This window comes from Dendrobates tinctorius, unplaced genomic scaffold (assembly GCF_039654945.1).
Source record: "Dendrobates tinctorius isolate UK_male_01 unplaced genomic scaffold, ASM3965494v1 ptg000273l, whole genome shotgun sequence".
Taxonomy (NCBI): Eukaryota; Metazoa; Chordata; class Amphibia; order Anura; family Dendrobatidae; genus Dendrobates; species Dendrobates tinctorius.
Window position 1 is genome coordinate 2,471,690 of NW_027361940.1, and position 72,089 is coordinate 2,543,778.

Sequence of the window (72,089 nt, forward strand, 5' to 3'; positions counted from 1 at the left end):
TTACAGGGGACATCTGAGGCGGTCACATGCTGTTACAGGGGACATCTGAGGCGGTCACACGCTGTTACAGGAGACATCTGAGGCGATCACACTGTTACAGGGGACATCTGAGGTGGTCACATTGTTATAGGGGACATCTGAGGCGATCACACATTATTAGGTGACATCTGAGGCGATCACACACTATTAGGTGACATCTGAGGCGGTCACACGCTGTTACAGGGGACATCTGAGGCGGTCACACGCTGTTACAGGAGACATCTGAGGCGATCACACTGTTACAGGGGACATCTGAGGTGGTCACATTGTTATAGGGGACATCTGAGGCGATCACACAGTATTAGGTGACATCTGAGGCGATCACACACTATTAGGTGACATCTGAGGCGGTCACGCTGTTACAGGGGGCATCTGAGGCGGTCACACGCTGTTACAGGGGACATCTGAGGCGGTCACACGCTGTTACAGGAGACATCTGAGGCGATCACACTGTTACAGGGGACATCTGAGGCGATCACACTGTTACAGGGGACATCTGAGGTGGTCACATTGTTATAGGGGACATCTGAGGCGATCACACACTATTAGGTGACATCTGAGGCGATCACACACTATTAGGTGACATCTGAGGCGATCACACACTATTAGGTGACATCTGAGGCGGTCACAAAGTATTAGGTGACATCTGAGGCGATCACACACTATTAGGTGACATCTGAGGCGATCACACACTATTAGGTGACATCTGAGGCGGTCACGCTGTTACAGGGGGCATCTGAGGCGGTCACACGCTGTTACAGGAGACATCTGAGGCGGTCACACTGTTACAGGGGACATCTGAGGTGGTCACTTTGTTATAGGGGACATCTGAGGCGATCACACACTATTAGGTGACATCTGAGGCGATCACACACTATTAGGTGACATCTGAGGCGATCACACACTATTAGGTGACATTTGAGGCGATCACACACTATTAGGTGACATCTGAGGCGATCACACACTATTAGGTGACATCTGAGGCGATCACACACTTTTAGGTGACATCTGAGGCGATCACACACTATTAGGTGACATCTGAGGCGATCACACACTATTAGGTGACATCTGAGGCGATCACACACTATTAGGTGACATCTGAGGCGATCACACACTATTAGGTGACATCTGAGGCGATCACACACTATTAGGTGACATCTGAGGCGGTCACGCTGTTACAGGGGGCATCTGAGGCGGTCACACGCTGTTACAGGAGACATCTGAGGCGATCACACACTATTAGGTGACATCTGAGGCGATCACACACTATTAGGTGACATCTGAGGCGATCACACACTATTAAGTGACATCTGAGGCGATCACACACTATTAGGTGACATCTGAGGCGATCACACACTATTAGGTTACATCTGAGGCGATCACACACTATTAGGTGACATCTGAGGCGATCACACACTATTAGGTGATATCTGAGGCGATCACACACTATTAGGTGACATCTGAGGCGGTCACACACTATTAGGTGACATCTGAGGCGGTCACACACTATTAGGTGACATCTGAGGCGGTCACACACTATTAGGTGACATCTGAGGCGGTCACACACTATTAGGTGACATCTGAGGCGATCACACACTATTAGGTGACATCTGAGGCGATCACACACTATTAGGTGACATCTGAGGCGATCACACACTATTAGGTGACATCTGAGGCGATCACACACTATTAGGTGACATCTGAGGCGATCACACACTATTAGGTGACATCTGAGGCGATCACACACTATTAGGTGACATCTGAGGCGATCACACACTATTAGGTGACATCTGAGGCGATCACACACTATTAGGTGACATCTGAGGCGATCACACACTATTAGGTGACATCTGAGGCGGTCACACACTATTAGGTGACATCTGAGGCGGTCACACACTATTAGGTGACATCTGAGGCGATCACACACTATTAGGTGACATCTGAGGCGATCACACACTATTAGGTGACATCGACATCTGAGGCGATCACACACTATTAGGTGACATCTGAGGCGATCGCACACTATTAGGTGACATCTGAGGCGGTCACACACTATTAGGTGACATCTGAGGCGATCGCACACTATTAGGTGACATCTGAGGCGGTCACACGCTGTTACAGGGGACATCTGAGGCGGTCACATGCTGTTACAGGGGACATCTGAGGCGGTCACACGCTGTTACAGGAGACATCTGAGGCGATCACACTGTTACAGGGGACATCTGAGGTGGTCACATTGTTATAGGGGACATCTGAGGCGATCACACATTATTAGGTGACATCTGAGGCGATCACACACTATTAGGTGACATCTGAGGCGGTCACACGCTGTTACAGGGGACATCTGAGGCGGTCACACGCTGTTACAGGAGACATCTGAGGCGATCACACTGTTACAGGGGACATCTGAGGTGGTCACATTGTTATAGGGGACATCTGAGGCGATCACACAGTATTAGGTGACATCTGAGGCGATCACACACTATTAGGTGACATCTGAGGCGGTCACGCTGTTACAGGGGGCATCTGAGGCGGTCACACGCTGTTACAGGGGACATCTGAGGCGGTCACACGCTGTTACAGGAGACATCTGAGGCGATCACACTGTTACAGGGGACATCTGAGGCGATCACACTGTTACAGGGGACATCTGAGGTGGTCACATTGTTATAGGGGACATCTGAGGCGATCACACACTATTAGGTGACATCTGAGGCGATCACACACTATTAGGTGACATCTGAGGCGATCACACACTATTAGGTGACATCTGAGGCGGTCACAAAGTATTAGGTGACATCTGAGGCGATCACACACTATTAGGTGACATCTGAGGCGATCACACACTATTAGGTGACATCTGAGGCGGTCACGCTGTTACAGGGGGCATCTGAGGCGGTCACACGCTGTTACAGGAGACATCTGAGGCGGTCACACTGTTACAGGGGACATCTGAGGTGGTCACATTGTTATAGGGGACATCTGAGGCGATCACACACTATTAGGTGACATCTGAGGCGATCACACACTATTAGGTGACATCTGAGGCGATCACACACTATTAGGTGACATTTGAGGCGATCACACACTATTAGGTGACATCTGAGGCGATCACACACTATTAGGTGACATCTGAGGCGATCACACACTTTTAGGTGACATCTGAGGCGATCACACACTATTAGGTGACATCTGAGGCGATCACACACTATTAGGTGACATCTGAGGCGATCACACACTATTAGGTGACATCTGAGGCGATCACACACTATTAGGTGACATCTGAGGCGATCACACACTATTAGGTGACATCTGAGGCGATCACACACTACTAGGTGACATCTGAGGCGATCACACACTATTAGGTGACATCTGAGGCGATCACACACTATTAGGTGACATCTGAGGCGATCACACACTATTAGGTGACATCTGAGGCGGTCACACACTATTAGGTGACATCTGAGGCGATCACACACTATTAGGTGACATCTGAGGCGATCACACACTATTAGGTGACATCTGAGGCGATCACACACTATTAGGTGACATCTGAGGCGATCACACACTATTAGGTGACATCTGAGGCGATCACACACTATTAGGTGACATCTGAGGCGATCACACACTATTAGGTGACATCTTAGGCGGTCACACACTATTAGGTGACATCTGAGGCGGTCACACACTATTAGGTGACATCTGAGGCGATCACACACTATTAGGTGACATCTGAGGCGATCACACATTATTAGGTGACATCTGAGGTGCTCACACACTATTAGGTGACATCTTAGGCGATCACACACTATTAGGTGACATCTGAGGCGGTCACACACTATTAGGTGACATCTGAGGCGATCACACACTATTAGGTGACATCTGAGGCGGTCACACACTATTAGGTGACATCTGAGGCGATCACACACTATTAGGTGACATCTGAGGCGGTCACACACTATTAGGTGACATCTGAGGCGATCACACACTATTAGGTGACATCTGAGGCGATCACACACTATTAGGTGACATCTGAGGCGATCACACACTATTAGGTGACATCTGAGGCGGTCACACACTATTAGGTGACATCTGAGGCGATCACACACTATTAGGTGACATCTGAGGCGGTCACACACTATTAGGTGACATCTGAGGCGAGCACACACTATTAGGTGACATCTGAGGCGATCACACACTATTAGGTGACATCTGAGGCGGTCACACACTATTAGGTGACATCTGAGGCGATCACACACTATTAGGTGACATCTGAGGCGGTCACACACTATTAGGTGACATCTGAGGCGATCACACACTATTAGGTGACATCTGAGGCGATCACACACTATTAGGTGACATCTGAGGCGATCACACACTATTAGGTGACATCTGAGGCGATCACACACTATTAGGTGACATCTGAGGCGGTCACACACTATTAGGTGACATCTGAGGCGGTCACACACTATTAGGTGACATCTGAGGCGATCACACACTATTAGGTGACATCTGAGGCGGTCACACACTATTAGGTGACATCTGAGGCGATCACACACTATTAGGTGACATCTGAGGCGCTCACACACTATTAGGTGACATCTGAGGCGCTCACACACTATTAGGTGACATCTGAGGCGGTCACACACTATTAGGTGACATCTGAGGCGCTCACACACTATTAGGTGACATCTGAGGCGATCACACACTATTAGGTGACATCTGAGGCGATCACACACTATTAGGTGACATCTGAGGCGATCACACACTATTAGGTGACATCTGAGGCGATCACACACTATTAGGTGACATCTGAGGCGGTCACACACTATTAGGTGACATCTGAGGCGATCACACACTATTAGGTGACATCTGAGGCGGTCACACACTATTAGGTGACATCTGAGGCGATCACACACTATTAGGTGACATCTGAGGCGATCACACACTATTAGGTGACATCTGAGGCGATCACACACTATTAGGTGACATCTGAGGCGATCACACACTATTAGGTGACATCTGAGGCGGTCACACACTATTAGGTGACATCTGAGGCGGTCACACACTATTAGGTGACATCTGAGGCGATCACACACTATTAGGTGACATCTGAGGCGGTCACACACTATTAGGTGACATCTGAGGCGATCACACACTATTAGGTGACATCTGAGGCGGTCACACACTATTAGGTGACATCTGAGGCGATCACACACTATTAGGTGACATCTGAGGCGATCACACACTATTAGGTGACATCTGAGGCGGTCACACACTATTAGGTGACATCTGAGGCGGTCACACACTATTAGGTGACATCTGAGGCGATCACACACTATTAGGTGACATCTGAGGCGGTCACACACTATTAGGTGACATCTGAGGCGGTCACACACTATTAGGTGACATCTGAGGCGGTCACACACTATTAGGTGACATCTGAGGCGGTCACACACTATTAGGTGACATCTGAGGCGATCACACACTATTAGGTGACATCTGAGGCGGTCACACACTATTAGGTGACATCTGAGGCGATCACACACTATTAGGTGACATCTGAGGCGGTCACATTGTTATAGGGGACATCTGAGGCGATCACACACTATTAGGTGACATCTGAGGCGGTCACACACTATTAGGTGACATCTGAGGCGATCACACACTATTAGGTGACATCTGAGGCGATCACACACTATTAGGTGACATCTGAGGCGATCACACACTATTAGGTGACATCTGAGGCGATCACACACTATTAGGTGACATCTGAGGCGATCACACACTATTAGGTGACATCTGAGGCGGTCACACACTATTAGGTGACATCTGAGGCGATCACACACTATTAGGTGACATCTGAGGCGATCACACACTATTAGGTGACATCTGAGGCGATCACACACTATTAGGTGACATCTGAGGCGATCACACACTATTAGGTGACATCTGAGGCGATCACACACTATTAGGTGACATCTGAGGTGGTCACGCTGTTACAGGGGACATTTGAGGCGGTCACGCTGTTACAGGGGACATCTGAGGTGGTCACATTATTATAGGGGACATCTGAGGCGGTCACGCTGTTACAGGGGACATCTGAGGCGGTCACGCTGTTACAGGGGACATCTGAGGCGGTCACGCTGTTACAGGGGACATCTGAGGCGGTCACACGCTGTTACAGGGGACATCTGAGGCGGTCACACGCTGTTACAGGGGACATCTGAGGCGGTCACATGCTGTTACAGGGGACATCTGAGGCGGTCACACGCCGATACAGGGGACATCTGAGGCGGTCACGCTGTTACAGGGGACATCTGAGGCGGTCACGCTGTTACAGGGGACATCTGAGGCGGTCACGCTGTTACAGGGGACATCTGAGGCGGTCACACGCTGTTACAGGGGACATCTGAGGCGGTCACAAGCTGTTACAGGGGACATCTGAGGCGGTCACAAGCTGTTACAGGGGACATCTGAGGTTTCTGCTCTGCTACTTTCATCCTCTGCACCGCTCTCGTCTTCTGCTCCGCTCCTCTCTTCTCCTCTCCTCCTCTGTGCCGCTCTCCTCCTCTCTTCTAATCTTCTCCTCTGTTCTGCTCTTCTCTGCGCCGCTCTCGTCCTCTCTTCTGCTACTCTCCTCTTTTCTGCTCCGCTCTTCTCCTCCTCTCTTCTGCTCTTCTCCTCTGTTCTGCTCCGCTCTTCTCCTCTCTTCTCCTCCTCTCTTCTACTCTTCTCTCTTCCTCTAGGCTCTTGTCCTCTCTTCTGCTCTTCTCCTTTCTTCTGCTCTGCTCCTCTGTTCTGCTTCTCTCCTCTCCTGCTCCTCTCTCTTTTCCTCTCTTCTGCTCTGCTATTTTCCTCCTTTCTTCTGCTCCTCTCCTCTCTTCTGCTCTGCTCTTCTCCTCCTCTCTCTTTTCCTCTCTTCTGCTCTGCTCTTCTCCTCCTCTTCTGCTCTGCTCCTCTCTTCTGCTCCTCTCCTCCTCTCTTCTGCTGCGCTCTCTCCTCCTCTCTTCTGCTTCTCTCCTCTCTTCTCCTCCTCTCTTCTGCTCCGCTCTTCTCCTCCTCTCCTCTCCTTTGCTCTTCTCCGCCTCTCTTCTGCTCCTCTCCTCTCTTCTGCTCTTCTCCTCTTCTGCTCCGCTCTTCTCCTCTCTTTTGCTCCGCTCCTCTCTTCTACTCTTCTCTCTTCCTCTCTTCTGCTCCTCTCCTCTTTTCTGCTCTTCTCCTCTCTTCTACTCTTCTCCTCTCTTCTGCTCTTCTCCTCTCTTCTACTCTGCTCCTCTGTTCTGCTTCTCTCTTCTGCTCTTCTCCTCTCTTCTGCTCCTCTCCTCTCTTCTGCTCTTCTCCTCTCTTCTGGTCCTCTCTTATCTTCTGCTCTGCTCTCTTCTGCTCTGCTCTTCTCCTCTCTTCTGCTCCTCTCCTCTGCTCTTCTCCTCCTCTCCTCTCTTCTGCTCAGCTCTTCTCCTCTCTTCTGCTCTTCTCTCTTCTCCTCCTCTCATCTGCTCCTCTCCTCTCTTCTGCTCTTCTCTCTCCTCCTTTCTTCTGCTCCGCTCATCTCTTCTACTCTTCTCTCTTCTGCTCCGCTCTTGTCCTCTCTTCTGCTCTTCTCCTCTCTTCTGCTCCGCTCCTCTGTTCTGCTCCTCTCCTCTGCGCCTCTCATCTCTTCTGCTCTGCTCTTCTCTCTTCTGCTCCTCTCCTTCTCTCTTCTGGTTTGCTCTTCTCCTCCTCTCTTCTGCTCTGCTCTTCTCCTCTCTTCAGCTCTTCTCTCTTCTGCTCCGCTCTTCTCTCTTCCGCTCTGCTCTCCTCCTCCTCTCTTCTGCTCTGCTCTCCTCTCTTCTGCTCCGCTCTTCTCCTCTCTTCTGCTCTTCTCCTCTCTTCTCCTCCGCTCTTCTCCTCTCTTCTGCTCCTCTCCTCTCTTCTGCTCTTCTCTCTTCTCCTCCTCTCTTCTACTCTTCTCCTCCGCTCTTGTCCTCTCTTCTGCGCCACTCATTTCTTATACTTTTCTCCTCTCTTCTGCTCCTCTCCTCTGCGCCTCTCATCTCTTCTGCTTTTCTCCTCTCTTCTGCTTTTCTCCTCTCTTCTGCTCCTCTCCTCCTCTCTTCAGGTCTGCTCTTCTCCTCCTCTCTTCTGCTCCGCTCTTCTCTCTTCTGCTCTGCTCTTCTCCTCCTCTCTTCTGCTCTGCTCCTCCTCTATTCTGCTCCTCTCCTCTCTTCTGCACCGCTCTGCTCCTCTCTTCTGCTCCAATCCTCTCCTGCTCCAATCCTCTCTTCTGCTCTCCTCTCTTCTGCTCTTCTCCTCTCTTCTGCTCTCCTCTCTTCTGCGCCTCTTCTCCTCTCTTCTGCTCTTCTCCTCTCTTCTGCTCCTCTCCTCTCCTCTGCTCCGCTCTTCTCCTCCTCTCTTCTGCTCCGCTCCCCTCTTCTTCTCTTCTCTCTTCTGCTCCTCTCCTCTCTTCTGCTCCGCTCTTCTTCTCCTCTATTCTGCTCTTCTCCTCTCTTCTGCTCCTCTTCTCCTCCTCTCCTGCTCTTCTCTCTTCTGCTCCTCTTCTCCTGCTCTTCTGCTCCTCTCTTCTGCTCCGCTCTTCTCTCTTCTGCTCCTCTCCTCTCTTCTGCTCCGCTCTTCTCCTCCTCTCTACTCATCTTCTCCTCCTCTCCTGCTCTTCTCCTCTCTTCTGCTCCTCTTCTTCTCTCCTGCTCTTCTCCTCTCTTCTCCTCTCTTCTGCTCTTCTCCTCTCTTCTGCTCCTCTTCTCCTCTCTTCTGCTCCTCTCCTCTCTTCTGCTCCACTCCTCTCTTCTGCTCTGCTCTTCTCCTCCTCTCCTGCTCTTCTCCTCTCTTCTGCTCCTCTTCTCTTCTGCTCCTCTTCTCTCTTCTGCTCTTCTCCTCTCTTCTGATCCTCTCTTCTCCTCCTCTCCTGCTCTTCTCTCTTCTGCTCTTCTCCGCTCTTCTGCTCCTCCTCTCTTCTGCTCTTCTCCTCTCTTTTCTCTTCTGCTCTTCTCCTCTCTTCTGCACCTCTCCTCTCTTCTGCTCCTCTCCTCTCTTCTGCTCCTCTCTTCTGCTCTTCTCCTCTCTTCTCCTCCTCTTCTCCTGCTCTTCTCCTCCTCTCTTCTGCTCCTCTCTTCTGCTCCGCTCTTCTGCTCCTCTCCTCTCTTCTGCTCTTCTCCTCTCTTCTCCTCTCTTCTGCTCTTCTCCTCTCTTCTGCTCCTCTCCTCTCTTCTGCTCTTCTCCTCCTCTCTTCTGCTCTTCTCCTCTCCTGCTCTTCTCCTCTCTTCTGCTCTTCTCCTGTCTTCTCCTGTCTTCTGCTCCTCTCCTCTCTTCTGCTCCTCTCCTCTCTTCTGCTCCTCTCTTCTGCTCTTCTCCTCTCTTCTCCTCCTCTTCTCCTCCTCTCCTGCTCTTCTCCTCCTCTCTTCTGCTCCTCTCTTCTGCTCCGCTCTTCTGCTCCTCTCCTCTCTTCTGCTCTTCTCCTCTCTTCTGCTCTTCTCCTCTCTTCTGCTCTTCTCCTCCTGCTCTTCTCCTCTCTTCTGCTCTTCTCCTCCTCTCTTCTGCTCTTCTCCTCTCTTCTGCTCTTCTCCTGTCTTCTCCTCCTCTCTTCTTCTCTTCTCCTCTCTTCTGCTCCTCTCCTCTCTTCTGCTCTTCTCCTCCTCTCTTCTGCTCCTCTCCTCTCTTCTGCTCTTCTCCTCCTCTCTTCTGCTCCTCTCCTCTCTTCTGCTCCGCTCTTCTCTTCTGCTCCGCTCTTCTGCTCTTCTCCTCTCTTCTGCTCCTCTTCTCCTGCTCTTCTCCTCTCTTCTGCTCCCCTCTTGTCCTCCTCTCTTCTGCTCCTCTCCTCTCTTCTGCTCCGCTCTTCTCCTCTCTTCTGCTCTCCTCTCTTCTGCTCCGCTCTTCTCCTCCTCTCTACTCATCTTCTCCTCCTCTACTGCTCTTCTCCTCTCTTCTGCTCTTCTCCTCTCTTCTGCTCTGCTCTTCTCCTCTCTTCTGCTCCTCTTCTCCTCTCTTTTGCTCTTCTCCTCTCTTCTGCTCTTCTCATCTCTTCTGCTGCTCTCCTCTCTTCTGCTCCTCTCCTCTCTTCTGCTCTGCTCTTCTCCTCCTCTCTTCTGCTCTACTCCTCTCTTCTGCTCCTCTCCTCTCTTCTGCTCCGCTCTTCTCCTCCTCTCCTGCTCTTCTCTCTTCTGCTCTTCTCTCTTCTGCTCTTCTCTCTTCTGCTCCTCTTCTTCTCTCTTCTGCTCCGCTCTTCTCCTCCTCTCTTCTGCTCCTCTTCTCCTCTCCTGCTCTTCTCCTCTCTTCTGCTCTTCTCCTCCTTTCTTCTGCTCTTCTCCTCCTCTCTTCTGCTCTTCTCCTCTCTTCTGCTCTTCTCATCTCTTCTGCTCTACTCCTCTCTTCTGCTCCTCTCCTCTCTTCTGCTCCGCTCTTCTCTCTTCTGCTCCTCCTCTCTTCTGCTCTTCTCTCTTCTGCTCCTCTCCTCTCTCCTGCTCTTCTCTCTTCTGCTCTTCTCCTCTCTTCTGCTCCTCCTCTCTTCTCCTCTTCTCCTCTGCTCTTCTCCTCTCTTCTGCACCTCTCCTCTCTTCTGCTCCTCTCTCTTCTGCTCCTCTCTTCTGCTCTTCTCCTCTCTTCTGCTCCTCTTCTCCTCCTCTCCTGCTCTTCTCCTCCTCTCCTGCTCTTCTCCTCCTCTCTTCTGCTCCTCTCCTCTCTTCTGCTCCGCTCTTCTCCTCTCTTCTGCTCCTCTCCTCTCTTCTGCTCTTCTCTCTTCTGCTCCTCTCTTCTGCTCTTCTCCTCTCCTGCTCTTCTTCTTCTCTCTTCTGCTCCGCTCTTCTCCTCCTCTCTTCTGCTCCTCTTCTCCTCTCCTGCTCTTCTCCTCTCTTCTGCTCTTCTCCTGTCTTCTCCTCCTCTCTTCTGCTCTTCTCCTCTCTTCTGCTCCTCTCCTCTCTTCTGCTCTTCTCCTCCTCTCTTCTGCTCCTCTCCTCTCTTCTGCTCTTCTCCTCCTCTCTTCTGCTCTTCTCTCTTCTGCTCCTCTCCTCTCTTCTGCTCAGCTTTTCTGCTCCTCTCTTCTGCTCTTCTCCTCTTCTCCTCTCTTCTGCTCCGCTCTTCTCCTCTCCTGCTCTTCTCTCTCCTGCTCTCCTCTCTCCTGCTCTTCTCCTCTCTTCTCCTCCTCTTCTCCTCTCTTCTGCTCCGCTCCTCTTCTCCTCTCTTCTGCTCCGCTCTTCTCCTCTCTTCTGCTCCGCTCTTCTCCTCTCTTCTGCTCTTCTCCTCCTCTCTTCTGCTCTTCTCCTCTCTTCTGCTCTTCTCCTCCTCTCTTCTGCTCTTCTCCTCTCTTCTGCTCTTCTCATCTCTTCTGCTCTACTCCTCTCTTCTGCTCCTCTCCTCTCTTCTGCTCCGCTCTTCTCTCTTCTGCTCCTCCTCTCTTCTGCTCTCCTCTCTTCTGCTCCGCTCTTCTCTCCTGCTCTTCTCTCTTCTGCTCTTCTCCTCTCTTCTGCTCCTCCTCTCTTCTCCTCTTCTCCTCTGCTCTTCTCCTCTCTTCTGCTCCTCTCTCTTCTGCTCCTCTCTTCTGCTCTTCTCCTCTTCTCCTCCTCTCCTGCTCTTCTCCTCCTCTCTTCTGCTCCTCTCCTCTCTTCTGCTCCGCTCTTCTCCTCTCTTCTGCTCCTCTCCTCTCTTCTGCTCTTCTCTCTTCTGCTCCTCTCTTCTGCTCTTCTCCTCTCCTGCTCTTCTCCTTCTCTCTTCTGCTCCGCTCTTCTCCTCCTCTCTTCTGCTCCTCTTCTCCTCTCCTGCTCTTCTCCTCTCTTCTGCTCTTCTCCTGTCTTCTCCTCCTCTCTTCTGCTCTTCTCCTCTCTTCTGCTCCTCTCCTCTCTTCTGCTCTTCTCCTCCTCTCTTCTGCTCCTCTCCTCTCTTCTGCTCTTCTCCTCCTCTCTTCTGCTCTTCTCTCTTCTGCTCCTCTCCTCTCTTCTGCTCAGCTTTTCTGCTCCTCTCTTCTGCTCTTCTCCTCTTCTCCTCTCTTCTGCTCCGCTCTTCTCCTCTCCTGCTCTTCTCTCTCCTGCTCTCCTCTCTCCTGCTCTTCTCCTCTCTTCTCCTCCTCTTCTCCTCTCTTCTGCTCCGCTCTTCTCCTCTCTTCTGCTCCGCTCTTCTCCTCCTCTCTTCTGCTCCTCTTCTCCTCTCCTGCTCTTCTCATCTCTTCTGCTCTACTCCTCTCTTCTGCTCCTCTCCTCTCTTCTGCTCCGCTCTTCTCTCTTCTGCTCCTCCTCTCTTCTGCTCTCCTCTCTTCTGCTCCGCTCTTCTCTCCTGCTCTTCTCTCTTCTGCTCTTCTCCTCTCTTCTGCTCCTCCTCTCTTCTCCTCTGCTCTTCTCCTCTCTTCTGCACCTCTCCTCTCTTCTGCTCCTCTCTCTTCTGCTCCTCTCTTCTGCTCTTCTCCTCTTCTCCTCCTCTCCTGCTCTTCTCCTCCTCTCTTCTGCTCCTCTCCTCTCTTCTGCTCCGCTCTTCTCCTCTCTTCTGCTCCTCTCCTCTCTTCTGCTCCTCTCTTCTGCTCTTCTCCTCTCCTGCTCTTCTCCTTCTCTCTTCTGCTCCTCTCTTCTGCTCTTCTCCTCTCCTGCTCTTCTCCTCTCTTCTGCTCCTCTTCTCCTCTCCTGCTCTTCTCCTCTCTTCTGCTCTTCTCCTGTCTTCTCCTCCTCTCTTCTGCTCCTCTCCTCTCTTCTGCTCCTCTCCTCTCTTCTGCTCTTCTCCTCCTCTCTTCTGCTCTTCTCTCTTCTGCTCCTCTCCTCTCTTCTGCTCAGCTTTTCTGCTCCTCTCTTCTGCTCTTCTCCTCTTCTCCTCTCTTCTGCTCCGCTCTTCTCCTCTCCTGCTCTTCTCTCTCCTGCTCTCCTCTCTTCTGCTCTTCTCCTCTCTTCTCCTCCTCTTCTCTCTTCTGCTCCGCTCTTCTCCTCTCTTCTGCTCCGCTCTTCTCCTCTCTTCTCCTCCTCTTCTCCTCTCTTCTGCTCCGCTCTTCTCCTCTCTTCTGCTCCGCTCTTCTCCTATCTTCTGCTCCGCTCCTCTTCTCCTCTCTTCTGCTCCGCTCTTCTCCTCTCTTTTGCTCCGCTCTTCTCCTCTCTTCTGCTCCGCTCTTCTCCTCTCTTCTGCTCTTCTCCTCTCCTGCTCTCGCCCTCTGCGCCGCTGTGGCTGAGGATCAGCGTCACTCATCTCCCCAGTCACGTGTCCAACGGCCTCTGCCGGCTTCACAGCTAACTGCCCGCGGACCCATAATGCTGAGCCCAGCTTCCCGGGGTAATGCATTCAGAGAACACCTCTAACGCTACGCATGCCGGATGTTGTAGTCTCACAGGGAAGATCTGCCGCAGTTTGCCGGAAGTAGGCGGAGCAGTTTGCCGGTCAGGCCGCAGCAGGCGGAGGAAACGGCGGTCACTGTCGCTGCCACAGTCCCGAGACTCCGGCGCCCGGAGCTTGGTAGGAGGAGGAGGAGGAGGGATGCTGGCGGGTGAGAAGTGTCCCCCTGCAGGCGCCGCACACGGGGGAGAAGTCTGGAAGTACATGGTCGCTATGGGCAACAAAGGCCCAATCACAACGCAGCTTTCATTGATACAGCACACAATAGGGCATGAAAGCCGAGCTGTGATTGGTTGCCATGGGCAACATTAATGAGTGGTGAGCCAGCAGCTCTCGCTGTGACTGGAGTACACCGGTGTAATGATGGACCTGTGCCTGCAGCTCTGGCTGTGACTGGAGTATCACAGTGTAATGACAGACCTGTGCCTGCAGCTCTGGCTGTGACTGGAGTATAATGGTGTAATGACGGACCTGTGCCTGCAGCTCTGGCTGTGACTGGAGTATAACGGTGTAATGATGGACCTGTGCCTGCAGCTCTGGCTGTGACTGGAGTATAACGGTGTAATGATGGACCTGTGCCTGCAGCTCTGGCTGTGACTGGAGTATAACGGTGTAATGACGGACCTGTGCCTGCAGCTCTGGCTGTGACTGGAGTATAACGGTGTAATGACGGACCTGTGCCTGCAGCTCTGGCTGTGACTGGAGTATAACGGTGTAATGACGGACCTGTGCCTGCAGCTCTGGCTGTGACTGGAGTATAATGGTGTAATGACAGACCTGTGCCTGCAGCTCTGGCTGTGACTGGAGTATAATGGTGTAATGACGGACCTGTGCCTGCAGCTCTGGCTGTGACTGGAGTATAACGGTGTAATGACGGACCTGTGCCTGCAGCTCTGGCTGTGACTGGAGTATAACGGTGTAATGACGGACCTGTGCCTGCAGCTCTGGCTGTGACTGGAGTATAACGGTGTAATGATGGACCTGTGCCTGCAGCTCTGGCTGTGACTGGAGTATAACGGTGTAATGACGGACCTGTGCCTGCAGCTCTCGCTGTGACTGGAGTATAACGGTGTAATGACAGACCTGTGCCTGCAGCTCAGGCTGTGACTGGAGTATAACGGTGTAATGAGTGACCTGTGCCTGCAGCTCTGGCTGTGACTGGAGTACATCGGTGTAATGACAGACTTGTGACTGGAGTACACCGGTGTAATGACAGACCTGTGCCTGCAGCTCTGGCTGTGACTGGAGTATAACGGTGTAATGACAGACCTGTGCCTGCAGCTCTGGCTGTGACTGGAGTATAATGGTGTAATGACGGACCTGTGCCTGCAGCTCTGGCTGTGACTGGAGTATAACGGTGTAATGATGGACCTGTGCCTGCAGCTCTGGCTGTGACTGGAGTATAACGGTGTAATGACGGACCTGTGACTGCAGCTCTGGCTGTGACTGGAGTATAACGGTGTAATGACAGACCTGTGCCTGCAGCTCAGGCTGTGACTGGAGTATAACGGTGTAATGAGTGACCTGTGCCTGCAGCTCTGGCTGTGACTGGAGTACATCGGTGTAATGACAGACTTGTGACTGGAGTACACCGGTGTAATGACAGACCTGTGCCTGCAGCTCTGGCTGTGACTGGAGTATAACGGTGTAATGAGTGACCTGTGCCTGCAGCTCTGGCTGTGACTGGAGTATAACGGTGTAATGACGGACCTGTGCCTGCAGCTCTGGCTGTGACTGGAGTATAACAGTGTAATGACAGACCTGTGCCTGCAGCTCTGGCTGTGACTGGAGTATAACGGTGTAATGACGGACCTGTGCCTGCAGCTCTGGCTGTGACTGGAGTATAACGGTGTAATGACAGACCTGTGCCTGCAGCTCTGGCTGTGACTGGAGTATAACGGTGTAATGACAGACCTGTGCCTGCAGCTCTGGCTGTGACTGGAGTATAACGGTGTAATGAGTGACCTGTGCCTGCAGCTCTGGCTGTGACTGGAGTATAACGGTGTAATGAGTGACCTGTGCCTGCAGCTCTGGCTGTGACTGGAGTATAACTGTGTAATGACGGACCTGTGCCTGCAGCTCTGGCTGTGACTGGAGTATAACGGTGTAATGACGGACCTGTGCCTGCAGCTCTGGCTGTGACTGGAGTATAACGGTGTAATTACGGACCTGTGCCTGCAGCTCTGGCTGTGACTGGAGTATAACGGTGTAATGACAGACCTGTGCCTGCAGCTCTGGCTGTGACTGGAGTATAACAGTGTAATGACAGACCTGTGCCTGCAGCTCTGGCTGTGACTGGAGTATAACGGTGTAATGACGGACCTGTGCCTGCAGCTCTGGCTGTGACTGGAGTATAACGGTGTAATGACAGACCTGTGCCTGCAGCTCTGGCTGTGACTGGAGTATAACGGTGTAATGAGTGACCTGTGCCTGCAGCTCTGGCTGTGACTGGAGTATAACGGTGTAATGAGTGACCTGTGCCTGCAGCTCTGGCTGTGACTGGAGTATAACTGTGTAATGACGGACCTGTGCCTGCAGCTCTGGCTGTGACTGGAGTATAACGGTGTAATGACGGACCTGTGCCTGCAGCTCTGGCTGTGACTGGAGTATAACGGTGTAATGACGGACCTGTGCCTGCAGCTCTGGCTGTGACTGGAGTATAACGGTGTAATGACAGACCTGTGCCTGCAGCTCTGGCTGTGACGAGTATAACGGTGTAATGACGGACCTGTGCCTGCAGCTCTGGCTGTGACTGGAGTATAACGGTGTAATGAGTGACCTGTGCCTGCAGCTCTGGCTGTGACTGGAGTATAACTGTGTAATGACGGACCTGTGCCTGCAGCTCTGGCTGTGACTGGAGTATAACGGTGTAATGACGGACCTGTGCCTGCAGCTCTGGCTGTGACTGGAGTATAACGGTGTAATGACGGACCTGTGCCTGCTGCTCTGGCTGTGACTGGAGTATAACGGTGTAATGACGGACCTGTGCCTGCAGCTCTGGCTGTGACTGGAGTATAACGGTGTAATGACGGACCTGTGCCTGCAGCTCTGGCTGTGACTGGAGTATAACGGTGTAATGACGGACCTGTGCCTGCAGCTCAGGCTGTGACTGGAGTATAACGGTGTAATGACGGACCAGTGCCTGCAGCTCTGGCTGTAACTGGAGTATAACGGTGTAATGACGGACCTGTGCCTGCAGCTCAGGCTGTGACTGGAGTATAACGGTGTAATGACGGACCAGTGCCTGCAGCTCTGGCTGTGACTGGAGTACATCGGTGTAATGACAGACTTGTGACTGGAGTACACCGGTGTAATGACAGACCTGTGCCTGCAGCTCTGGCTGTGACTGGAGTATAACGGTGTAATGACAGACCTGTGCCTGCAGCTCTGGCTGTGACTGGAGTATAACGGTGTAATGATGGACCTGTGCCTGCAGCTCTGGCTGTGACTGGAGTATAACGGTGTAATGACAGACCTGTGCCTGCAGCTCAGGCTGTGACTGGAGTATAACGGTGTAATGACGGACCAGTGCCTGCAGCTTTGGCTGTGACTGGAGTATAACGGTGTAATGACGGACCTGTGCCTGCAGCTCTGGCTGTGACTGGAAAATAACGGTGTAATGGCGGACCTGTGCTTGCAGCTCTGGCTGTTACTGGAGTATAATGGTGTAATGACGGACCTGTGCCTGCAGCTCTGGCTGTGACTGGAGTATAATGGTGTAATGACGGACTTGTGCCTGCAGCTCTGGCTGTGACTGGAAAATAACGGTGTAATGGCGGACCTGTGCTTGCAGCTCTGGCTGTGACTGGAGTATAACGGTGTAATGATGGACCTGTGCCTGCAGCTCTGGCTGTGACTGGAGTACATCGGTGTAATGACGGACCTGTGCCTGCAGCTCTGGCTGTGACTGGAGTACATCGGTGTATTGACGGACCTGTGCCTGCAGCTCTGGCTGTGACTGGAGTATAACAGTGTAATGATGGACCTGTGCCTACAGCTCTGGTAGTGACTGGAGGACACCGGTGTGATGATGGACCTGTGCCTGCAGCTCTGTCTGTGACTGGAGTACACCGGTGTGATGATGGACCTGTGCCTGCAGCTCTGGCTGTGACTGGAGTACATCGGTGTAATGACGGACCTGTGCCTGCAGCTCTGGCTGTGACTGGAGTGCATCGGTGTAATGACGGACCTGTGCCTGCAGCTCTGGCTGTGACTGGAGTACATCGGTGTAATGACGGACCTGTGCCTGCAGCTCTGGCTGTGACTGGAGTGCATCGGTGTAATGATGGACCTGTGCCTGCAGCTCTGGCTGTGACTGGAGTGCATCGGTGTAATGACGGACCTGTGCCTGCTGCTCTGGCTGTGACTGGAGTGCATCGGTGTAATGACGGACCTGTGCCTGCAGCTCTGGCTGTGACTGGAGTACCCCGGGGTGATGATGGACCTGTGCTCCTGTCCTCCCTGCAGGTGGCGCCGGCCGTCATGGAGGATAAGGGGACGGAGTCGGTGAAGGTGGAGGCTTTGGAGGAGGTGGAGGTGAAGTGTGAGCCGCCGGTGGACTGCCTGCTGGACTACAACCTGGGGACGCCGATGACGGTGGAGCAGGAGGTGCAGATCGGGGACGGGCCGCCGTGTCTGGACTATAATGGCTTCTTGTCCAGGAAAACGCCCAAACCTCGGCAGAGGCGAGCGTCCGGGCAGCACAACTACAGCTGCGCGCAGTGCGGGAAAGACTTCCTGCGCTGCAGCGACCTGGTAAAACACGAGAAGACGCACACGGAGCAGCGGCTCTACGCCTGCAGCATCTGCGGCAAGAACTTCCGCCGTCACACGTCGCTGCTCATCCATGAGCGCATCCACACCGGGGAGCGGCCGTATCAGTGCACCCAGTGCGGCAAGAGCTTCGTCCAGCGACAGCACCTCACCACCCACCAGCGCACCCACACCGGTGAGAAGCCCTTCCAGTGCATCGAATGCGGAAAAGGCTTCAGGTGGAGATCAGAACTGCTGAAACATCAGAAGATCCACACGGAGAAGGTGATAACCGGACTGCCGATCCACAAGCACATCCCAACAATACCCGACATACTGGACTGCCGATCCACAAGCACATCCCGACATACCAGACTGCCGATCCACAAGCACATCCCAACTATACCCGACATACCGGACCGCCGATCCACAAGCACATCCCAACTATACCCGACATACCAGACTGCCGATCCACAAGCACATCCCAACTATACCCGACAGACCGGACTGCCGATCCACAAGCACATCCCAACGGTACCCGACAGATCGGACTGCCGATCCACAAGCATCCCAACGGTACCCGACAGATCGGACCACCGATCCACAAGCACATCCCACCGATACCCGACATACCAGACTGCCGATCCACAAGCACATCCCAACTATTCCCGACATACCAGACTGTTGTGAGTTCATTTTCCCCTTCACTACTGAGGCCCGAGGAACTCCCTCTTCTGGTGAAGAAAGGTAGTGAGCCTGATTGTCAAACACCTGGGGCTGATGATGATGACTGGCTGAGTGGAGTTAGTGACTGGATATAAGGCTGCCGACGCCCTTCTGGCCTGCGGGTGATTTCTCTGTGAACTTCTAGGAAACCAGTCTGATTCCTGCTCATCTAAAGCTAAGATTTCTGCTTTGCCTTTTTGCATTAGTGTTTTGTTTTCCTTGCTTTTCTGGATTCTGCCATTCCCTGCTGGGGTGAGCTGAATCTCCTTTTGCCTGTTGCTCTGTTTTCAGAATATTCCTGAGTACTGACATAGCTTTTTTGAAGCCTAGCGTCTTCAGGGCCTTTTTTACTGTCAGTTTGTTGGCTCTTATTTTCATAGGGTTTTTCACGGATTGCAGACAGCAGCCTTCCTGTCCTTTCCTATCTAAGCTAGCTTGGGCCCCATCTATGCTCAGTCTATCTTTCTGTCTTTGTTTTGTTCTTTCTTCTTGCTTCACCGTCATTATATGTGGGGGGCTGCCTTTTGCTTTGGGTCTGCTCTGGGGCAGTTTAGATTTCCCTTTCTGTCTTTAGGCTATGTAGTCCTCCAGTTGTGATCGAGGGACCTAGGGCATCGTAGGAGCCCCCCACGGCTACTGCTAGTTGTGTTGATAGGTTCAGGGGTCTGCAATCCGATAGCTGCCAACTTCTCTGGTTTTCTGGACTTAGCTAGCATTTCTATTTTTGCCTCCTACGGTGACTCAATCATAACACCAGACTGCCGATCCACAAGCACATCCCAACGGTACCCGACAGATCGGACTGCCGATCCACAAGCACATCTCAATGATACCCGACAGATCAGACCGCCAATCCACAAGCACATCCCAACGATACCCGACATACCGGATGCTGATCCACAAGCACATCCAAGTGATACCCGACATACAGGACTGCCGATCCACAAGCACATCCCAACGATACCCGACATACCGGACCGCCGATCCACAAGCACATCCCAACGGTACCCGACAGATCGGACTGCCGATCCACAAGCACATCCCAACGGTACCCGACAGATCGGACCACCGACCCACAAGCACATCCCAACGATACCCGACAGACCGGACTGCCGATCCATAAGCACATCCCAACGATACCCGACAGACCGGACCGCTGATCCACAAGCACATCCCAACGATACCCGACAGACCGGACTGCCGATCCATAAGCACATCCCAACGATACCCGACAGACCGGCCCGCCGATCCACAAGCACATCCCAAAGATACCCGACAGACCGGACCGCCGATCCACAAGCACATCCCAAAGAGACCCGACAGACCGGACCGCCGATCCACAAGCACATCCCAACGGTACCGGACCGCCGATCCACAACCACATCCCAACGATACCCGACATACCGGACCGCTGATCCACAACCACATCCCAACGATACCCGACATACCGGACCGCTGATCCACAAGCTCATCTCAATGATACCCGACAGATCGGACCGCCGATCCACAAGCACATCCCAACGATACCCGACATACCCGCCCGCTGATCCTCAAGCACATCCCGACGATACCCGACAGATCGGACCGCTGATCCACAAGCACATCCCAGTGGTACCCAGCTGATCGGACCGCCAATCTACAAGTACATCTCAATGATACCCGACAGATCGGACCGCCAATCCACAAGCACATCCCAACGATACCCGACATACCGGATGCTGATCCACAAGCACATCCCAGTGATACCCGACATACCGGATGCTGATCCACAAGCACATCCCAATGATACCCGACTGCCGATCCACAAGCACATCCCAACAATACCCGACAGACCGGACCGCCTATCCACAAGCACATCCCATCGATACCCGTCAGACCGGACCGCCGATCCACAAGCACATCCCAGCGATACCCGACAGACCGGACCGCCGATCCATAAGCACATCCCAGCGATACCCGACCGGACTGCTGATCCACAAGTACAGCCCAGCGATACCCGACAGATCGGACCGCCGATCCACAAGCACATCCCACCGATACCCAACAGACCGGACCGCTGATCCACAAGCACATCCCAGTGATACCCGATAGACTGGACCCAACGATCCACAGGCACATCCCAGTGATACCCGACAGATTGGACCCGACTATCCACAGGCATGGCCCATAAATACCCAACAAACTGACCCGATGATCCACAGGCACATCCCAGCGATACCCGACAGACTGGACCCGATGATCCACAGGCACATCCCAGCGATACCCGACAGACTGGACCCGATGATCCACAGGCACATTCCAATGATACCTGACAGACTGGAACCAACGATCTACAGACACATGGAAACGAGACCCGACGATCCACAGACAAATCCCAATGATACCCGACAGACCAGACCCTATGATCCACAAGCATGACCCAATGATAACCGTCAGACCGAACCCAACGAACCACAGGCACATCCCAATGATACCCAACAAACAACCCAACGATCCACAGGCACGACCTAACGATACCCGACAGGCAGGACCCAACGATCCACAAGCACATCCCAACGATACCCATTAGACTGGACCCAACAAACCCCAGGCACACCCCAATGATACCCGACAGACCGGACCCAAGGATCCACAAGCATGATACGATACTTGACAGACTGGACCCAGCGATCCACAGACGCATCCCAATGATACCTGACAGACTGAACCCAACAATACTTGACAGACTGGACCCGACGATCCACACACACATGGAAACAAGACCCGAAGATCCACACACACGTGGAAACGAGACCCGAGAATCCACACACAGACACGGAAACGAGACCCGGCGTTCCACACAGACACGGAAACGAGACCCGGCGATCCACACAGACACGGAAACGAGACCCGGCGATCCACACAGACACGGAAACGAGACCCGGCGATCCACACAGACACGGAAACGAGACCCGGCGATCCACACAGACACGGAAACGAGACCCGGCGATCCACACAGACACACACGGAAACGAGACCCGTCGATCCACACAGACACACACGGAAACGAGACCCGTCGATCCACACAGACACACACGGAAACGAGACCCGTCGATCCACACAGACACACACGGAAACGAGACCCGTCGATCCACACAGACACACACGGAAACGAGACCCGTCGATCCACACAGACACACACGGAAACGAGACCCGTCGATCCACACAGACACACGGAAACGAGACCCGTCGATCCACACAGACACACACGGAAACGAGACCTGAAGATCCCCACACGTGGAAACGAGACCCGACAATCCACACACACACACACACACGGAAGCGAGACCCGACGATCCACACACACACGGAAACGAGACCCGACGATCCACACACACACACACGGAAACGAGACCCGACGATCCACACACACACACACACGGAAACGAGACCCGACGATCCACACACACACACACACACGGAAACGAGACCCGGCGATCCACACACACACACACGGAAACGAGACCCGACGATCCACACACACACACACGGAAACGAGACCCGACGATCCACACACACACACACACACACACACACACGGAAACGAGACCCGGCGATCCACACACACACACACGGAAACGAGACCCGGCGATCCACACACACACACACGGAAACGAGACCTGAAGATCCCCACACGTGGAAACGAGACCCGACAATCCACACACACACACACACACACACACACACACACGGAAGCGAGACCCGACGATCCACACACACACGGAAACGAGACCCGGCGATCCACACACACACACGGAAACGAGACCCGGCGATCCACACACACACACGGAAACGAGACCCGACGATCCACACACACACACGGAAACGAGACCCGACGATCCACACACACACACGGAAACGAGACCCGACGATCCACACACACACGGAAACGAGACCCGACGATCCACACACACGGAAACGAGACCCGACGATCCACACACACACACGGAAACGAGACCCGGCGATCCACACACACACACGGAAACGAGACCCGGCGATCCACACACACACACGGAAACGAGACCCGGCGATCCACACACACACGGAAACGAGACCCGACGATCCACACAGACACGGAAACGAGACCCGACGATCCACACAGACACGGAAACGAGACCCGGCGATCCACACAGACACGGAAACGAGACCCGGCGATCCACACACACACACACGGAAACGAGACCTGAAGATCCCCACACGTGGAAACGAGACCCGACAATCCACACACACACACGGAAGCGAGACCCGGCGATCCACACACACACACGGAAACGAGACCCGGCGATCCACACACACACACACGGAAACGAGACCCGGCGATCCACACACACACACACACGGAAACGAGACCCGGCGATCCACACACACACACACACACGGAAACGAGACCCGGCGATCCACACACACACACGGAAACGAGACCCGGCGATCCACACACACACGGAAACGAGACCCGACGATCCACACACACACGGAAACGAGACCCGACGATCCACACACACACGGAAACGAGACCCGACGATCCACACACACACACGGAAACGAGACCCGACGATCCACACACACACACGGAAACGAGACCCGACGATCCACACACACACACGGAAACGAGACCCGACGATCCACACACACACACGGAAACGAGACCCGACGATCCACACACACACACGGAAACGAGACCCGACGATCCACACACACACACGGAAACGAGACCCGACGATCCACACACACACACGGAAACGAGACCCGACGATCCACACACACACACGGAAACGAGACCCGGCGATACACACACACACGGAAACGAGACCCGGCGATCCACACAGACACGGAAACGAGACCCAACGATCCACACACGTGGAAACGAGACCCGACAATCCACACACACACGGAAACGAGACCCGGCGATCCACACACACGGAAACGAGACCCGACGATCCACACACACACACACGGAAACGAGACCCGACGATCCACACACACACACACGGAAACGAGACCCGACGATCCACACACACACACACGGAAACGAGACCCGACGATCCACACACACACGGAAACGAGACCCGACGATCCACACTCACACGGAAACGAGACCCGGCGATCCACACACACGGAAGCGAGACCCGGCGATCGACACACGGAAACGAGACCCGGCGATCCACACACACACGGAAACGAGACCTGGCGATCCACACACACGGAAGCGAGACCCGGCGATCCACACACACACACGGAAGCGAGACCCGGCGATACACACACACACGGAAACGAGACCCGGCGATCCACACAGACACGGAAACGAGACCCAACGATCCACACACGTGGAAACGAGACCCGACAATCCACACACACACGGAAACGAGACCCGGCGATCCACACACACGGAAGCGAGACCCGGAGATCCACACACACACACGGAAGCGAGACCCGGCGATCCACACACACACACGGAAGCGAGACCCGGCAATCCACACACACACACACGGAAACGAGACCCGGCGATCCACACAGACACGGAAACGAGACCCAACGATCCACACACGTGGAAACGAGACCCGACAATCCACACACACAGACACGGAAACAAGACCCGGCGATCCACACGGAAACGAGACGCGACAATCCACACACACACGGAAACGAGACCTGACGATCCACGGACATGTCTAAACATTACCAGGCAGACCGGACACGGAGCTCCCCAGACACATGAACTTGACGTGCGGCTGACCTGTGCAGTCCTTACACGTCAGACAGATGAATCGATCCCAGATGCTCCCGTGCTGAATGCTATGGTTTCTGCCTTCAGTCTGGCGTGGAATTCGACGATCTTGCCGCCTCGTTTTCCAAAGAAGAATGGATGGAGCTGGAGGAATGGCAGAAGGAGCTGTACCGGAACGTGATGAAGGAGACGTCTGAGACCTTGATATCCCTCGGTGAGCCTCCGGTAGTGGTGGGGGGTGTATACTGGGTGTAGTGTGCCGCTCCACTGTCTGATACGCGGTCTTACGCGTTGATGCTGCAGGTTCTCGCGTCCCACCCTCCTCCAGCTCCAAGACCTACAGCTTTCTCCCCATCATAGTGCAGGTGTCTGGACCGTGATCAGGAGCCGGCATAGCCTCTAACAGCAGTGACTTGTTAAAGTGACAGCAGGATTATGCTCAGTGAATACAGACATTGTCAGGTCGGCGCCGTTATACTGATTACACTGATACCTGGTGATGAAATCTGTCTTGTGGTTCTTGTGGAGTGTTGATTTGTAGTTTTCAGTTAATGAGTGTCTCGTGCTCTGGGGCGGGGCTGTGGGTGGACTGGGTGGGGCTGTTCGTGGGACTTCATGTGCTGTGTTTACATTTTTATACTGATGGCTTATGATGCCCCGCCCCCTATTTTACATACTGAATATTATATATTATACGGCGCTGCAGCATGATCGCATGAATAATGTGCATTTAATTGTTATTTGCTGCTATAAATAAATTTAAATACATAACTATATCTTGGCCAAAATATCGACCGATCCCTCATATATTATTTATATATCTCTGTTTTTTGCCCTCCATTTTTCCGGGTGCCTCCGGGTCCAGCATTTCTGGCCTTGTATACAGGGCTCTCTTGGTGGGCAGGCGCCTGATGTAATAGTGTGGGGGTCACTAATAGGCTGTAAGGCGGACGCTGAGCATCACCTGTGTGTGACCAGCGCCCGATACGAGCCGCGTCTGATGCTAAGCAGTCGCCGCCCCTCCATGGATCGGCCGGCTGTCAGTGGTCGTCTCCTCAGGATTTTGCTCCTGTGCTGCCGCCGTCTTTCACATGGCTTCCCCGCACCCTGATGCATTAGTCCTGACACCAGGGCAGGCGAGCACTGCTGCCCCTTTGTGCTGTATGACTTTTTGGAGGATTTTTAATCCTCTTTCAAAATGTGGCCGGCCGCTCCTGCTCAGTAATATCGGTGATCCGATAGATGCTACTACACAGGGGCCGCCGGCACCATCTCGCTATAGAAAAAAAAAAGCATGGTCTCCACTCCGATGGCGCCGGCGGCCCCTGTGCTGGAGCCTCTAATGTATCGTATACCAGCAAATAGAATAATTAACTGCACATTACACGTGTGATCGTGCTGCAGCACCGCCGCCTGTTGAAGCTGATTTATTTTTCAATATATATAATATTCAGTATGTAAAGTAGGGGGCGGGTCAGTGCGGGATCAGTGACCTATCATAAGCCATCAGTATGAATAGCTTAGCAGATCACCACATGAAGCCCCCGCCTCGGAGCACGAGCAGACCCGTAACTGAAAACTACAAATCCACATTCCACAAGAACCACAAGACGGATTCCATCACCAGGTATCGGTGTAATCAGTATAACGGTGCCAACCTGACACTGCCTGCAGTCACTGAGCACAATCCTGCTGACAGTGCACTTTATAGGGCTAGTCTGCTCCTGGGCTGCTGCTGCCTCGTCACTTTGAGGCTTATCTACAGTAGTCATTTCCACCGTCCGCTGCAGTCCGCTCCGGTGTTGGCCACACCTCTGGTTGCAGCAGGGCACATGACATAGGCTGCAGTGGACCCCGGCCACCATGTTGTCTTGTGCCTCTCTGTGAACCGTGTCGTCGGCTGAGTGTAATAACCGGCACCGAGCTGTGCGCTGCGCCTCTCACCTCCGGGTTCTGTTCTCACAGGGGAAGGTTTGGTGGAGAAGGCGATCGGTGAGAAGCCCCCGGAGGGGCTGGAGCCGGCACCCAGCCTGGCATCGGACTGTGATGGTAACTTACCCCTGTGCCCTGAGGAGGTGGTGGCGTGCAGCAACCCCCTGGCTGGAGGAGAAGGACCCCTGGGCCAGACCCTGGACATTGCTGAGGGGGTGGCATTCACAGACGGAGTGGACAAGATTCACATTAAGTATCTGGACCGCACGAATGGCAGCAGCTCGGAAAGGGCGCACGCCTGTGCGGAGTGCGGGAGCGTCTTCTACAACAAGCGGACGCTGAAGGCGCACCTGCGGAGTCACCTCGGGGAGCGCTCCTACATCTGCAACGTCTGCGGGAAATGCTTCCGCCGCCACACGTCGCTGCTCATCCACGAGCGCATCCACACCGGGGAGCGGCCGTACCAGTGCACGCAGTGCGGCAAGAGCTTCATCCAGCGGCAGCACCTCAACACCCACCTGAAGACCCACACCGGCGAGAAGCCCTTCCAGTGTGGCCAGTGCCCCAAAGGCTTCCGATGGAGGTCCGAGCTGGTGAAACACCAGAAGATCCACGAGGAGGAGCAGGTGGGTGTCAGCAGCTGCGGAGCAGGGGGCTCTGTGCCTGTGTCACCCTGTATGGCCGGTTCCATGTCTTTGGGGCTCTGTGTGTGTGAGGGGGCATGGTATGTGGTGGGCTCTGTGTGTGTGAGGAGGCATGGTATGTGGTGGGCTCTGTGTGAGAGGGCATGGTATGTGGGGGGCTCTGTGTGTGAGGTGGCATGGTATGTGGTGGGCTCTGTATAAGAGGGCATAGTATGTGGGGGGGCTCTGTGTGTGTGAGGGGGCATGGTATGTGGCGGCTCTGTGTGAGGGGGCATGGGATGTGGGGGCTCTGTGTGAGGAGGCATGGTATGTGGGGGGGCTCTGTGTGTGAGGGGGCATGGTATGTGGTGGGCTGTGTGTGTGTGTGTGTGTGAGGGGGCATGGTATGTGGTGGGCTGTGTGTGTGTGAGGGGGCATGGTATGTGGTGGGCTCTGTGTATGAGGAGGCATGGTATGTGGTGGGCTCTGTATGAGAGGGCATGGTATGTGGGGGGCTCTGTGTGTGAGGGGGCATGGTATGTGGTGGGCTCTGTATGAGAGGGCATGGTATGTGGGGGCTCTGTGTGTGTGAGGGGGCATGGGATGTGGGGGCTCTGTGTGTGAGGGGGCATGGGATGTGGGGGCTCTATGAGAGGGCATGGTATGTGGGGGCTCTGTGTGTGTGAGGGGGCATGGGATGTGGGGGCTCTGTGTGTGAGGGGGCATGGGATGTGGGGGCTCTGTATGAGAGGGCATGGTATGTGGGGGGGCTCTGTGTGTGAGGGGGCATGGTATGTGGTGGGCTCTGTATGAGAGGGCATGGTATGTGGGGGCTCTGTGTGTGTGAGGGGGCATGGGATGTGGGGGCTCTGTGTGTGAGGGGGCATGGGATGTGGGGGCTCTGTGTGTGAGGAGGCATGGTATGTGGGGGGGGCTCTGTGTGTGAGGGGGCATGGTACGTGGTGGGCTCTGTGAGGGGGCATGGTATGTGGTGGGCTCTGTGTGTGTGAGGGGGCATGGTATGTGGTGGGCTCTGTGTGTGTGAGGGGGCATGGTATGTGGTGGGCTGTGTGTGTGTGAGGGGGCATGGTATGTGGTGGGCTCTGTGTGTATGAGGAGGCATGGTATGTGGGGGGGCTCTGTGTGTATGAGGAGGCATGGTATGTGGGGGGGCTCTGTGTGTATGAGGAGGCATGGTATGTGGGGGGGCTCTGTGTGTAAGGGGGCATGGTATGTGGTGGGCTCTGTGTGAGGGGGCATGGTATATGGTGGGCTCTGTGTGTGTGAGGGGGCATGGTACGTGGTGGGCTCTGTGTGAGGGGCATGGTATGTGGTGGGCTCTTTGTGTCTAAAGGGGCATGGTACGTGGTGGGCTCTGTGTGTGTGAGGTGGCATGGTACGTGGTGGGCTCTGTGTGTGTGAGGAGGCATGGTACGTGCTTGGCTCTGTGTGTGAGGGGGCATGGTACGTGGTGGGCTCTGTGTGAGGGGCATGGTACGTGGTGGGCTCTGTGTGTGTGAGGTGGCATGGTATGTGGTGGGCTGTGTGTGTGAGGGGGCATGGTATGTGGGGGGGCTCTGTGTGTGAGGGGGCATGGTATGTGGTGGGCTCTGTGTGTGTGAGGGGGCATGGTATCTGGTGGTGCTTTGTGTGTGTGAAGGGGGCATGGCGCGTGGGGGGCTTGGTGCTTGGGGTCTGGCATGTAACCGGCTCAGTACGGTGAGGTCAGTCCTGTGATTGTCCTGTGTGGATCTCCTTGATCTTGACAAGTCCCAGATTGATTAGAACCTGCCAATAAGAAGCCGCGGCCCGCCGACACATGAGCTTGCATCTTGCTTTTGCCTCTGGGGTGGTGGGGCATCTGTGTTTTGTGAGGTGAGTCTGTGAGGTTACGGGACTAAGGGAGTGTCTGCCGTTGGCCGTCTGTGTGTGGGCTGGTGTTGTCGGCTCCAGTAACTCCCTGATTCTTGGGTCCCGTCAGGCTGGGCTCTGTATAACATCCGCTGACTTTGCTCGCTCGGCATGTCGAGATAAGCGGCCTGTGTTGTGTTTCAGGTTGCTGACACAGCCATTAAAGAAGAACAAGGAGACTCTGATACTTGTGAGAACAGAGAAGCTGTCAGTGCAGGTGGGCAGCGACGCCGGGACATACCCTCTGCGTATGATGTGAATGGAGCGCACCTCCTGGCCATGTACAGGGTCTGCAGGGGAGGAAGGAGGGTGGCTGTCAGTGATCCGACCACTGGGAAGTGTCCAGCCCTTGTGGAGTCGGCAGCGTCTGTCATCTGAGGGGGGGGTTGTCGGCGTCTGTCTCCTGAGGGGGGGTGTTGGCGTCTGTCTCCTGAGGTGGGTTTGGTGGTGTCTGTCTCCTGAGGTGGGTTTGGTGGTGTCTGTCTCCTGAGGTGGGTTGGGTGGTGTCTGTCTTCCGTGTGGGGGGTTTGTCTGTGTCTGTCTTCCGGGGGGCGGTTTGGTGGCTTCTGTCTTCTGAGGGGGGTTTGGTGGTGTCTGTCTTCCGAGGGGGGTTGTGAGCGTCTGTCTCCCTATGGGGGTCTGGTGGTGTCTGTCTTCCGTGGGTGGGGTTTGTCGGCGTCTGTCTTCCGGGTGGGGTGGGGTTTGGTGGCATCTGTCTCCCTAGGGGGGTTGTCGGCGCCTGTCTTCTGAGAGGAGGTTGGTGAGGTCTGTCTTCCGAGGGGGTGTTGGTGGTGTCTGTCTCCCGAGGAGGGGTTTGGTGGTGTCTGTCTTCCGTGGGGGGTATGTCGGCGTCTGTCTTCCGAGGGGGGCTGGCGGTGTCTGCCTCCCGAGGGGGGGTTTGTTGGTGTCTGTCTTTTGTGGCTGGGTTGTCGGCCTCTGTCTTCTGAGAGGGGGTTGGCGAGGTCTGTCTTCCGAGGGGGTGTTGGTGGTATCTGTCTTCCGAGGGGCGGTTGTTGGTGTCTGTCTTCCGGAGGGCGGTTCGGCAGCGTCTGTCTCTTGAGAGGGGTTTGGTGATGTCTGTCTTTTGAGGGGCGGTTGTCGGCGTCTGTCTTCCAAGGGGAGGTTGGTGGTGTCTGTTTCCCGTGGGGGGTTGTCACCATCTTCCGAGGGGGGGTTGGCGGCGTCTGTCTTCCGAGAGGGGGTTGTCTGTGTCTGTCTTCCGAGGGGGGTTGGTGGCGTCTGTCTCCCCAGAGCGGTTTGGTGGCATCTGTCTCCCGAAGGGGTGTTGGTGGTGTCTGTCTCTCGAGGGGAGGTTGGTGGTGTCTGTCTCCCGTGGGGGGTTGTCAGCATCTTTCTTCCGAGGGGGGGGTGGCGGTGTCTGTCTTCCGAGGGGTTTGGTGGCGTCTGTCTCCCAAGAGGTTGGCGTTGGTCTCCTCACATTATTTTTCACCTTCCTTAGACTCTGATCCTCCGGCCATAACCCCCTCAGCCAAGGAGAAGCCTGTAGGCCGCCGGCGTCCTCGTAACCCCAAGGTGGAGAAGGCACACGCTTGTGCGGAGTGCGGGAAGGTCTTCTACAACAAGCGGACGCTGAAGGCGCACCTGCGGGGTCACCTCGGGGAGCGCTCCTACATCTGTAATGTGTGCGGCAAGTGCTTCCGTAGGCACACGGCACTGCTCATCCACGAGCGGATCCATACCGGGGAGCGGCCGTACAAGTGTCTGCAGTGCGGCAAGAGCTTCGTCCAGCAGCAGCACCTCACCACCCACAAGAGGACGCACACCGGGGAGAAGCCCTTCCCCTGCCACGTCTGCGGGAACAGCTACCGCTGGAGGTCCGAGCTGTTGAAGCACCAGAGGGTCCATGAGGAGCATCAGGTACTCGGGCCCCCATCACCCCTATCTTCACCGGCCGCTCAAACCTTATCCTGGTGCCATAGTGCCCCCACATTACTTGTGCTGCCCAGTGCCCCCGGATATGTAGACCTGGTGCCGTACACACACGGCACAGCCAACATCTGCTCGCTGGCCGCTCAGTTCCTCTCTGAATAACTTTGTCTTTGTTTTTCAGAACGCAGCGGGCGGCTCCGAGGGTGGGCGGAGAGGTGAGCGCTCTGTGCCTGGCGTCTCGGGGGTGCACAGTCCTCCGCCGGCTCCTGATTTGTTTCTCTTTACTTTCCAGAATCCACCGGGAGGAAACGGCGACACAAGCGTGAGGCGTCAGGAGGGGCGATGTGTGCCCTGGTGAGGGGCAAGGCTCTGGGCAAGCGGGCACGGCTGCTCCTGCGACAGCGGGCACAGAAGGCAGATCGGGCGCTCTCCTGCCCGGACTGCAGCAAGACCTTCCTGAACAAGCGGACGCTGCGCACTCACCAGCGGGTGCACACCGACGAGCGCTCCTACATCTGTAATGTGTGCGGCAAGAGCTTCCGCCGTCACACCTCCCTCCTCATCCACGAGCGCATCCACACCGGGGAGCGGCCTTACCAGTGCGCCCAGTGTGGCAAGAGCTTCGTCCAGCGGCAGCACCTCACCACCCACCTGAAGACCCACACCGGCGAGAAGCCCTTCCAGTGCGGCCAGTGCCCCAAAGGCTTCCGATGGAGGTCCGAGCTTGCGAAACACCAGAAGATCCACGAGGAGGAGCAGGTAACACTCGCAGCAGAACAGCCACTCATACAGCTGAGGGTTTGTTCCAGTGTAGACTCCAGACTCAAGGCTGTCACCTACATTGTAACACACCCTCAGCTGTGTGAGCGGGACAAAGCCTGACTCAGCCTCTGAGTGTAAGCAATAACCCATCCCATTTACTGACCGCAAGCGGAGACCCTGGTGAGGAATTAAACACAGGTCTGATTTACATGGGACTGCCCAGGAATCGTGGACTCGTCATCAGCTGTGGTCTGTGTGATCGGTGACCCCAGTTTTCTTTTCTGCAGGGTCTTCTGTCCATGGCCGGTCCCACTTGCAAGACGGAGAAGGAGAACTTTCTAGGTGAGATACAGACACCAGTGGGTAATCGCGGGACGTCCCGGCATGCACCAGGGACCCATAGCGGGAGGCTTCTGCATGATCTGTCCACTTATCACACATGTCAGTGAGGGGGGTATCCCATCGACATCCAAGACTGCTGACACTAGAGGGGTCCTGCTGACACCCGCAGAGGGGGAAGCTCTCCTGCCAATGCTGACAGGGTCCCCTCTCCAGGTTACAGTAAACAATGGGGCCCCTATTATTGCCGTGTGTCCTGTGCTGATCTTCTCTGTCCCCATGCCCTCAGATGATGACTGGAGGGCCATCACTGGTGCCCAGACCCAACGGAGCCGAAAACTCAACAGCCAAGCTTGTGAGAAGGTGGTGAGCCGGGGCCGCACCGCGCAGGAAGCATCGCACCCCTGCAACCAGTGTGACAAGACGTTCCTGAGGAGCAGCGACCTGGCCCGACACCAGAGGACTCATCTGGGAGAGCGACCATACGTCTGCAACCAGTGCGGCAAATGCTTCAGACGCAACACATCACTGCTCATCCACGAGCGCATCCACACCGGGGAGCGGCCGTACCAGTGTGCCCAGTGCGGCAAGAGCTTCGTCCAGCGGCAGCACCTCACCACCCACCTGAAGACCCACACCGGCGAGAAGCCCTTCCCTTGTACCTTGTGCGGAAAGAGCTACCGCTGGAGGTCCGAGCTGCTGAAACACCAGAGGGTCCACAGTAACGAGGTGAGACCCCCATATGTATCTGATGACCGCCTATCACCTCCATCATTAGTATCTCGTGACCTCCCGTCACCTCCATCATCCGTGTCTGGTGACTGCCCGTCACCTCCATCATCAGTATCTGGTGACCGCCCGTCACCTCCATCAACAGTATCTGGTGACCTCCCGTCACCTCCCATCATCAGTGCCTGGTGACCGCCCGTCACCTCTATCATCAGTATCTGGTGACCGCCCGTCAACTCCATCATCAGTATCTGGTGACCGCCCGTCACCTCCATCATCAGTATCTGGTGACCGCCCATCACCTCCATCATTAGTATCTGGTGACCGCCCGTCACCTCTATCATTAGTATCTGGTGACTGCCCATCACCTCCATCATCAGTATCTGGTGACCGCCCGTCACCTCCATCATTAGTATCTGGTGATCGCCCGTCACCTCCATCATCAATATCTGGTGACCGCCCGTCACCTCCATCATCAGTATCTGGTGACCGCCCGTCACCTCCATCATCAATATCTGGTGACCGCCCGTCACCTCCATCATCAGTATCTGGTGACCGCCCGTCACCTCCATCATCAGTATCTGGTGACCGCCCGTCACCGCCATCAGTATCTGGTGACCGCCCGTCTCCTCCGTCATCAGTATCTGATGACCGCCCGTCTCCTCCGTCATCAGTATCTGATGACCGCCCGTCTCCTCCGTCATCAGTATCTGATGACCGCCCGTCTCCTCCGTCATCAGTATCTGATGACCACCCATCACCTCCATCATTAGTATCTGGTGACCGCCCGTCACCTCTATCATTAGTATCTGGTGACTGCCCATCACCTCCATCATCAGTATCTGGTGACCGCCCGTCACCTCCATCATCAGTATCTGGTGACCGCCCATCACCTCCATCATTAGTATCTGGTGACCGCCCGTCACCTCTATCATTAGTATCTGGTGACTGCCCATCACCTCCATCATCAGTATCTGGTGACCGCCCGTCACCTCCATCATTAGTATCTGGTGATCGCCCGTCACCTCCATCATCAATATCTGGTGACCGCCCGTCACCTCCATCATCAGTATCTGGTGATCGCCCGTCACCTCCATCATCAATATCTGGTGACCGCCCGTCACCTCCATCATCAGTATCTGGTGACCGCCCGTCACCTCCATCATCAGTATCTGGTGACCGCCCGTCACCGCCATCAGTATCTGGTGACCGCCCGTCTCCTCCGTCATCAGTATCTGATGACCGCCCGTCTCCTCCGTCATCAGTATCTGATGACCGCCCGTCTCCTCCGTCATCAGTATCTGATGACCGCCCGTCTCCTCCGTCATCAGTATCTGATGACCACCCATCTTCTCCGTCATCAGTATCTGATGACCGCCCGTCTCCTCCATCATCAGTATCTGTGACCGCCCGTCTCCTCCATCATCAGTATCTGTGACCGCCCGTCGCCTCCATCATCAGTATCTGGTGACCGCCCGTAGCTTCTGTCATCACCATATAATGTGGGACGTTCTGAGACGTTGTCTATTCCAAATTAAATTGTAAAATCCAAGTCCGTACAGGAGAGCAGTGCCCCAGAGACACTCGTGTATTTGAGCAGGACTCTTTATTACATCATAGGTCAGGGTTTGTATAGGTTTCTAATGGACGTACATTGTAATAATATCATTGGCTCACCTCATTGTTATTATTATTTATAGATCACCATTGATTCCATGATGCTGTACATGAGAAGAGGTTACATACAAATTACAGATATCACTTACAGTAAACTAACAATGACAGACTTGTATATACTATATACAGGGGAGATGACATACAGGTATATACTATATACAGGGGAGATGACATACAGGTATATACTATATACAGGGGAGATGACACACAGGTATACACTATATACAGGGGAGATGACACACAGGTATACACTATATACAGGGGAGATGACATGCAGGTATACACTATATACAGGGGGAGATGACATTTAGGTATATACTATATACAGGGGAGATGACATACAGGTATATACTATATACAGGGGAGATGACACACAGGTATACACTATATACAGGGGAGATGACATGCAGGTATACACTATATACAAGGGGAGATGACATACAGGTATATACTATATACAGGGGAGATAACATACAGGTGTGTTCTATATACAGGGGATATGACATACAGGTATATACTATATACAGGGGAGATGACATACAGGTATCTACTTTATACAGGAGGAGATGACATACAGGTATATACTATCTACGGGGAGATGACATACAGGTATATACTATCTACAGGGGAGATAACATACAGGTATATACTATATACAGAGGAGATGACATACAGGTATATACTATATACAGAGGAGATGACATACAGGTATATACTATATACAGGGGGAGATGACATACAGGTATATACTATATACAGGGGGAGATGACATGCAGGTATATACTATATACAGGGGGAGATGACATGCAGGTATATACTATATACAGGGGGAGATGACATACAGGTATATACTATACACTCACTGGCCACTTTATTAGGTACACCTGTCCAACTGTGTGTTAAGACTTAATTTCTAATCAGCCAATCACATGGCGGCAACTCAGTGCATTTAGGCATGTAGACATGGTCAAGACAATCTCCTGCAGTTCAAACCGAGCATCAGTATGGGCAAGAAAGGTGATTTGAGTGCCTTTGAACGTGGCATGATTGTTGGTGCCAGAAGGGCTGGTCTGAGTATTTCAGAAACTGCTGATCTACTGGGATTTTCACGCACAACCATCTCTAGGGTTTACAGAGAATGGTCCGAAAAAGAAAAAAAATCCAGTGAGCGGCAGTTCTGTGGCCGGAAATGCCTTGTTGATGCCAGAGGTCAGAGGAGAATGGGCAGACTGGTTCGAGCTGATAGAAAGGCAACAGTGACTCAAATTGCCACCCGTTACAACCAAGGTAGGCAGAAGAGCATCTCTGAACGCACAGTGCGTCGAACTTTGAGGCAGATGGGCTACAGCAGCAGAAGACCACACTGGGTACCACTCCTCTCAGCTAAGAACAGGAAACTGAGGCTACAATTTGCACAAGCTCATCGAAATTGGACAGTAGAAGATTGGAAAAACGTTGCCTGGTCTGATGAGTCTCGATTTCTGCTGCGACATTCGGATGGTAGGGTCAGAATTTGGCGTAAACAACATGAAAGCATGGATCCATCCTGCCTTGTATCAACGGTTCAGGCTGGTGGTGGTGGTGTCATGGTGTGGGGAATTTTTTCTGGGCACTCTTTGGGCCCCTGGGTACCAATTGAGCATCGTTGCAACGCCACAGCCTACCTGAGTATTGTTGCTGACCATGTCCATCCCTTTATGACCACAATGTACCCAACATCTGATGGCTACTTTCAGCAGGATAATGCGCCATGTCATAAAGCTCGAATCATCTCAGATTGGTTTCTTGACCATGACAATGAGTTCACTGTACTCAAATGGCCTCCTCAGTCACCAGATCTCAATCCAATAGAGCATCTTTGGGATGTGGTGGAACGGGAGATTCGCATCAGGGATGTGCAGCCGACAAATCTGCGCCAACTGTGTGATGCCATCATGTCAATATGGTCCAAAATCTCTGAGGAATGCTTCCAGCACCTTGTTGAATCTCTGCCACGAAGAATTGAGGCAGTTCTGAAGGCAAAAGGGGGTCCAACCCGTTACTAGCATGGTGTACCTAATAAAGTGGCCAGTGAGTGTATACAGGGGAGATGACACACAGGTATACACTATATACAGGGGAGATGACATGCAGGTATGTACTATATACAGGGGGAGATGACATACAGGTATATATTATATACAAGGGAGATAACATACAGGTGTGTTCTATATACAGGGGATATGACATACAGGTATCTACTTTATACAGGAGGAGATGACATACAGGTATATACTATCTACGGGGGAGATGACATACAGGTATATACTATCTACAGGGGAGATAACATACAGGTATATACTATATACAGAGGAAATGACATACAGGTATATACTATTTACAGGGGAGATGACATACAGGTATCTACTTTATACAGGAGGAGATGACATACAGGTATATTCAAATTCAAAGAAGCTTTATTGGCAGGACTAAATACACATGAGTTTTTCCAAAGCAAGTGTACCAAAGGGGATAGGGACTGTAGGGATGTTGGGTAGGGGCTGTAGGAAAGGTGGATGGGGGCAGATCCAGGATTTGGCAATAGAAGTCCATGGCATAGGGAAGGTGGATGGGGGGATAGGGCAGATCCAGGGTGGGGGCCATAGAAGTCCATGGCATAGGGAAGGTGAATGGGGGGCATGGGGCAGATACAGGGTGAGGGCCAAAGAAGTCCATGGCATATCATAGTTCTCTTTCTCGCAGTCTATGACATTCGCTCACATATTGCGCTGCTATCTCCACTATATACTATATACAGGTGAGATGACATACAGGTATGTACTATATACAGGAGGAGATGACATACAGGTATATACTATATACAGGGGAGATAACATACAGGTATATACTATATATAGGGAGATGACATACAGGTATCTACTTTATACAGGAGGAGATGACATACAGGTATATACTATATACAGGGGAGATAACATACAGGTATATACTATATAGAGGGAGGATAACATACAGGTATATACTATATAGAGGGAGGATAACATACAGGTATATTATTATTGTTATTTTTTTATTATTATTTATATAGCACCATTGGTTCCATGGTTCTGTACATGAGAAGGGGTTACATACAAATTACAGATATCACTTACAGTAAACTAACAATGACATACAGATATAGAGGGGAGAGAGGACCCTGCCCTTGTGGGCTTACATTCTACAGGATGGTGGGGAAGAGACAGTAGGTTGGGGGGTTGCAGCAGCTCCAGTAGTGGTGAGGAGGCAGCGAGGATCATTGCAGGCTGTAGGCTTTCTTGAAGAGGTGGGTTTTCAGGTTCCGTCTGAAGGATCCTAGAGTGGTTGATAGGCGGACGTGTTGGGGGCAAAGAATTCTAGAGGATGGGGGCTATTCGGGAGAAATCTTTGACGCGGTTGGGTGAGGAGCGAATAACTATGGCGGAGAGAAGGTCGTCTTGGGAGGACCGGAGATTACGTGAGGGAAGATAACAGGAGATTAGTTCAGAGATATATGGAGGAGACAGGTTATGGATGGCCTTGTAGGTCAGTATTAGTAATTTGAATTGGATACGCTGAGGGAATGGGAGCCAGTGAAGAGATTTGCAGCGGGTAGAAGCGGAGGAGTAGCGAGGAGAAAGATGAATTAGGCAGTAGAGTTAAGGATGGACTGGAGAGGTTCGAGGGTGTTAGCAGTGAAGCCACAGAAAAGGTTGTTGCAGTAGTCAAGGCGGGAGATGATGAGGGCGTGCACAAGCATTTTAGTAGATTGAGGGTTGAGGAAAGGATGGGTTCTGGAAATATTTTTGAGCTGGAGGCAACAGGAGGTGGCGAGAGCTTGGATGTGCAATGTGAAGGACAGGGCAGAGTCAAGCTTCCGGTATGGGGGAAAGCGTGATGCCGTTAATTGTGATAGGTCAGGTAAGGAAGATCTATGAGAAGGAGGAAAGATGATGAGTTCAGATTTGTCCACATTGAGTTTGAGGAAGTGAGAGGAGGAGGATATGGCTGATAAACACTCCGGGATTCTGGACAGCAGAGAGGTGACGTCTGGGCCATATGTCACTTATCTCTACATATGTGCTGGCATTAACATACATACATCTACAGTAATTGGCTAAAGGTAACACTATGGACACCCAGATTTAGGGTCTAGGTGTGGCTTTTCTTTACTTTCACTTCATTATGTGTTATCTCTAAGGCCTCTTTCACACTTCAGTCTTTTAGAATCAGTCACAATCCGTCAAAGTGTTGAAAAAACTGATCCTGTGCAGATTGTAAAAAACTGATGCACCGGATCCGTTTTTTTTACGGATCTGTCGAAGCAGCAGTTGGTGGAATTTTAAAGGGACACAATTCTGGAGAGAGAGAGAGAGAGATGTTTTCTGCCAACGGACAGAGATTTTCTGACGGATCTGTCGGATGACGGATGACGCGTGTGGCCATATGTCACTAATAAAAGTCTATGAGAAAAAAACGGATCCAGCATGAAAAACGCCGGATCCGTTGGTTTTTTCAAAAAACAACGGTGTTATGATTGGGTCACCGAGGAGGAAAGCAAGACTAAGCTAAGCCACAGAAAACCAGAGAGGTTGGTAACTATGCGGATTGCAGACCCCTGATCCTACCACACAACTAGCAGTAGCTGTGGAGCGTACCTACGATGATCCTAGACGCCTCGACACAGCTGGAGAACTAAATAAGCCTAAAGCAAGAAAGGGGAAATCTAAATTGCCCCGGAGCAGACCCCAAAGGAATAGATAGCCCCCAAACATATATTGTTGGTGAGACAAGTTGAAAACACAAATGCAGGTAGGAAAATAGACTGAGCAAGCGATGGGGCCCGCACTAACTAGACAGGACAGGAAAGGAAAGATACTGTCTGCAATCACGCAAAAAACCCAGCAAAAAATGCCCATCACGTCTGATAGAAAAATACTGAAGTCACACGACTTCGCCCACTATATCAGCACTCTGGCATATTCGTAAAGCAGATCAAAAAGAGGCCAATCTAATAAGGGACAAAAACAAACTGGCACAAGCAGTAGCATAAGCATAGAAATTCAGCACTGCCCCAGCCGGTGCTGGCTGATCACACAAAACTGAAATAGACAAAACTAGATCAAATGAGAACAATAGCAAAAGAACACTTAGCTGAGCATGCAGGGACTGAGCTGGAAACTAAGATCTCAGGAGGCAAGAAAAGATCAGCAGGGATAGAGGGAGTCTCCTGTCTTAAATCCAGTCAGAAACTCCAGATCTCCAGTCATCCTCCTCACTATCAGGTGGCAGGCCTCTGTTAATTAGATCAGCTCTATTACCTCCAGTAACCACCAGAGGGAGCCCGGAAAGAGAACTCGCGACCCCTCTCTCAATATATCCAGCTCCAATACCTTCACTAGTAACCAGAGGTAGGCCAGAAAGCGAATTCACAACAGTACCCCCCCCCCCCTTGAGGAGGGGTCAACGAACCCTCATCCACGCCACCAGGCCGATCAGGATGGGCCCAGTGAAAAGCACGAACCAATCTATCGGCATGAAAGTCAGAAGCAGAGACCCAAGAATTATCCTCCTGGCAATAACCCTTCCATTTGACCAAGTACTGGAGTCTCCGTCTAGCCAAACGAGAATCCAATATTTTCTCTACCTCATATTCCACATTGCCTTTAACCAATACGGGGTCAGGAGGCGCCTCCATAGGAACTACTGGCTCAACAAACCTCTTCAACAGAGATTTATGAAACACGTTATGGATCTTAAACGTAACTGGAAGAGCCAAACGGAAAGAAACAGGATTAAGGATCGCCAAAATCTTATAAGGTCCAATGAATCCTGGCTTGAACTTTGGAGACGCAACCTTCATAGAGATATTCTTTGACGACAACCAAACCATATCACCCACATTAAACCGGGGACTTTTTCCTGAGAGAGGGACAACTTATCCACCACTTGGTCACAAATCTGCTGCATTCTCTCTACTACAGTGTCCACACTTGGGCAGGTCGAAGATTCCACTTGCCCTGAAGAAAATCGAGGATGAAACCCAAAGTTACAGAAAAAGTGGCAGAACCAGCTCTATTGTTTAGCGCGAATTCGTCCAAGAGCAAAAATGAGACCCAGTCATCCTGATCAGCAGATATAAAACATCTCAAATAGGACTCCAAAGTCTGGTTTGTTCTCTCAGTCTGCCCATTGGTCTGAGGATGAAATGCAGAGGAGATAGATAACTGAATTCCCACTTTGGAACAAAAAGCTCTCCAAAATCTGGAAACAAACTGGACTCCTCTGTCCGACACAATGTTCTCAGGAATCCTGTGCAACCGAACCACCTGTTGTAAAAATAAGGGCACCAACTCTGAAGAAGATGGCAACTTTGGGAGTGGTACAAGATGGATCATCTTAGAAAATCTATCACAAATCACCAAGATAACAGTCATTCTCTGTGAGACAGGAAGATCAGAAATAAAATCTATTGAGATATGGGTCCATGGCCTCTTGGACACCGGCAGGGGCATCAACAACCCACTAGAACGAGAACAGGGTTTAGACCGAGAACAAGTCCCACAGGACTGCACATAATTCCTGACATCACGAGATAAGGCGGCCACCAAAAAGACTGACTCACCAAATCTCTGGTACCAAAAATACCTGGATGACCAGCCAACACGGAGCAATGAATTTCAGACATTACTCTCTTCCTCCACTGGTCAGGAACATACGATTTTCCCATAGGGCAACGTTCAGGTTTGTCCTCCTGAAATTCCTCCAGGGCTCGTCTCAAATCGGGTGAGATGGCGGAAAGAACTACCCATTTATTTAGAATGGTAGTAGGCTTGGTTACATTAAGAGAATCCACAAAGAAACTCCTAGAAAGGGCGTCCTCCTTAACATTCTGTGTGCCCGGAAGAAAAGAGACCACAAAATTAAAACGTGTGTGAAACAAGGCCCACCTAGCCTGTCTAGGATTCAAGCGTTTGGCCGATTCAAGATAAATCAAATTCTTGTGGTCGGTGAGGACCACAACTTGATGTCTAGCTCCCTCCAACCAATGTCTCCACTCTTCAAATCCCCATTTCATGGCCAACAATTCCCGATTCCCCACGTTATAGTTACGTTCAGATGAGGAGAATTTTCGAGAAAAGAAGGCACAGGGATTCATTTTAGAAGTCACCATATCTTTTTGGGACAAAACGGCTCCTGCACCAATCTCAGAAGCATCTACCGTATTTTTCGGACTATAAGACGCACTTTTTCCCCAAAAAATTTTGGGGGAAAGTGGGGGGTGCGTCTTATGGTCGAAATATACTAACCTCCGGAGGCTGGTGCGGGTGCCGCGAGGCTCTGTAGTGCGGTGGTGGCAGCGGGCTGTGCTTCGGTGCATGGGTAGTGGCTTTCTGTGCTCCGGTGCAGGGGCGGCGGCTCCGCCGGCATTTCCTCCAAGCCCGGAGGCCCCTGCACATCCCTTGCTGGCCATGTTGCGGTGGACGCCGGGAAGATTGCCGCCAGTCCGGGGACGGCGCATGCGCAGGTTCAGATCTCGTCCCGAGATCTCGGGGGGCGAGATCTCCTTGCCGAGATTTGAATCTCGTCCCCCGAGATCTCGGGGCGAGATCTAAACCTGCGCATGCGCCGTCCCCGGACTGGCGGTCATCTTCCCGGCGTCCATGTTCCCGGAGGCCACCGCAACTTGGCGGCCAGCAAGGGATGTGCGGGGGGGGACCTCCGGGCTTGGAGGAAATGCCGGCGGAGCCGCCGCCCCTGCATCGGAGCACAGCCCAGCTAGCCCAGCACAGCTGCCCCAGCAGAGTTGCCCCAGCCCAGCTGCTCCAGCACAACCAACCTGCCCCAGCACAGAGCCGCCACCGCACGAGCCTGGACCACTGAATGACCCCTGTGAACACTCCTCCACCTGTGCCGGATCCCTTCCCAGGTACGCTGAATTCGGACTGTAAGACGGACCCCCATTCGACACATTATTTTTTTCCCTATTTTCCTTCTGAAAATTGGGGTGCGTCTTATGGTCCGGTCCGTCTTATAGTCCGAAAAATACGGTACCTCCACCTGACATGGGAGTGAGACATCAGGTTGCCGTAGAACCGGAGCAGAAGTGAATCTATGCTTAAGCTTCTGAAATGCCGAGACTGCCTCTGGAGGCCAATTCACCACATCAGCGCCCTTTTTGGTCAAATCGTCAGTGGTTTAACAATACCAGAAAAATTACTTATAAATTTACGATAGAAATTAGCAAAATCCAAAAACTTCTGGAGGGCCTTCAAAGAAGTGGGCTGAACCCAATCATAAATGGCCTGTACCTTGGCCGGGTCCATTTCAATAGCCGACGGGCAAAAAAAAAATCTCAAAAATGAAATCCTCTGTACACCAAAGAGGCACTTCGATTCCTTAACATACAGGGAATTTTCCCTCAAAATCCGGAACACAGTCCGGACGTGTTCCACATGAGAATCCCAATCACTGGAAAAGATCAAAATATCATCCAGATAAATGATCAAAAACTTATCCACAAAGTCCCGGAAAATATTGTTCATAAAAGATTGGAAGACAGAAGGGGCATTAGTGAGCACAAAAGGCATCACCAGGTACTCAAAATGTCCCTCCGGAGTATTAAACGCCGTCTTCCATTCATCCCCGTGCTTGATGCGAATAAGATTATACGCCCCCCTGAGGTCAAGCTTGGTAAACCAGCAGGCACTTTTAACTCTGGAAAATAAATCAGAAATCAGGGGTAACGAATACTGATATTTGACAGTGATTTTGTTAAGGGAACGATAGTCAATACACGGCCTTAATAAACCATCTTTCTTGGCGACAAAGACAAAACCAGCACCTAAAGGTGACGAGGATGGTCTAATATGACCCTTCGCCAACGACTCCTTAATATAGGATCGCATAGCATCATGTTCAGGTACCGATAAGTTGCAAAGCCGACCCTTGGGAAATTTACACCCGGGCATTAACTCAATTGCACAGTCATAACTCCTATGAGGAGGCAAAGACGCAGACTTACTCTCACTAAATACATCAGAAAAATCAGCCAAATAATCAGGAATATCATGAGACTGGGAAGAGGTGGAGAAAACAGGAGTGTCCCTAAGAACACACTAACAACCCCAACTCACCACAGACCCAGATTTCCAATCCAAAACAGGATTATGAGTTTGCAACCAGGGAAAACCCAGAACAATAGTATCATGCAAATTGTGCAGCACCAAAAATGTACAATTTTCTTGGTGGTCCGGGGCGACCCGCATTATCACCTGGGTCCAAAACGGGGGTTTATTCTCCGCCAAAGGAGTAGCATCAATACTCCTCAAAGGAATAGGAGTCCGCAGGGGTGTCATGGGAGAACCACAACGTTTAGCAAAGTCTAAATCCATCAGATTCAAAGCTGCTCCTGAATCTACAAAAGCCTTAGCGGAAAATGTAGACAATGAGCAGATCAGGGTAATCGCCAAAAGGAACTTAGGCTGTACACTGCCCACCGCAAATGTGTGAGCAAAACTCTTTTCTCGTTTAGGGCAGACAGAAATAATATGAGAGGCGTCGCCACAGAAAAAACACAGCTTATTACGCCTTCTAAACTCCTGACAAAACCCTATCACATTGCATGGGTTCAGACGTTCGTTCAAAAGGCGGCAACGTCTCTCGTGTAGGTTTACGCTCACGTAAACGCCGATCAACTTGAATGGCTAATGACATAGAATCATCAAGACCAGAGGGAACAAGAAATCCCACCATAACATCTTTTACGGTTTCTGCCAAAGAGAGCTGCTAAGGCAACGTCATTCCATGTAGTAAGGACCGCCCACTTTTGGAATTTTTGACAGTATAACTTTGCAGAATCCTAATTCTGGTTCAATGCCAATAAGGTTTTCTCAGCCTAATCAATAGCATTAGGTTCTTCATACAACAACCCCAAGGCTTGAAAAAATGTGTCCACATTAGTCATAATAGGATCTCCAGGTGTCAGAGAAAAAGCCCAATCCTGGGGATTGCTGCGCAGCAGGGAGATGACAATTTTAACCTGCACAGAGCTCCCCGATGAGTTAGGCTTCAAGGCAAGAAATAGTTTACAATTATTTTTAAAATTCAGAAATTTAGACCGATCCCCAGAAAACACATCAGGAGTAGGGATTTTTGGTTCAACAGCAGATGATTGAATGAGCGAGATAGGCGGAAATGCCCCGAACTTCAGCAGTGAGCTGCTCAACATGATCAGACAATTGCTTAATCTCCATTAAAGAAAAAATCCTCCTACGGCCCCAGAGAAAAAGAGGAAAAAATATATAAAAAAAAAAATTGACTTTTTTTTTTTACAATTCTCTCCTGCTTTTGAGTACCCTAGAATCTGCGGTTTAGGCTGGTGATTCTGTTATGATTGGGTCACCGAGGAGGAAAGCAAGACCAAGCTAAGCCACAGAAAACCAGAGAGGTTGGTAACTAAGCGGATTGCAGACCCCTGATCCTAGCCACACAACTAGCAGTAGCCGTGGAGCGTACCTACGATGATCCTAGACGCCTCGACACAGCCGGAGAACTAAATAAGCCTAAAGCAAGAAAAGGGGAAATCTAAACTGCCCCAGAGCAGACCCCAAAGGAATAGATAGCCCCCAAACATATATTGTCGGTGAGACAAGATGAAAATACAAACGCAGTTAGGTAAATAGACTGAGCAAACGATGGGGCCCACACTAACTAGACAGGACAGGAAAGGAAAGACTCTGTCTGCAATCATGCAAAAAACTCTGCAAAAAATGCCCAACACTTCTGATAGAAAAATACTGAAGTCACACGACTTTGCCCACTATATCAGCACTCTGGTATATTCTGAAAGCAAAGCAAAAAGAGAACAATAAAATAAGGGACAAAAACAAACTGGCACAAGCAGTAACATAAGGATGGAGATTCAGCACAGCCGGAGCTGGCTGACCCACAGAAAACTGAATTAGACAAAACCAGATCAAATTTGAACAATAGCAAAAGAACACTTAGCTGAGCATGCAGGGACTGAGCTGGAAACTAAGACCTCAGGAGGCAGGAAAAAATCACCAGCAGGGATAGAGGGAGTCAGCTGTCTTAAATCCAGTCATCCTCCTCATTATCAGGTGGCAGGCCTCTGTTAATTAGATCAGCTCCATCACCTCCAGTAACCACCAGAGGGAGCCTGGAAAGAGAACTCGCGACCCATCTGTCAATATAACCAGCTCCACTACCTTCACTAGTAACCAGATTGTGACTGGTGGCAAAAAACTGAAGTGTGAAAGAGACCTTAGTCGTGTTAAACAACACCACTTCACCAGATTCTCCAGATCAGTCTGCCTGTCACCATCAGATGGACAGCACACACAAACACATGCGCCACAACAAGCAATAAAACTACGGGTGCCACGTTTCTGCGCTTCTCAGAGTTAAAATCCAACAGTTGGCCGTAGTAGTCGCCATCTTTCACTATCACAGGGTGCAGTCCAGCAACAGGTGTTGTCTCTGTGGCCTTGTCTATAGCTTAGAATCATAGAATCATAGAATCGTAGAGTTGGAAGGGACCTCCTGGGCCATCTGGTCCAACCCCCTGCTCAAAGCAGGATTCGCTAAATCATCCCAGTCAGATGTCTGTCCAGCCTATGTTTGAAGACTTCCATTGAAGGAGAACTCACCACTTCTCGTGGCAGCCTGTTCCACTCATTGATCACTCTAACTGTCAAAAAGTTTTTTCTAATATCTAATCTGTGTCTCTTCCCATTCAGTTTCATCCCATTGCTTCTAGTCTTTCCTTGTGCAAATGAGAATAAAGTTGATCCTTCTACAATGTGACAGCCCTTTAGATATTTGTAGACAGCTATTAAGTCTCCTCTCAGTCTTCTCTTTTGCAAACTAAACATTCCCAAATCCTGCAACCTTTCCTCATAAGACAGGGTTTGCAGACCGGTCACCATTCTGGTCGCTCTTTTCTGAACTTGCTCCAGTTTGTTGATGTCTTTTTTAAAATGTGGGGCCAAAACTGGACACAATATTCCAGATGAGGTCTGACCAAAGAGGAGTAGAGGGAAATAATGACTTCACGTCATTAGGAAACAATGCCCCGAACACAGGGTATGAGGCAGCAACCAGAACTATCTCCAAAGCACGCACTGTTAAGAAGAGGTCCCCATTTACCAAACGTGTGTTCTAACCACTTACTGAAGAGGTTGCCAACACCTGAGTTTTCAGCTAATTCGTTGGACAGGGCATTGATGTCTGTCAGGGCTTTACTTATGCTGTCGCCTGGAGCAGTGTTGTTGGGACGCCCCAACCATCTTACATACCTCCTCCTCTCATATCAAGGCCGAGTCTACTCTGAAAGGTCGTGGTCAGGGTGGCACCCAACCGTTCAGCTATCCCCTAGTAGGCATCCCTACTGCAAGTAACTAATCTCTCGTGGTTGGAGCAGATATAATTTATCCAGTCCACGTAACGATGGGGAACACCGATTGAAATCCCGCTGATGATTGATCTCTGGCTTTGAACTCGTCTGGTACTCCTCTTGGGACTGCAATAGAGTCAATGTACACGTGAGGGTCAAAAGAAGTAGGAATGCTGGTGTCACCCTTCTGTCCCTGGTTTTCCGTTGCTTATTCGTGGATCTTGTCTGTATTTGGAGCCACAATCTGGAATGATATCCGGAATTTAGCGATAACACATGTCCCCTCTTATCCCGCTGGCAGTACTGGATAAGTCACCATTTCCACACATCCACCATAAGTCAGCCCTAGCTACCATCTGATTCTGCTACAGTCCTTCTGGTGATGGCACAGCTCCCTTCTCTTCCCATCTGGCGGATTCTTCAGCACCAGCCTGTTGTAGCTTCTGGAGATTGGTCGTAAGTCACAGGTGGGTCCGTGGCGGACGCCATTTGTGCAGCTGCCACCCCGGCAGGCTTGTCTCTTGGTTGGTAAGCTGCAGATTTTGCCGCCTGGTCAGCCAGGTGGTTGCCTTTTGCTGTGGTTGAGTTAATAATACTAATAATTTTTATTTATATAGCGCCGACATATTCCACAGCAGTTTACACTTTAACAGTTTCAAACACTACAGTCGTAAGTAACAACATTAACAATAATAAAATAAAGCACAATCAGCCGCCCCTGCTGGTGAGAGCTTACAATCTACAATGAGGTGGGGGAGATACAGAGTACAGGTGTGTATTTACAATGATGGTCCAGCCATCTTGAGGGAGTGAGGGATAGATGGAGATAGTGAATGGGCTACACACGCACACTTACACATAAAATGACTGATTAGGGAATGTGATAGGCCGCTCTGAACAAATGTGTTTTGAGGGAGCGTCTAAAACTGCAAGTTGTGGATGGTCCTAATTATCTTGGGGTAGAGCATTCCAGAGGATTGGCGCAGTGCGAGAGAAGTCTTGGAGTCGGGAGTGGGAGGAACAGATTAGTGCAGAGGTTAGTCGAAAGTCGTTTGCAGAGCGCAGTGGTTGGTTTGGCCGATAGATAGAAATGAGGGAGGAAATGTAGGGGGGTGCCGCACTGTGGAGAGCTTTGTGGTTGAGAACAAGTAATTTGAATTGGATCCTATAATGAATGGGCAGCCAATGTAAGGACTGGCGAAGAGTGGACGTGTCCGAGTACCGATTAGCCAGATGGATGACCCTGGCCGCTGCATTAAGTATGGACTGGAGAGGGGATAGTCGAGTAACGGGGAGGCCAATTACCGTATATACTCGTGTATATGCCGACCCCCTAATTTTGTCACAAAAAACTGGGAAAGCTTATTGACCCACGTATAAGCCTAGCGTGAAAAATGTCGAAGCTACTGGTAAATTTCAAAAATAAAATGGGCCCCATAAGATGCTCCATAAAGTTCATGATGGCCCCATATAATGCTCCATAAAGTTCATGATGGTTTCTATAAGATGCTCCATACAAAAATATGCCTAATAATGTTGCACAGTGAATAATGGTGGCCATATAACATGCTCCATAATAACATATGCCCCTTATAATGCTGCACAGTGATTGGTGGCCCCTTATAATGCTGCACAGTGATTAGTGGCCCCTTAATATGCTGCACAGTGATTATTGGCCCCTTGTAATGCTGCACAGTGATTGGTGGCCCCTTATAATGCTGCACAGTAATTGGTGGCCCCTTATAATGCTGCACAGTGATTAGTGGCCCCTTATGCTGCACAGTGATTGGTGGCCCCTTCTAATGCTGCACAGTGGCCCCTTATAATGCTGCACAGTGATTAGTGGCCCCTTATAATGCTGTACAGTGATTAGTGGCTCCTTATAATGCTGCACAGTGATTAGTGGCCCGTTATAATGCTGCACAGTGATTGGTGGCCCCTTATAATGCTGCACAGTGATTGGTGGCCCCTTATAATGCTGCACAGTGATTGGTGGCCCCTTATAATGCTGCACAGTTATTGGTGGCCCCTTATAGTGCTGCACAGTGGCTAGTGGCCCCTTATAATGCTGCACAGTGATTAGTGGCCCCTTGTAATGCTGCACAGTGATTAGTGGCCCCTTATAATGCTGCACAGTGATTAGTGGCCCCTTGTAATGCTGCACAGTGATTAGTGGCCCCTTGTAATGCTGCACAGTGATTAGTGGCCCCTTGTAATGCTGCACAGTGATTAGTGGCCCCTTACAATGCTGTACGATGATTATTGGCCCCTTACAATGCTGCTGCTGCCGCTGCCTCAATTAAAAAAAAACAAAAAACTATACTCACCTTGTCGCTGCTGCAGCTTCTGCTCATCAGCGTTGCCGGCTCTGCAGTGACTGTTCAGGCAGAGGGCGCCTGCTAACTACGTCATGGCGCCCTCTGACCTGAACGTCACTGCCCCTTATAATGCTGCACAGTGATTTGTGGCCCCTTATAATGCTGCACAGTGGCCCCTTGTAATGCTGCACAGTGATTAGAGGCCCCTTATAATCAGGGCTGTGGAGTCGGAGTCGTGGAGTCGGTGCTCATTTTCTTGGAGTCGGTATAAAATGGACCGACTCCGACTCCTAAAATATATAATAAATTGGGTACAGTAATTCAATGCAGGATGTGCTGAATATTTTTTAATAGGAGTTTGGGAAAGTTATGAAATGTCCTATAAATGGCTGTTCTATTCCTGATCTAAGGCTACATTCACACACACTGTTTTTGCTGCGTTTTTTGAGGATACGTTTTTTAGCTGCAAAAGCTGATCATCTTTTTAAAAAACCGCAGCACCTGAAAGGTTTTTGAGCTCATAGATAATGTTTTCAATAGCAAAAGCAGATTAGAAATCTGCTCCATCTATCCATTTATCCATATCTGTCTATCCATATCGTATCTGTACCAAAAAGAATGAAAACTGGGTAGTACACCAATATATATTCTGTTCTATCTAAATATCTTGATTATTGGATCATAAAAATGATTAAATGTCTGAGGTTCACATTGTACTACAATAAATTTTTCACTTAAATATAAGCAATATGTGTGGGAGTCGGAGTCGTGGAGTCGGAGTTGGAGTCGGAGTCGGTGTAAGGGAAATTGAGGAGTCTGAGTCGCAGGTTTGGCTTACTGACTCCACAGCCCTGCTTATAATGCACAGTGATTAGTGGCCCCTTGTAATGCTGCAGTGATTAGTGGCCCCTTGTAATGCTACAGTGATTAGTGGCCCCTTATAATGCTGCACAGTGATTAGTGGCCCCTTATAATGCTGCACAGTGATTACAATGCTGATTATTGGCCCCTTACAATGCTGCTGCCGCTGCCTCAATTAAAAAAAAAACAAAAAACTATACCTTGTCGCTGCTGCAGCTTCTGCTCATCAGCGTTGCCGGCTCTGCAGTGACTGTTCAGGCAGAGGGCGCCTGCTAACTACGTCATGGCGCCCTCTAACCTGAACGTCACTGCCGAAGGAAGCAAGACAGCAGAGAGACGCGCAGCGGTGGAACGGGGGACAGGTGAATATGGCTCCCCCCGTTATACTCGCCTCTCCTGGCATGTCTCTGCAGCCCCCCCGTGCTTTTTCCATCTTCTCGGCGCTGTTCTTCCTGCTTTCTGCGGTCACGTGGTTCCGCTCATTACATATGCGCATATTCATGAGGGTAATGAGCGGTACCACGTGACCGCTGAAAGCAGGAAGAACAGCGCCGAGAAGATGGAATAAGCACGGGGGGCTGCAGAGACATGCCAGGAGAGGGTGAGTATGATCTCCGACACCCCCGCTCCCCCTCCCCAGCCAACCCCCGGTATATGACTCGTGTATAAGCCGAGAGGGGGACTTTCAGCCCCAAAAAATGGGCTGAAAATCTCGGCTTATACGCGAGTATATACGGTAATAGAGCGTTGCATTAATCCAGGAGTGGATCAGGGCGACAGTGAGGGTTTTTATTGTCTCCATGGTGAGAAAAGGGCGGATTCTAGAGATGTTCTTTAGGTGTAAGCGGCAAGAGATTGTATATGAGAGGTGAAGGAGAGATTGGTGTCAAACATAACATATGTACAAACTCATGAATGAACAAAGGAATAGGTATAAATATTTTTGTATTTCTTTAATAGCAAAAAATTAAAAATACACCTGTTCCCGTGAATAAGGAATTGAAACAATTCCGCAATACAAGAAGATTATAGACCATAAAGAAGTCCTACAAAAAACTACAATAATCCTATCTGAACACGTTCCTTGCTGTGGAGGTTGGCACCCTAAGAAGGACGATTTTTTGTCAAACATAACACCCAGACAGCGCGCCTGCTGCCGGGGTGTTATTATAGGTGCCACCCATGGAGAGGGAAATGTCAGATTTAGGGAGGTTAGTAGATGGTGGGAGCAGAAGAAGTTCAGTTTTGGAGAGGTTGAGTGTCAGATAGAGAGTGGACATGATATTGGAGACTGCGGACAGTCACTGGTGTTCTTTAGTACAGCGGGAGTAAGGTCGGGGGATGACATATAGTTGTGTGTCATCAGCATAAAGATGGTACTGAAAGCCAAATCTGCTGATGGTCTGTCCAATTGGGGCCGTGTAGAGAGAGAAGAGAAGGGGGCCAAGTGCTTGTGCTTTTGGCCGGAGGAGGTGAAAGGTGTCAAAAAGTTTCTTGGGGTTGTTGGCTAGTGAGTAGATCAGGGTGGTGAAGTAGGTCTGTTTGGCGAGGTGAAGGACAGCGTTATAGGTTCTTAACATAAATTTGAATTGGATGAAGTCTTCTGGTGTGCGGGTTTTTCTCCATAGGCGTTCAGCACTCCTAGAGCATCGCTGGAGAAGTTGAGTTTGCGATGTGAGCCAGGGCTGTTTTACTCTGTGCTTGGAGGTTCTGAGGGTGAGGGGCGCTACTTGGTTAAGGGTGCTTCTATGAGTGTCGTTGTAGTGATGTTACTGTGGGCGGTCCTTCTCGTTTTACGTGCTGTGATGTCACTGTGAGCGGTCCTAGTTTTACGTGCAGTGATGCCACGGTGGGCGGTCCTTCTCGTTTTACGCGCAGTGATGTCACTCTGGGCGGTCCTTCTCGTTTTACGCGCAGTGATGTCACTCTGGGCGGTTCTTCTCGTTTTACGCGCAGTGATGTCACTCTGGGCGGTCCTTCTCGTTCTACGCGCAGTGATGTCACTCTGGGCGGTCCTTCTCGTTCTACGCGCAGTGATGTCACTGTGAGCAGTCCTAGTTTTACGTGCAGTGATGCCACGGTGGGTGGTCCTCGTTTTACGTGCAGTGATGTCACTCTGGGCGGTCCTTCTCGTTCTACGCGCAGTGATGTCACTCTGAGCGGTCCTTCTCGTTCTACGCGCAGTGATGTCACTCTGGGCGGTCCTTCTCGTTTTACGTGCAGTGATGTCACTATGAGCGGTCCTCGTTTTACGTGCAGTGATGCTACTGTGGGCGGTCCTTCTCGTTCTCCAGGCTGCGGTCACCTTTGATGACGTCGCTGTGTGTTTCTCGGATGACTGGAAGGATTTGGAGGAATGGCAGAAGGAGCTGTACCGGAACATGATGAAGGAGAGCGCCGACTCGCTAGTATCACTGGGTGAGTGACGCCATTGTCAGTGACGGGGGGGGGCACTCCGTTCTCTAATTACTGACCCCACACAGTTATGGCTGACATATGGGGGGATCTGGTCCTGCAGCAGATTTCTTAGATCTCGCTGTCTGACATTGCAGGTTGTAATCAAGGAAGATCGTTATTATTCTGTGACTTTAGTCACCTCTAAATCTGCTTTCAGTGGCTGCATGTCTTCTACTCTAGTCTCATCCACAGCTGCAGATCTTGTTGTTGCCGCTTTCATCCCTGTACTGGCGGGGTCCTGATGTAACAGCAGAATAGTCAGTGCAGCTCTGGAGGTGACTGGAAGAGAATTCTTGGGGAACCTGCCAATCAGTGATCTTGTGTTCCCGGGGTGGATCACTCAGGTGAATCTGATCCTGACTTTGTTCTTCTTTCTGCAGGCGAGGTCTGGATCAGTAAGAATGGGAAGGAGCTGACCCCGGAGAAGACTGTGGAGGAGCTGGAGATGTCCTCGGACTGTAAAGATCCCCTCCCGCTTGGAGCAGAGGTGGTGTGTGAGGTGAGAGACTTTCCCGGAGATGAGCCGCACTCCTCCAGCGATGTCCTGCCGGGTTTCCGGCCCGGCCTGCCTTTCCTGGAGCAGCGGCCTCTGCCGCGGGAGAAGCTCTTCTCGTGTAATCAATGTGAGAAACGTTTTGCCCGGAGCTCGGATCTGCTGAAGCATCAGAGGAGCCACCAGGGCGGCGACAAAACAAACTTATGTAACGAGTGCGGCAAAATCTTCCGCCGCCGCACGGCTTTACTCATCCACAAGCGCATCCACACGGGTGAGCGGCCCTATAAGTGCAAGCAGTGCGGCAAGTGCTTCGTCCAGCGGCAGCACCTCACCACCCACGTCAAGACCCACACGGGGGAGCGGCCGTACCCCTGTACCGAGTGTGGCAAGAGCTACCGCTGGAGGTCCGAGCTCACCAAACACCAGAAGGTCCACCCCGATGTCCTGAGCTCAGCCCTGGAGTACACACAGGGCTGAGGGGGACAGGAGGGTCCGTGTGATGCCACCATGGGGGGGATGATGACTGCCGTGACTGCCTCTGCTGAGCGTACCCCAGGAGGGGATATGTGGGGCGCGTTACACCTCCATTATTGTTTCCACATTCCATGGTGGCGTCAGAATTTCAGAGCAAGGACCCTGGAAGCCCACATGGACGCTGCAGGTCGCCTCCAGGGTCTCGGGCCTCCTTGATATCGGGGTGGAGATCTCGTGATCCGGGCCGGGTCCACATGCACTTTGCTCATTGCCCGGCGTCGCTCACACTGGGCGTTTTGTAGCGGAACGATGGGTGCTGTTCTCATTATGTCAGACCCCCCAATAACTAAGTGTCCCCCGATTGTGTAACGTGCAATACACGGCGCTGCACTGTGATCACACTCCTGTGCCAAATGTCGCTGGTGTCGGGCGGCCGAGAGGGGCACGGGGCTGAATGGCCTCAACCAGTATTATGTGTTCTATATCCACTGGCTGTAGATAGAGCCAGAGCTGCATTCAGTAATGTTATACACTGGTCACAGCCAGAGCTGCATTCAGTTATGTTAGGCTGGTTTCACATTTGCGCTTTTGTGCGCAGCGCATCGTGCGCACCCGTGCGCATGCGCACTGCGCACCTATGTTTAACATGACGTGCGCATGTTTTTGCGCACACTTGCGTTTTCGTGCGCATGCGTTTTTTTGTCTTTTGCGCCAGGTGCGCCAGACGCAACATGTTGGATTTTTTGGTGCGCCCTGTCTCGGCAAAAAAACGCATGCGCACGCTTGCGCACGGAATGCGCAAAAACAACACATTGAAGTCTATGGTAACGCATGCGTGCGCATGGTCTTGCGCACGGTTGCGTTTTTTTACGCATGCGTTTTTGAGTGAAACAAGTCTAGAATGTTCTCTAGACAATGGAAAAAACGTCACACTTAAAAACGCATGCGCATAAAAAACGCCAACGCATGCAAAAAACGCATGTAAAACGCAAACAACGCTGCGTTTTTTTTACACATCAGCGTGCGCATGACGTTAAAAAAACGCGCGTTTGTTTTGCGTTTTTCTTTGCGTTTTTTATGCGCCCGATGCGCTGCGCAAAAAAACGCTAATGTGAAACTAGCCTTATACAAGTCACAGCCAGAGCTGCATTCAGTTATGTTATACAATGGTCACAGCCAGAGCTGCAGTCCTATTTTCGTGGTTCAATTGTTATACCTGTATCTGCACAACTTACCGGCTGCATTTTGTTGTATGTGTTTAGTCTATTTACCTGAATTGTGAGTGCAGCTCTGGATGTGACTTGAGTATCTGACCTCATTCAGGATCAGGATTGAGGCACGGCTTGTATCCAGTGGGATCCGCTTCTGTGTCCAGAAACTAATGACAGATTTTCCTGTGACTAGAGGGAGGGTGGGACACTGTGTGCTTCGGTGTGGGTGTTCGTGGGTGTGCGGCTGAAGCATGGTTGTGTGGTTGCATACGTGCTGGAGTGTGGGTTTGTGACTGCATGTGTCCTGGAGGGCGGGTGTGCGGTTGGTTGCGTGCACGCTGGAGGGCGAGTGTGTAGCTGCGTGCGCTGGAGGGCGGGTGTGTAGCTGCGTGCGCTGGAGGGCGGGTGTGTGGCTGCGTGCGCTGGAGGGCGGGTGTGCGCACGCTGGAGGGCGAGTGTGTAGCTGCGTGCGCTGGAGGGCGGGTGTGTGGCTGCATGCGCTGGAGGGCGGGTGTGTGCGCGCTGGAGGGCGAGTGTGTAGCTGCGTGCGCTGGAGGGCGGGTGTGTAGCTGCGTGCGCTGGAGGGCGGGTGTGTGGCTGCGTGCGCTGGAGGGCAGGTGTGCGCACGCTGGAGGGCGAGTGTGTAGCTGCGTGCGCTGGAGGGCGGGTGTGTGGCTGCATGCGCTGGAGGGCGGGTGTGTGCGCGCTGGAGGGCGAGTGTGTAGCTGCGTGTGCTGGAGGGCGGGTGTGTGGCTGCGTGCGCTGGAGGGCGGGTGTGCGCACGCTGGAGGGCGGGTGTGTGGCTGCGTGCGCTGGAGAGCGGGTGTGCGGTTGCGTGCGCGCTGGAGGGCGGGTATGCGGCTGCGTGCGCTGGAGGGCGGGTGTGCGGGTATGTGTGCGCTGGAGGGCGGGTGTGCGGGTATGTGTGCGCTGGAGGGCGGGTGTGTGGCTGCGTGCATGCTGAAGGTGGGTCTTTGTGCTGCGCTGTGGGTGTGTGGTTTTAGTTAAGGGCTGATGTCAGTGGCGCCGCAGCATTGCGGTCTTTGGGGGCCCCAGCACGCCATCTGCCTCGTACGAGACGGCTCCATTTTAACCTTGTGAAGCTGATGATCCAACGTCGTTTCTGTTCTGTTTGTGATTTGTCTGTAAATTTCTTGAATTTGTCTTGCATATTGGAGTCTTCAGTTTTTGGGGAGAACGGGATGTGATGCTGATGATGAGCGCCGGTGTCCTTACTCCGCGCTGCCAGTCTCACTGCTCATCAGCTCTGTCCATCGTCTGTGTGTGGCGCCAGGTTTGACCTCCGCTAGTGATCGTCTCTACCCTCTGGACCAGAGATGAAGCTGACGCCTCGTGCCCTAGCGAATGATCTCACGGGCCCCGCTCACAAGTCGACATGGGCACATTAGTCATGAATAAGGCGTACACTATAAATAATGCCACAATATATAGATGTTTCAATATTCTACTGCTGAGCAAACACCAATGATGCCAGTGTACAGGAATAATGCTGCCACGCCATTATATCTGATTGTAGGAGTTTATTCTGTCTTCCATCTGGCCCAGACCATAATGATGACTTCCACCCACTCACTTGTGTATGTGCAGTTTAGTGTCCAGACATCGTCAGCTCTTCACTTTTATTTAGAATATTTCTATTTTTTCCCAATTTATACACTCTCTCTGACCTGCCGTCATCCTGCCCCCAATGACTGCGCCTGCTGCAAGGTGTTCCCTATTGCGGCACCTGCTTTGTGGCACGGTGCCCCCTATTACTGCGCCTGCTATGCGGCATTGTGCCCCCCCATTACTGCGCCTGCTATGTGGCGTGGGGTCACCTCTGACGACACAGCGTCAATCTGGCACCTTGTGTGGGGTTGAATTATTCTTAATTGTATCAAACATGCTGTTTCTTTGTTCAGTAGGTCATGGGACATGAGCCATTGCTTCATACGAGACTGTTCGTTGACCGTTGTATTTTAATCTGTGGAAAGCCTGCTGATTATATATTGACAAGAAGAAGAAAGTTCGTTCAGGACCCCGGCATAAATGAAAAAAAACTTTATTAGGCTAATATGCCATATTAACATGCAAAAAACACCTATTAGCCTAATAAAGTTTTTTTTTCATTTATGCCGGTGTGCTGAACGAACTTTCTTCTTCTTGAGGATATCTGCTGTGCTCACCAGCGAATTCATGCACCCACCTGTGGATTAATGAACTCAGCCCAAAGTGGTTTTCATTTGGATGCCATGCAAGCTCCCAGTCCTCCCTCTCCTGATTATATATTGCACCAACCTCCTTTGGTGTACTAGTCTGCACAACTTGAAGGACAAATATGCAGTCTATTTCAACAATCGAACAATAAGGGATAACCTTACCCAATCCTGTGGGACAATGCCCTGAAATGAGAGGTGTGGAATATAAAAGGGCCCTGCTCCTGTCGCCCATGTGACTCCACAGGACGTCGGCCCAGGAACCATAGTTCCAGCTGGTGGAATACAGATCTGTTCCACTGCCCATCACTGAGCCCACAAAGTCATTTGGAAAACCCTGAGCCCACAAAGTCATTTGGAAAACCCAGGTTGGGACAATCAGGTCACCTGGCCACATTCCTCACTGTGCTTGATCAGCTTCTTAAGCTTGCCGCTAACTCTTCTCTGTTGGTGCCCACCAAAAGTGGGGTGCTACTGGTTGGGCTAGTTGACTCTGGATGGTCGCAGAGGTTCTAATCCCCGATGAACCAGTGGAAGGGTTAGACTCTTTGTACCATCTTGTGTACTTTCTGGGAATTTGTACTATATGTTGTTGACTGTTGGTGATCCAATAAAGTCTTACTGGAGTGTGGTATCCTCACCCTGTGATGTCTGAGTAGTGTTCTGCCCATGGGGAATGAGTACAGACATTCAGTGGGATGAGTCCTGGTCCATGCGGTCTTTCTAAAGACAGCCAGGCCAGCGGACGAGAGCACTTGCTGACCCTCATGTCTCTACACTTGGTGGAATCAGTGGGATACTAAGCCCGGCTGGGCCAGGGGAACTGCAGGGGACTGGTGTTCATAGACACTGTCAAAGGGCTCCACAACCAGTGAGGCATATAGGCAAACTAAGCAGACCATAGGTAAGGCATACAAAGCAGGTTTCAGATGCCACCATATCCAACCCCACCAGCTCGGCTTTAATAGGACCGGAGTGGGATATATAGCCGCAGCAGGAAACCAGAACTGCAGGAGCTATGCCAGCTTTGATGGACATAATAGCTGACCACAAACACTTGGTCGGATTTGATCCAGGAATTGGTCCATTGGGATGCCCAGAACGTCGCGGAGGATGACTAGGTTGACTCAGAGGAATTGAACTGCTTGCCAGATCAAGAATCCTGTGGCAGTCTGGAATTAACAACCCAGTCCCAAGCAGCCCGAATCCAGGAGTTGCTAGTCACACTGGGGCACGGAGCCTCAAGTGGGGAGAGGGCTTGTGTTGCCGAATCAATTTTAGGAGTTCAAGTTCCCCTACCGCCAGCCCTGGCTCTCACCACCAAGGAAATAATCTCCACTACAGAGATGTGCACATCTTTAATGAGTCCAACACCGAAGTTGATGAATACCTGCAAAGTTTTGAGACCCTGATGCTGATGCACTAGGTGCCCCAGCTAATTGGGCCAAATACCTGAGGACTAGTTTGAGTGGCCGGACCCAGAATGCTGTCCACACGCTTGGGCCTCAGGACTGTGGGACTATTAAGGACCCTCTGGCGTCATCTCACCAAGGGGGCCTTCTATGTAGAATTGGGCAGTCAACTAAGATGGCACTGCAACCGCTGGCTCAATGGTTGAGCTAGCCACTCCACTGCTGCCCTTTGTGATGTGATCGTGGTTGAGCAACTTATGGAGAAAATTATTCCATAAATACGACAGTGGGTAGACCGGAAGCTGACAATCCAGGGCAAGCAGCTGTTTTGGTCTACGAGTTTACAGCCAATCGACCTAGCTGGAGGCTCAATATACCCACCGATCCCAGGAGATCCAACAACCAAGGATTCCTGTGGACTCCAGCCACTCGAGTAGGGCTAACCCTCTACCCAGCAGAAAGCCCATCAAGAAAAAGGTTTACAAACAGGACCCGTGATTTACCCAACCCATGGCGCTGTTATACGTGCAGGTGCCTTGGACATGTGACCAAATATAGTCTCCAGGTTTTGAACCCTGTGAAGACACAGAGGTCTGCGGGTGCCCTAGTACGCTCCCTGAAACTACATGGACCAGGGATCATCCCACTGAACGCCCGCGCTCCTTTTACCGTGGCGTAATACTACTGACAACTCAGGTTGAAAATAAAAAGTGTGGCAATACTTTATTGAACCATAAAACAGGCAAATAACATGTAGAACAGTTCCAATGAAATACCCACAGGAGAAGTGCCAGAAGACTGGAGAAGAGCAAATGTTGTTCCTATCTTCAAAAAGGGGAAGAAGGATGATTTAGCGAATCCTGCTTTGAGCAGGGGGTTGGACCAGATGGCCCAGGAGGTCCCTTCCAACTCTACGATTCTATGATTCTATGACCCAGGCAACTATAGGCCGGTGAGTCTGACTTCTATACCAGGAAAGATCTTTGAACAAATTATTAAACAACATGTATGTCAATACCTGGATAAGAATGAAGTGATTAAACAGAGTCAGCATGGGTTTGTAACTAATAAGTCATGTCAGACTAACTTAATTTCCTTCTATGACGGTATCACTGATTGGGTGGATCAAGGAAATGCTGTAGATATAGTATATCTTGACTTCAGCAAAGCATTTGACAAAGTATCTCATACAATCCTTATTGAAAAAATGACTAAGTATGGAATGGACAAGGCAACTGTTAGGTGGATTCATAACTGGCTTAGTGATCGGACCCAAAGAGTGGTCGTAAATGGCTGCACATCCAGTTGGAAGAATGTCTCAAGTGGGGTACCACAGGGCTCTGTCCTGGGCCCTGTATTGTTCAACATCTTTATCAACGATTTAGATGAAGGAATTGAGGGTAAACTGATTAAATTTGCTGATGACACAAAGCTAGGAGGGATAGCTAATACTAGAGAAGAGAGAGAGAGGATTCAAAAAGATTTAAATAAACTGGAGAAGTGGGCAGCAACTAACAGAATGGTTTTTAACAGGGAGAAATGCAAAGTACTACGTCTGGGCAATAAAAATGAAAAAAGCATATACAGAATGGGAGGAATAGGGCTAAGTGACAGCACATGTGAAAAAGACTTGGGTATACTAATAGATCACAGACTGAATATGAGTCAACAGTGTGATGCAGCAGCAAAAAAGGCAAATGCAATTCTAGGATGTATTAACAGAAGCATACAGTCTAGATCACGTGAAGTCATTATTTCCCTCTACTCCTCTTTGGTCAGACCTCATCTGGAATATTGTGTCCAGTTTTGGGCACCACATTTTAAAAAAGACATCAACAAACTGGAGCAAGTTCAGAAAAGAGCGACCAGAATGGTGACCGGTCTGCAAACCCTGTCTTATGAGGAAAGGTTGCAGGATTTGGGAATGTTTAGTTTGCAAAAGAGAAGACTGAGAGGAGACTTAATAGCTGTCTACAAATATCTAAAGGGCTGTCACATTGTAGAAGGATCAACTTTATTCTCATTTGCACAAGGAAAGACTAGAAGCAATGGGATGAAACTGAATGGGAGGAGACACAGATTAGATATTAGAAAAAACTTTTTGACAGAGTGATCAATGAGTGGAACAGGCTGCCACGAGAAGTGGTGAGTTCTCCTTCAATGGAAGTCATCAAACAGAGGCTGGACAGACATTTGACTGGGATGATTTAGAGAATCCTGCTTTGAGCAGGGGGTTGGACCAGATGGCCCAGGAGGTCCCTTCCAACTCTACGATTCTATGATTCTATGATTCTAAACCCAAGATGGTGCAAATTACAGTCTCACCCTTACGCTGACTCACCAGAATCAGATAAGAGGTGTCTTCAGAGCTTCCAGGGCCAACTACCTCACCTTTTCCTTCGCACAGAGAAGAGGTAGCGACAAGCTTAAGAAGCTGAAAGTCCACTGTGGTAAAAGGCCAGGTGAGCGGAGGGTCGCAACCTGGCTTCTCGGAACATCTCCATGGAGCCAGGTGACCAGTGGGTCCCATTGCTGGCTTTCACAAACGTATCCATGGGGCTCAGGTGACCGGTGGGTCCAAATCCTGACTACCCTAAACGTATCCATGGGTTCAGTGATGGTCAATAAAGCAGATCTTTATTCTTTCAGCCTGGGCCATGGTCCCCTAAGTTGACATCCTGTAGAATGTCAAATCTGTGTCCCTCATGATGGAGCCATTATGTCTTGGCTGCTGTATTGATAAGAGTCTCTGGTTCTTTGGATCTATGGGTGTCTTGGACGTATGGATATCTGGATCTACAGTGAATACGTAAAGTATTCAGAGTCCTTTAAATTTTTCACTCTTTGTTTCATTGCAGCCATTTGGTAAATTCAAAAAAGTTCATTTTTACTCATTAATGTTCACTCTTCACCCCATCTTGACTGGAAAAAAACGTAGAAATTTTTGCAAATTTATTAAAAAAGAAAAACTGAAATCTCACATGGTCATAAGTATTCAGCCCCTTTGCTCAGTATTGAGGAGAAGCACCTTTTGAGCTAGTACAGCCATGAGTCTTCTTGGGAATGATGCAACAATTTTTCACACCTGGATTTGAGGATCCTCTGCCATTCCTCCTTGCAGATCCTCTCCAGTTCTGTCAGGTCGGATGGTGAATGTTGGTGGACAGCCATTTTCAGGTCTCTCCAGAGATGCTCAATTGGGTTTAGGTGAGGGCTCTGGCTGGGCGAGTCAAGAATGGTCACAGAGATGTTCTGAAGCCACACCTTTGTTATTTTAGCTGTGTGCTTAGGGTCATTGTCTTGTTGGAAGGTGAACCTTCAGCTAAGCCTGAGGTCCAGAGCACTCTGGAAGGTTTTCATCCAGGATATCTCTGTACTTGGTCGCATTCATGTTTCCTTCAATGGCAACCCGACGTCCTGTCCCTGCAGCTGAAAAACAACCTCATAGCATGATGCTGCCACCACCATGTTTCACTGTTGGGATTGTATTGGGCAGATGATGAGCAGTGCCTGGTTTTCTCCACACACTGCTTAGCATTATCACCAAAAAGTTCTGTCTTCCCATCAGGCCAGAGAATCTTATTTCTCATTGTCTGGGAGTCCTTCATGTGTTTTTTTTAGCAAACTGCGGGCTTTCATATGTCTGGCACTGAGGAGAGACTTCCGTCGGGCCACTCTGCCATAAAAGCCTGACTGGTGGAGGGATGCAGTGATAGTAGACTTTGTGGAACTTCTTCCATCTCCCTAATGCATCCGAGGAGCTCGGCCACAGTGATCTTGGGGTTCTTTACCTCTCTCACCAAGGTTCTTCTCCCATGATTGCTCAATTTGGCTGGACGGCCAGGTCTAGGAAGACTTCTGGTGGTCCCAAACTTCTTCCATTTAAGGATTATGGAGGCCACTGTGCTATTAGGAGCCTTGAGTACTGCAGAAATTCTTTTGTAACCTTGCCAAAATTCTGTCTCTGAGCACCTTGGCCAGTTACTTTGACCTCATGATTCTAATTTGGTCTGACATGCACTGTGAGGCTGTGCGCCTTTACAAATCAAGTCCTATCAGTTTAATTAAAGACCGCTGGACTCCAATGAAGGATTAGAATCATCTCAAGGAGGATTACAAGGAAAAGGACAGCATGTGACTTAAATATGAGTATCTGAGCAAACGGTCTGAATACTTATGACCATGTGATGTTTCAGTTTTTCTTTTTTAATAAATTTTCAAAAATTTCTACATTTGATTTTTTCAGTCAAGATGGGGTGCACAAGTGTACATTAATGAGAAAAAAATGAACTTTTCTGAATTTACCAAATGGTTGGAATGAAACAGAGTGAAAAATTTTAAAGGGGTCTGAATACTTTGCGTACCCACTGTTTTATTGTTAGTCATGTCCAACTTATATAGCTCACATCTCTTGTCCATCCCGCTAGCATCCAGAGGTCAAGAGAAAGATGTGATGAAGTTAACTCGCATTGTTTGACTATTTACTCATCTGTTTTGCAAGTCAACAAGCTATCTGGCTTGGACAATGTGTAATCAACTGATCAGCAAACATCATTGTTCAATTACCCTGCGTCTCTGTCATCCAGGATAACAGCATAGTATGTTACAACAAACATCAACTTCAAAGTCAATATTACAGGCTTATACAAACAAAAGTCTGTTTTCTTGACAAACTAAAGAACAAGCACATATAATCAAAAGTCAACACATAGATAACAGTCTATTCCTCCTGGCATACTGAAACTAGTCATCTGGTCAATTAAGAGAAAATGCTGTGTCGTCACAGGCCCCAGGCCGGGAGCCTGTATGCAGGCCCAGTCAGTCAATGTTTGCCAAGACAAGCCATCAGGGTCTGAGGGATGACACCCCCCAGGATACACCAACAGCAGAGAAAGTGATATCAACGTCTGACATTTAATGATTTTGTGACACTGAGTTGGGTCTTCAATCACCCTTGTCAACCCAGATATTGTCCCACCAGAAGACAATTTACCAGGCCGCCAAGTGACCATCTCCCTGGTTGGAGGTTTTGGACATCCCTCTTGCACGTGTGCAGTTGGACTGGTGAACCGACCAGGGAGAGGCCAAAGTGGGCTCATGGATGGCCTCTCCACAGCTGCGAAAGTGATATATCCTGTCCACACTCTACGGTGGGTTGGCTACTCTACACCAGCCATCCTCCATTGTCACATCCAGCCGGTCAATGTCTGTGACATTCAAGGACTTCGGGACCCTGAGTTGGGTCTTCAATCACCCTGGTCAACCCAGATATTGTCCCACCAGAACACATAGCCATGGCACTCAGACAACCCTTCTACCGGAAGCTGGATGACATGTTGAATATGATGGTCATAGTTCCGTCCCATAGCCGGTGTGTCATGGGTTCACTGCAACAGAGGGCCAGGAGACTGCAGCATCTGATTTTTTTCTCTTCGCCACGACAGCACCAACTGAGAGCGGGGATCCACCCCTAGGAACAGGAAACCTACGGAGAGATACAAGGGGCGGTCCCCCTCGCTCCCGCAGTTGGTTTCCTGTTCCTAAGGGAACCTGTGGAGAGAAACTCGCAAGAGGATGCCACCTGTGCGGTTGCTGAGAGAACGGCAGGGGCTCCAGCACCAGAAGCAACATCGGAGGACTCGTGTGTCCAGCTACCCTCTCAGCTAACAGGATGCAGTGAGGCCAGGAACCGGGTTGGCTGCCCTGGCTCACGGGGAGAGCGCGGCAGGATGGGCCGGCGCTTGTCCGCAGCTGCACACGAATCGACGAGGAAGGTAAAAAATGCGGTCCCCAAAGGTGCGCCGCCGATGTGATACTTCCGGCGCGCACGTGTGTGGAGTCCCCAGAAGTGCGCTCCCCCGGAAGTGTTCAGGCTAACTTCCGGGGGGTACCGAGGAGGCAAGAGGCTGCGCAGGCGTACACAGCATGGCCAGACCCGGAAGTAGTGAGCACACTTCCGGGTAAAGAAGAAAAAAAAATGGTGGTTGAGGTACTGGCGTTAAGGGGGAAAAAAACCTGCATAAAAACACTGGCCAGAGCCCTACCGGCGTGCAACAATGGCATCCCCTAAAGATACTGCTTTGCTCCCTCTGGAAGATACAGCAGTGTCAGCACACAGCAGCCCCAGAAGAGGCAGTGGACGTTCTAAACAGAGCAGGTCCTCGATCAAAAGTGGAAAAGACAAGAAATCTGGTCACTCCACATCTCAGCCTGTGCCTTCACCTCCGCAACCGGTACCATGTCGATAAAAGCTTCACTGGTGAGTATTATTTATCACACCTATTAAGCTGATAGCCCCCTTCTTTCTGTATACCCCTAGGTAAAAAGAAGCAAAAAGTCCGAGCATAAAGAATGCGCCCTGTGTTACCAGCCCCTTTCGGACAGCTATCCCAAAAGGTTATGTCAAATATGCATCGGACATACCCTGCAGGAAGAGTCCTCAGTAAGAACAGAGGATATTAGGCTGATGATCAGGGAAGAGTTGCATGCCTTAAGAGGTTTGAGTAGTGTTAGAGAACTAAGGCCAAATAAAGAATATGACTCCCCGGGATCAGAACGTTCCTCGGATTTCAACGAAAGAGACTCCGATTCCTCCCGAGAATATTTTTCTTCAGAGGGAGAGCAATATACATGTTTTCCAACCAATAGTATTAATAATCTTGTCAGGTCGGTTTGGAAAACCATGGGGCTTACGGACGCTAAAGACCCCAAAACCCCTCAGGACATTATGTTTGCAGGACTCTCTGAGAATAAGAGACAAGCATTCCCAGTGATTACAGCAATAAAAGAGTTAGTTAAAAAGGAATAGGAGAGACAAGGACAAAAAGACCTTCCCATAACATCTAAAAGACCTTATCCCTTTGATGACGAAGATCTGTCTACGTGGATAAAAGCCCCCAAAGTGGATGCAGCCGTAGCCTCCACCTCAAGACGATCCTTGTTACCAGTAGAAGACTCAGGGACCCCCTAAACCGTAAAGCATACACGCTTCTAAAAAGATCTTGGGAATCATGTACAGGAGCATTTAAGCCAGCCATATCGGCTACATGTTAGTGTGGTTAAGCGATCTGGAAGATAGCATAAAAGGTGGCCTATCCAGAGATAAATATCCTCCATCCCTCTGATCAGAGGCGCGGCAGCCTTCTTGGCGGACGACTCAGCTGAATCTATAGGCCTAGCGGCCAAGTCTGCTAGGTTAACCAACGCAGCTGGTCGGGCCCTATGGTTGGAAAGGATGGAAGGGTGACGCGCAGACCAAATCTAAATTCTGCTGCCTACCATGCCAGGGTGAGTACCTGTTTGGCACAGAATTGGATGAGATTCTTACCAAGGCGGGTGAAAGGAAGAAGGGATTCCTTAATACTTATATTCCATCCTATTCGAAAGCCTTCCGAAAACCTTCATTTAGCAGGAGGAATGACTATGGAAACCAGGACCGCTGGCCCCACAAAGAAACCAAACAAAAGGGTGCCCTGTTCGGCAGACGTCCCTTCAGAACTGAAGATAAGTCACGTTAATTCTGACGTGTCGGTGGGTGGCAGACTATCTCTGCCAACAGTGGAGGGGGATCACATCCAACTCATGGGCCATTAGCCTTGTGACATCTGGCTTAAAGTTAAGATTTACCCGGGTCCCTCCAGACACCTTCCTATTGACTTCTCTAAACTCCCAATCTCAACAGGGGGCTTTGGAGTTGGAAATAAGAAGTCTGTTATGCAAACGAGTTCTAGTAGAGGTTCCGGCAGACCAAAGAGGGAAGGGGTTCTACTCCCCTCTATTTCTTGTGTCTAAGCCAGATGGTTCTTATAGAACCATAATAAATCTGAGGAAACTAAATACCTTTTTAGAAAACCAAACCTTCAAGATGGAGTCCATCCGTTCAGCCATGAAACTTTTATTTCCCAGGTGCTTTATGTCGGTCCTGGATCTCAAAGATGCGTATTACCATCTACCAATATATATTGGGCATCAACAATACCTCCGTGTGGCGGTCGTGATGGAAGGTCAAGTCTGTCATCTCCAGTACGCAGCAATGTCCTTCGGGCTGTCCCTGGCTCCCTGGGTCTTCACCAAATTAATGTCCGAGGTGATGTTGTATTTGAGATTAAAAGACACTTATAATCCCATACCTGGATGACCTACTGGTGGTAGGAAATTCTGCTTTACAGTGCCAACAACATCTAGTTGATGTAATCTCATCCTTACAGGATTTGGGATGGCTAATCAATTGGGTAAAATCCAGGCTGTGCCCGATAACCTGCCAAACATTCCTGGGCCCTCTTCCGGACTCCGTAAGTCAGAGGTGCCTTCTTCCAGAAGCAAAAAAATTAACAATAATTAATAAAGTATGTCCAGCAATTAACAACCCTACAATATCCCTTAGAGAGGGTATGTCTCTTCTTGGCTCTCTAGCATCATATGTCCCGGCAGTCCCATGGGCTCAGTTCCATACTAGACAGCTACAGAGCGCCATCCCGCAGGAAGAAGGAAGGTTACAGGGTTGTTTGGAGGACTTAATGTCCCTAGCAGCAGAAGTAATTGAATCTCTGACTTGGTGGCTAGAACCCAACCATCTCTCAGGAGTAGTTCCATGGGTAATAAAACCCTCAAAAATAATTTTTACTGACGTCCTATGGGGTAGGGAGCACACCTGGGAGAACATGTAGTTCAGGGGCAGTGGTCTTATCAGTGAAGCAGATGACTCCTCAAATGTAAGGGATATAAAAGCCATTTATCATGCCATATGTAAATTTCTACCACAGTTGCGAGGGACCCATACAAGGGTGCTATCAGACAACATGACATCCGTGGCATATATAAATCATATATAAATATATAAATCATCAAGGAGGAACAAGATCGGGAGTTCTCATGTCTATTGCGGACAGAATCCTAACAATGGCCGAAAAACATCTGTCCTTGTCGGCTCTGCACGTCAGGGGAGTAGAAAACTCCAGAGTGGATTTCCTCAGCCGCCATACCCTGCACCAAGGAGAATGGGTACTCAACCGTTGCATTTTCACAATGATAACAGAAATGTGGGGCATGCGGGAGCTAGACCTTTTTGTGACAAGAAACAACAGACAAGTCAAAAGGTTCGCTTCATTATACACGACGGACAACCCAGATGTTCTCGACTCCCTTCAGTCCCCATGGACTTTTCATCGGGCGTATGCATTTCATCTAATGATAATCTTTCCAGTAGTCATCAGGAAGATAAGGGAAGAAGGGGCGAATGTATTTCTAATAGCCCCGTTTTGGCCCAAGAGACCATGGTTTTCTTGGCTCAGAGCCATGTCAATCTGAGACCCGTGGATTCTCCCTTGGGATCGAGACCTGCTGTCTCAGGGCGCCTTCTACCACCCTCAGGTGAAGGGCTTGCGGCTGACAGCCTGGAATTTGAGAGGCAAGTACTAAGACTAAGGTTTCTCGGAAAATCTAATTGATACAAAGTAGGAAAGAGGCCACCACCAAAATTTATGTAAGAGTATGGAGAAAATTTCTTAGTTTCCATTCAGCGGCCCTTTCCAAAGAAGTACCCATTCCTGCTATTTTAGAGTTCCTACAGAAGGCGTGTGAGTTAGATCTTTCGGTCAACACCTTGAAAGTTCAAATATTGGCTCTAAGAGCCTTATATAATTACAATGTTGCGGGGGACAAATGAGTAGCTCGCTTCGTTTCAGCATGTCAAAGGGCAGACCCAGTGCATATTCCTCAAATACCGCCTTGGGATCTCAACTTAGTACTAGATGCTTTGACAGGAGCCCCATTTGAACCACTACACTCAGTCCCGATAAAATGTTTCCTTTAAAATGGCCTTATTAGTGGCCCTAGTGTCGGCAAGAAGGGTAAGTGACATACAGGCCTTGTCGATAGATCCCCCTTTCTATCAATATTTCAAGATATGATAGTTCTGAAAACAGACCCTTCTTACCTGCCTAAAGTGTCTACTAGAATCCATAGATCTCAAGAGATTTTTCTTCTCTCCTTTTATAATAACCCCATGAATCAGGAGGAAGAAAGATTTCACACACTGGATGTGAAAAGGGCCATCCTAACATATTTAGATAGGACTAGACCCTTTAGGCAGAGCAGGGCTCTCTTTATCTCCTTCCAGGGCTACAAGAAGGGATCTGGAATCACGAAAGGTACGCTAATTGATTGGGATTAGAGACGCAATTAGTCTGGCGTTCTCAACGAAAGGGGAGAACCTGCCGCAGGGTGTGAAAGCACTTCCATTATCCTGGGCTGAAAGAGCCGATGTCCCCATTGAACTCATATGTAAGGCTGCAACTTGGTCTTCGCCTTCCACTTTTTACAGTCACTACAGATGACTTATCCTCTACCAACTTAGTTTTTGGAAGATCAATTCTTGACACGGTGGTCCCCCCAGGTGATTGTCTCTGGAAATCTCTCAGTGGGTGCTGTCGTGGCGAAGAGAAAAAAATGGATTACTTAATGCTCTTTTATAGAGTCCACGACAGCACCAGCTCACTTCCCTCCCTAATGGTGGTTACACATAGTTCACTTGTAGTGGTGAATGGTGCATATAATTAGGTTGTATTGATTTGACTGAATACAGATAGAAATATTTTGATAGCCTACTAAAACTGTAGTGGGCGGTTCCTCTCATTCTCTAATCGAACTGTGGGAGTGAGGAGGACCGCCCCTTTTATCTCTCCAGGTTTCCTGTTCCCAGGGGTGGATCCCCTCTCTCGGTGGGTGCTGTTGTGGACTCTATAAAAGAGCATTACCGGTAAGTAATCCAGTTTATCTGATATATCTCCTATACATATGAGTATATATAGGAGATATATCATATAATGTATCTCCTATATATACTCACCTCTGTCAATCTGGATTACCAGTGATAAGTCTTGTACTGCCTAGTGTGGAGTGGAGGCATTGGTTGTTGGTAGAAGCATTTGGAGTATTGTTCTGTGACAGCTGCTTGGAATTTTTGCCTGAGTGCAAATCCTCTTCATCTCCTATTTTGGTTTACATTTATTTTCTCCCCAGTGTTCCCCTTTGTTATCTGTGATTTCATATTTTTCCTTTATCCCTCTATGTCCTTCCTTGTTTGTCTGGTTTACGTATACACATACACTATTACTCCCCACTTCCCTGGGTGGGGGATAGATATAGGGATGAGTCAGAGGTTCAGCAAGGTACGTGGAACGTGGCCCTGGCATCTTCACCATCCGAAGTAATTCGAGGAGCAGGAATAGTTAGGGTGCCTCTATCATTAGGGACAGGGAAGGAGCCCCTGACCCACGTATTCCGGCAACAGTTGTAACACCAGAGGCTGCCAGTGTAGTGTTGGTGCCAAAAACAGGAGCACTCTCTTCTGTGTGGCCTATAAGTGACTCAATGAGGTCACGGTTACAGACTACCTCATGCCTTAGGTAGATAAACTACTGGACAGGTTAGGAGGGTGTCTGTCCCTATCTACCATTGATCTCAAGGGATACTGGCAAAGCCCACTCACCAAAGAGGCTCAAGAGAAGTACACGTTCATCACTTTTGGCCTTTATGAGTTCCCGAGAATGACACTTAGGATTAAGAACGCCACGGCTACTTTCCAAAGGATGGTGGACCTGTTAGTAAAGGGATGTCAGGGGTATGCCAGGGCCTACCTGATTGGCATTGCCATCTTCAGCACATGTCCCAGGTGCTGCAGAGGGTAGCCAAGCTCCAGCTCCCCATCCAACCCGACAAGTGCCAGACTGGATGGTGATATACCTGGGACATTGGGTGGGAAGTGGGTGCATTTTTCCAGAACCCACAAAAGTCATTACCCAGTGGCCCTTCCCAGTCAACCAAAGATATGTCTGTGCATTCCTAGGGACAGCAAAAGTTTATTCCCAATTACAGCACAGCAAAGCCCCTCACTGACCTCACCACCAAAAGATATACCCACAGCCTCATCTGGAGCCCAGAATTTGTTTGCATTCCTCCAGTTGAAAACCCAGCTAACCCAGTCCTGACTGCTCCCAACTTCCGTCGCCAGTTCATTGCCTAAACGGATTCATCGGTACCGGACTGGGAGCTGTACTTTGCCAAGTGCGGCTGCCTGTCAGGAGCCTCCTATAGCCTATCTGTCCTGGAAGCTGTTGGACTGGGAGAGGGCATATGCCACTATGAAGACACAAGGGTCAGTGGGTGCTTTCATCCACTCGCCTGAGACCGCATGGATCAAGGCTCATCCCACTGAATGCCCGCACTCCTTTCCTGTGGGCAGAATACTCAGATAACACAGGGTGAGGGTAAAACAGTATGGCAATATATTGAATCACCAAACTGACAATAACATATAGAACAAACCCAGCAAAATACCCAAGATGATGCAAAATTACAGCATCTCACTCTTCCACTGACTCACCAAGATTAGAGCAGCTGCAACATTGGGGCTTCTAGGGCCGATTACCCCCACATGTGGCACCTCGCTTTTGGCGGGCACGCACAGAGAGGAGATAATGACAAGCTTAGGAAGCTGACAGTCCATTGAGGCACTAGGCCAGGTGACTGGAGGGTCACAACCTACCCTCTCCATGGATGACAAGCCCACACATTGTGTGTGATCCCGTCCATGGATGAGAAGCCCCCACACATTGTGAGTGATCCCCTCCATGGATGAGAAGCCCCCACACATTGTGAGTGATCCCCTCCTTGGATTAGAAGCCCCCGCACATTGTGAGTGATCCTCTCCATGGATGAGAAGCCCCACTCACATTGTGAGTGTTCCCTTCCATGGATGATAAGCCGCCACACATTGTGAGTGATATCCATGGATGAGAAGCCCCCGCAATTGTGTGTGATCCCCTCAATGGATGAGAAGCCCCCGCACATTGCGTGTGATCCCCTCCATGGATGAGAAGCCCCCGCACATTGCGAGTGATCCCCTCCATGGATGAGAAGCCCCCGCACATTGTGAGTGATCCCCTCCTTGGATTAGAAGCCTCCGCACATTGTGAGTGATCCCCTCCATGGATGAGAAGCACCCGCACATTGTGAGTGATCCCCTCCATGGATGAGAAGCCCCCACACATTAAGTGACCCCCTCCATGTATGAGAAGCCCCCACACATTGTGAGTGATCCCCTGCATGGATGAAAAGCCCCCGCACATTGTGAGTGATCCCCTCCATGGATGAGAAGCCCCCACAAATTGTGAGTGATCCCCTCCATGGATGTGAAGGCCCTGCACATTGTGAGTGATCCCCTCCATGGATGAGAAGCCCCAACAGATTGTGAGTGACCCCCTCCATGGATGAGAAGCCCCCGCACATTGTGAGTGATCCCCTCCATGGATGAGAAGCCCCTGCACATTGTGAGTGATCCCCTCCTTGGATTAGAAGCCTCCGCACATTGTGAGTGATCCCCTCCATGGATGAGAAGCCCCAACACATTGTGAGTGATCCCCTCCATGGATAAGAAGCCCCTACACATTGTGCGTGACCCGCTCCATGGATGAAAAGCCCCCCCACATTGTGAGTGATCCCCTCAATGGATGAGAAGCCCCCGCACATTGTGAGTGATCCCCTCCATGAATGAGAAGCCCACACACATTGTGAGTGATCCCCTCCATGGAAGAGAAGCCCGCACACATTATGTGTGATCCCCTCCACGGATGAGAAGCCCCAACACATTGTGAGTGATCCCCTCCATGGATGTAAAGGCCCTGCACATTGTGAGTGATCCCCTCCATGGATGAGAAGCCCCAACAGATTGTGAGTGACCCCCTCCATGGATGAGAAGCCCCCGCACATTGTGAGTGAT

General features: G+C 50.8%; 2 protein-coding genes across 3 annotated transcripts; one reads left to right on the forward strand and one right to left on the reverse strand.

Annotated features, from left to right (window-relative positions):
* Nucleotides 1-6,327: 6,327 nt before the first annotated feature.
* Nucleotides 6,328-12,197, reverse strand: LOC141072470 (uncharacterized; the record flags this gene model as incomplete). The annotated part of the gene is given in 6 exon segments (XM_073559746.1): nucleotides 6,328-8,186; nucleotides 8,229-10,301; nucleotides 10,304-10,370; nucleotides 10,465-11,009; nucleotides 11,011-11,316; nucleotides 11,319-12,197. Coding segments are annotated over 6 exon segments (4,074 nt in total), but the record flags the coding sequence as incomplete, so codon positions are not given.
* A 1,063-nt stretch (nucleotides 12,198-13,260) lies between these two features.
* LOC141072452 (uncharacterized) lies at nucleotides 13,261-57,540 on the forward strand. 2 transcript variants are annotated; one of them, XM_073559728.1, is made up of 12 exons: nucleotides 13,261-13,452; nucleotides 17,800-18,369; nucleotides 24,662-24,788; nucleotides 26,540-27,132; nucleotides 29,185-29,257; nucleotides 30,500-30,918; nucleotides 31,112-31,145; nucleotides 31,223-31,689; nucleotides 31,980-32,034; nucleotides 32,321-32,760; nucleotides 52,341-52,464; nucleotides 52,884-57,540. In XM_073559728.1, the coding sequence occupies exons 1-12, from the start codon at nucleotides 13,276-13,278 to the stop codon at nucleotides 53,474-53,476; spliced, it is 3,672 nt and encodes a 1,223-aa protein (XP_073415829.1). In that variant the 5' UTR covers nucleotides 13,261-13,275; the 3' UTR covers nucleotides 53,477-57,540. The 2 variants fall into 2 exon arrangements, with proteins under 2 accessions (XP_073415829.1, XP_073415830.1); XM_073559729.1 differs by having other exon boundaries at nucleotides 13,315-13,483.
* Nucleotides 57,541-72,089: the final 14,549 nt, after the last annotated feature.

Coding starts and splice junctions, on each gene's coding strand:
- LOC141072452 (XM_073559728.1), top strand. CDS start 13,276: ATGCATTCAGAGAACACCTCTAACGCTACGCATGCCGGATGTTGTAGT. Junction 13,453..17,799: donor ACTCCGGCGCCCGGAGCTTG/GTAGGAGGAGGA, acceptor TCCTCCCTGCAG/GTGGCGCCGGCCGTCATGGA. Junction 30,919..31,111: donor GGGTCCATGAGGAGCATCAG/GTACTCGGGCCC, acceptor TTTGTTTTTCAG/AACGCAGCGGGCGGCTCCGA.